General features: G+C 40.1%; 2 protein-coding genes across 4 annotated transcripts in view; both read right to left on the reverse strand.

The window, feature by feature from the left end:
• Positions 1 to 5,856: 5,856 nt before the first annotated feature.
• Positions 5,857 to 56,535, reverse strand: EFNB2 (ephrin B2). Its single transcript, XM_073349373.1, has 5 exons — positions 55,411 to 56,535; positions 30,585 to 30,868; positions 11,835 to 11,927; positions 10,978 to 11,091; positions 5,857 to 9,440 (listed from the first exon to the last, which is right to left on the reverse strand). Exons 1-5 carry the CDS (start codon positions 55,536 to 55,538, stop codon positions 9,058 to 9,060), a joined length of 1,002 nt encoding a protein of 333 aa, XP_073205474.1. The 5' UTR covers positions 55,539 to 56,535; the 3' UTR covers positions 5,857 to 9,057.
• Positions 56,536 to 67,484: 10,949 nt separating this feature from the next.
• Positions 67,485 to 72,089, reverse strand: part of ARGLU1 (arginine and glutamate rich 1) — a 10,348-nt gene continuing 5,743 nt past the window's right edge. The window contains exons 2-5 of one of the 3 annotated variants that reach the window (XR_012159523.1): positions 72,057 to 72,089; positions 70,174 to 70,231; positions 69,666 to 69,749; positions 68,246 to 68,323 (exon numbers count right to left, since the gene is read on the reverse strand). The exon at positions 72,057 to 72,089 is cut by the window's right edge and continues 193 nt beyond it. Coding sequence is in view for 1 of the 3 variants with exons in the window: in XM_073349388.1 (XP_073205489.1) it covers positions 68,159 to 68,323; positions 69,666 to 69,749; positions 72,057 to 72,089 (282 nt within the window). In the remaining 2 variants the exon portion in view is untranslated. Of the gene's footprint in view, positions 68,324 to 69,665; positions 70,232 to 72,056 lie in introns of all 3 variants that reach the window. The other 2 variants (XM_073349388.1, XR_012159522.1) reach the window with 2 other exon arrangements.

Here is a 72,089-nt window from a genome sequence, read left to right on the forward strand (position 1 = left end):
AAAAAAAAAAAACCCTTTTGCACAAGCCTTTGCTCAGTTGGAGCTCATGAACAAGCCAGCATTATTTCTTATCATCAGATCATGACTGAAAGAAGAGGAAGAAAAAAAATCCAAGAACAAACAATTTGCACAAGATATAGAAAAGAGCCCATGGTAGACAAATGTGTATTTGACTTCTAGATCCCTGGATGATTGGGCACAGTAACATAGGAATATTTCTCAAAGCCACTGTATGAAAGCTACACATAAATGTAAGCTGCCCTGAGCCTCCCAACATGTACCTAGACATTAGTATATTACTAGTATCTTCAGTGAGGAAATGCTGTGCAAACATCACAAACAACCAGCTGCATGGAAAAACAAAAATGCTTGTGTAAGTACATTTCTGACAAATGTAGTACTTACTATTTTATCTTTAAAATATTTTAACTTTGGGGGGGTGAGAACAAAGGGAGGAGGAAAAAACCCTGCTGCTCTAAGACAGACTGTTAGCATGGGGAGAAGGGGAATTTATGCTTTTGTTGGAGGAGCTGTGTGTTAGTATAAATTGCTTGTATTGTATGTAATCACATAGGTTACACTGGCTGATATCCCAACGCCCGAGACTTCAGTTTTAACACAGCCTGTCATAAAAGACTGAACGGACAGTGCTACATAAATAAGCCCAATGCTGGCTGACACCATACAAATGCACAGAACAGTAAAATGAGTGAAGACTTTGACTTCTCAGTGCTGACTATAAAAAAAAAGTATTGATTATTGCCAAAATAATATGTTTCAAATACTTGCATTCACCTGTGAGCTTCAAACCAGTCACGATCTCTTGATTCTGCCCAAAGGATGTCTTCCAAAGTAAACTAGACTTTCTTGGGAGCAGATTTACTAAGATTTACTTTAAAAAAAAAAAACACAGCTTAACATTTTTGTATAGCACAATCTACTGAGAAGAAGAAATGTAAAACTAAATGGAATTACGTGATCTCATGTTGAGTTTGTACTTAGGAATTTCACCACATGTATTTTTTTTACTCAGACACTCAATTTAATAAATACAAAATGTCTGATTAAATAACATGGAGTTCCCAGCTAGAGGAGATTGAAAAATAGGGGTGTGGTGGGAAATCATGAAAATTTTCAACAAAACTTTGTTTTTCTTTTTCATCAGAAATTTCTGATCAACTGTCACCCAGACTCAGCCATACAAAGGGAAGAAATTCTATGTTAAAAATTCCAAGAGATTCATGCTCTTTGCACCCTGAGGCACCTTTTGTACTGAAGCTTATTTTGGGCTAGATCTCCCACTGGGGAAGTGAATTTAAAGAATCTCTTTTCCCCTGTGGAAGCAGCAGGACAGGATGTCACCTCAGGAGAATAACAAAGGCACTGGCCTGTGCAGCACAACCAAAAGAAAGCATGGTCTGCAAAAGTGCGTGTCCAGTTGCGATCAGCGAACAGGCTCTAACTGGGGATGCATGATGCTCCTTTTCAAAGCAGCAGCAAAATATATCCCACTTCTTGCTCTGTAGGTTTGAACCATAGAAAGTGCCCTGATTGCATGGGTTATTAGATCAGAAGATACATAGGCCAGCGTTCCTGCTCCCCCACCTTGCCAGTACTGGAAGGATTTGCCCCATAACATGGACCAACCCTGTCTCAGAGGACTGTGGGCTGCAAAGGATCTTGGGGTTGGCAATACTGAGCAGGTGACTGGGACATGGCACAAGGCTATGTGATAATGGGGCTGAAGGAAGACAACAATGTGTATATATGATGACCACCATTTTGGCAGACACCAAAAATTCAACTGAGGACCTACAGAGATAGTAGAATGATTCTTTCCAGCTAGAGCTAAAGAGCCAGGTTCTGTCACTAGGATCTGTAATGGACTCACATCCTGTGTATATCAAGCACAAGGAGAATGTGTTACACACACTGATTGGGGAAGGGGGTTATGCATGGAAGGAAAGGGAAAGGGAATATGAGGAGTAGCTCATATGCAAGAAACAGATGGCCAGTAGTGTCAACCCCATAAAATTCAAAATTCATGAGTCAGGCTCCCTAAAATCCCTAGATTGGCTTCAGAATCGCAAGATTTTATAAAATAATAAATTTGGAGTTCCTTTTATTTGCCTCCTGGCTTTTCAGGCTTCAACATTTGTGTTCTCTTGTGTTTCTTCATTGTCAGGAAAGCTACAAACTTATATTTAAAAAAAAAATAACCAAGAGTTAAGATTCTCATGTGACCACATGACTCCAGAAGGAAAGGCTTTAAAACAATACCAGGTGTCATGAGACTCATAATAAAATTGCAATAGCTGGCAACCCTGTGAGCTCAGGATGTGTGAGTGAACAGATATTGTAAAATTAACTAAGGGGGCACAGACCATTTGGGTTAGTGCATTGGCTGCAGGGAGCAGAGGGGACAGACTATTTGGTGGTGGATAGTGTGCCCTGTGCAGAGTGGGGCATAATAATTGAGTTTAAATATTCTATTGAGAGGATGAAAAGAGACATTTGAATTGAAACTATTTTATTATACATTTGCTAGTAATCCAGCCTACAATAGCTATTTTTAATAAAAGTAAGTAGCAAACTACTGTCTGTGTCCAATGAAATACAAATTACAATTATTATGGAAATTAAACACATTGTTATTAATACAGTTCTCAGTCCACTAATTGTAGTGCTAAGTATAGTGACACTTCTGTAAAGCATTCTCTCCCCATTGAGGGACTTGGGGTGCCATAAGACAATCAAATCTACATCAGCATTGTAGATGAGTGTAGAATTCAGGACTGTGCGAATATTGAACCAGATGCTAAACCGAGCAACATTAATTTACACCAGCTGAGGATCTGGCCCAGAGAATATAACACAATCACTTTTCCCACGTTGATACCCAAAGACCAGAGAGATGAGGCAGGCCCTCCCTACTTATTGTTTAATTAGTTGTATTCCAGCAGCACACACATAGACACTGTCCATACATGTATGAAAACAAAGACCATGCCCCACGGGGCTCAGTATCTAAGTGGCAAGGGGGCTTGTGCTTGTGGATCTCTAGTAACTCCAGTTGAGTCCAGTTCCTAGCTACCCTCTCTCTTCCACTGCTTCCACTCTGTTCCTATCTGTGGCATATTTGGATGTTGGTTCTCACTCTCCTCTCAATTGCATGTTCCTTCTCTCCTCTCAGTATCCATTGGCAGAACTGCCTAGAGTCTGGCTTCCCCCCTGCTCATAGTACAGTCCATCACCTGGCAGTCCTGATTTCCCTTTCCAATGTCAGCACTTTTCTCCATGTCCTGTTCAGCTTTGCAACATCTTTTCCAAAATCTGCACCAAGCCATTATCATCAGCAATGACACTTCCTGTCTCTAGCTACCCCCAGAACTGGGTCTGACATCTAGGTGCAGTTTGGCTCCCCACTGCTTTCACAATTACTGATTCTTCTCTGCACCCGTCCCTGCCATTCCCAGCACTGCTCAAGCAGATTCTTCTCCCCTCAGCTCCACCCCATCCTTCTTCAGGACCTGTTCTCCATCTCCACCATGTGTGGGTAGAACCTTGCCTATGTTTGGCAAGGCTGTTAGGCTCTGTTCCCACTTTTAGCATGGGCAGAAGTTCCATGCACAAATAGGAAAATGCCATGTGAACGCCACGCCTCCTATCATTCTTCTTTCCATCATCGCCATTACCTGTCTGACAACTACTAAGAGGAACATGAAGCCCTGATTAATTAAGCCTCAGAGCATGCCTGTGAGTTAAATTGCATGTAGATAATATCTCATTTTACAAACTACAGAAGAGTCAACAACCAAGGCCATGCAGTCCATCCGTGGCAAAAGAACCAAGGAGTTCTAACTCCCAGTTCCCTTCTTTTTCCAAAAAGTCATCACCCTACCTGTAATCTGATGCTTCAGATATTGAAGTAGCAACTGTGTCACTCGTGTGTTTTGTATTTTACCACACCAGGGTTTGTTCCTGCCCCACTCCCAATTTTATCTTTGGTGGCTACAAAGACCAAGATCATCCTTCAAAAGTCATTTTCCATATTTTATTGACTTTTCTCATTTCTGTTGCTAACCATTACACCAGTTTTTGAATGAGTAAATTTTCTGCAGAAAGGGAATTTACAGTATTCATAGAATCAAAGTGTGTCACTCACTGCGTGAGCATTTGATTGATGCAACATTGCAATGTTCAAAAAAAGAGAGAACACTTCAGACATAGGTAGTAACATTTTGCTACACTTACTCTGTGAGACAATATTTTATGTAATAGGTTCTTACTCTACTTTAGATGGATAACAACTGTACATTATAATTTTATTTTCCACTTAGCAGAGCCTATTGACTCAGATAGACTCCTGCTGCGGAACCAGGCTTCATAATGAGGGCAGTAAATTTTGATTTTGTGCTTGTTTGATAATTAATAGTGCAGTGTCAGCAGCAGTGCAAAAACGCAAGTACATTTTTTTCTCCGCATGTTCTAAAAGATGAGCTGTAAGTCAGTAGCTTGATGTTGGGTGTACTTCTATAAGGCACATACCGTTCGCCAAAGAAATGTAACAGGCTGAATGTAGTGTCTATCTGTTTATTTATATGCCTCCCACCCTATCAGCAGAGTATCTCAGCACCTCATGATGGGGAACGTATACTCTCATGATACCCTAGTAAGATAGTGAAATATTGTTACCCCATATACAGCTAGGAAGTGGAGACAGGGAGACTAAAGTCCTGGCCCAGCAAAGCATCCCGGTAACTTTAAGCACAAGTAGTCCCAAGTAAAGTCATCTACATGCCTAAGATTTTATAGGATCAGGCCCAAGTGACTGGCCTGAGAAGTCAATGGGACTGCTCACATGCTTAGTTATACATATGCTTAAGTGCTTTGCTGGAGGAGGGCCCAAGTGACTGGCTCAAGGTCATACAGGGAGTCTATAGCACAGCAAATTAAAGTCACTGACATTCTCTAGGCTTCCCTTAAGTCCAGTATAAAAAAAGTGTCACTGCATTTCATGCTTCACCTATAAGTTTATTTTTCACCTGTCAACCGTTCTTTCCTTGATTATTCAGCAAAGACAAATAATTTGACAAATGGGAATTACACAACCAAAAGCTATGAATAACTAGCTGCCTTTCTCAAATGGAAACTCGTAAGACAACTTGGCATCAATTGTTAAAGTGACAAAGGCATCTTTCCCCTCCTCAGGCCTCCCCATATATTACTCTACAGATGACTGTTCAAATTATGTGCTCTCATGGTGACTGGGCTTTGTGGAAAAAATGACAGTATTTGTTAAGTGTGGGTGTCAGTTGTTTAAGTGAAAATTATAGAGCAGCACACACACATATTCTGTATTAAGGCTTGTGTTAGTTTGTATATCATAGGACCCAATCCTGGAAAATCTTATGCACTTTAACTTTATTGACGTGAATAGTCCCACTGATTTCACTAGGACTACTCACAGATAGTAAAGTTAAACATGTGCGTAAGTATTGGGAGCACTGGGACCCTGAGAAATCCCACTGACTTCAAGTTAAGTGTCTGCAGGTCAGACACCAGACTCCCTGTTCTGCAAGCTGATCCATGTTAGTAGGCCCCTATGTCTTAATGGCACCCACTGACTTCACGTGGGCTCCACGTGGGCATAATGATCAGCCTATACGAATCAGGTTGCAGGATCAGGGCCCTAATTTGAAACGAAAATAGACTTAAGTTCACCCTATAGATCACTAGTAGCTGTGGAGAGTTTTTAAAAAAAAAAGAAAAAGAAAACTAAGGAAAAAGGAAAAAAATAAATAATCAAAAACTAAAGAAAATACTTAGAAGGCAAGATTTCCATAGGAAAAAAATATTTTATTTTTTTAAGAACAAATTCAGTTTGAAACAGACGTGGAATGTGATTTTCATAATTTTCATTTTCTGGGGGCTAATTGCAACGTGGAACTAAAGCAGATTTCAAACCTATGACAGGCTAGTTAAAAAAAAGGAAAGAAAGAAAGAAAGAAATTATTTATAACTCAAGCGTAATACTGTGTTACTTACAAACTGGACAAAGAAATCCTTAAATAAATATTCATGGTACACACTTACAGCACAAATATGCAGCAATTTGGCAACCTTTTATACCATTTTTTCCTCAATACAGTGCAAAGGGGAATGACACTGCCTTTAAACAAGCTGTAGCTAAATACATTGCAAAATTCAAATTTTATACAAAACATCTTGCTTAGACTTTATAAAAAACCAACATTGCTCTATATACACAATCTGGTTAAGAAAAGCCATTTCTATCTTGTTTTCATGTGTATTTTTTTATTTAAAAAGGTGAATAAGGCTACTGTAACACCCCAAATCCATATACAGTAAATCTGAACCTATTTACAGCATCTTCACTTCGACATGATGGTGCAAATTCCAAGTCGGGAGACTAGGGATGATAATACAAGCAAGGCATTTACAGTAACTTTTCAAAGCTGAACCAACGTCAAATAAAGGAACAGTTGGTAGATTGTCATAATGCTGCACCAAACACAAAACAGAAGCACGGTACATTGTTTTCAATTGGTTGCAGGTTGCTCTTCATCCATTCATCTGATTTTTTTTTTCCCCCACAGTTTAGTACATAACCAGAATGTAGCCAACTGATGAAACATACACTTGATTTAATTAAAATCAGACTCACGATGCCTATCTTTCCCCTTTCTCCCCCTCCTGCAAAATAAAATCTTAATGACTTACAAGAAAATCTTGTATGGATGGATTCACAGAAAGGAGGGGTTGTTGGAAAGAATTACATATGTACTGTAGTTAGTCACCATGGTAACCTTCCACAGAACCATGCGTTTTTCTTTTCTCTTTTTTCCTCCTTTTTGACCAACATCATTTTCAGGTTCAGGAAATAGAGAGAGTAATCGTTTCTATGACAGTTCATTTTTTTTTTTTTTTTTTTGCAGGTGCTCGCTGGAGGTTTGAGAACCTTAAAATGCTGTTGCTACGTTTTCTTTCCCGTTCGGAAAGCCAAGTGTTACCATAGTAACATGACTATGTTAAAGATGTCTATTTTGCATAGCACATAAAAAGTAGGATTCTTTTTTTTTGTTCAGCGTGGGGGATGGGGGGGGGGAAAACATGCTAAAGCAGACAAACTTTAACCTGAAACTCCCCTTCTCTGTGACCTGCTGAAATCTACAGAACACTTCAGTCCATAAGGCAAGGGAAAACACAACACAGAAAATAAATGCCAGAACATCTTGTCATTGTTAAATATATGATTCGGTGACATTGATTTCCTGGATTTCTGGGCTTGTGTTTCCTCGTCTACTGTTATGTGAGATGCCTTAATAGGGCTTTGTTATTTTTGTATTTGCTCTCATTATTGTTATTTTTGGAATGAAGTTGTTTTTTCCCACAAGCAGTCATCCAATTTTTATTTTTTAATGCTGAGAAATTAAGATCATTTAATTGCCACAAATTAATTTCACATCTTCTGGTGTAGATTCTGTGCAATCTCAAAATATATATTAGAAAAACAATCTTTCATTTTATATTCCTTGTGTTCTATACACCTATTATAAATAAGTCATATCGTCCTTCTCCCTCTCAGTGTCATAATTTATTTTATCCTTATGGTAAGAGGTTTTCCATATGTGCTTTAACTTTGAAACAGAGCACCAATGAACTGCTGTGTCAGTCACCGTACCTACACTGCACTGTGCAGGGACAGCCCTACCATAAACCAAAGAGTCAAAAGGCTCAATCAGAAACAAAATCCTGATCTATTTGGAGAGATGCGAATGTATTTAATAACTCCATTGGTGATGGAATTACTGCTCTTTTGAACCTTTGGCTTATAATCATCTAAGTCAGATTTGGCTCTCCGCTATTTTCTTAAATGCTTTCCCTGTGTTTAGTAAAATGTGATAAGTATAGCAGCTGAGTCTGCTTAAAAAGTCATCCAAAGCAGACTACGATTTTGCAACAGCGTCCAAGCTGTATATCTTATTGCCAGTACCACAACAGTTCTGCCCTAATACATCATCAGGGACCTGCTATTGTCTTGTCCTCCAGGCTTGTTCATTCATTTACTAACAATACCCCTTTGTCCTACTGTATTGAAGGTACTATTTTTTTCTGCACATTGCTATTTGATAACTGTGAACTCCTTCAAATGCGGCCCTAATCCACTGCGCGTGTTGTGTCTCCTACTTGCCTCTTAAAACTTAGCACACCAAAGTGCTGTGCTACCTATATTATGTTTCTTTCCAGCTTCTAGTTCAGAGGCAGCAGCATTCAACTGCAATTGCAGTCAGCCCTTCCTTGCCACCGTCCAATCCTGGTCTTGACTTCATTGACAGCCTAACTTTTGGCTGGAAGGCTCCTTATTAGCAAACACAGTTTCTATTAATGTATTACCCATTCGAGAGAGGCTGCTGTAGCAGATGGATGGAGCATGGCACTCCAAATGTTAATGTTCCATTAGTGATGCAGGAGGTGGAGTGAAAGGAAATCTTATGTGAAGGATGGCAGAACCCTGGACTACAGAAATAAATGTAACAGTGATGGACTAAAAGCAAGAGAATTTAAAAGTCTTACTTAGATGCCGAGGTCTGTGTGACAAATCCAGTCTGCACTGAGAGAGAGACACAAAAAGTCGTAAGATTGCATTTCAAGCCTGATATCCTAAAGGACCTTCCCAGAATGCCTAGAACTATTAAACGTCCACAAATCACTCCATCTTCCCTTGGCTTTTGTACATGCCTGGATGCCTGCAGCACATGGCTTCGAGGATGATGAATGTAACAAGAATACAGCAATCGGAGAATGGGTATCTTCTACGGAAAGTCTTCCAGCTTTTAGTGAATGTTTGTTCACTGAGACAGGAATTCTACAGACTAGATAAGCTGTCCAGCTCAAGAAGGCTCTCTGAGAAAAGGGTGTTGCCTTTCCCCCCTGTGCCTGAGTCAATACTAGCGCACAGGGGGTCATCACAAACCCCAACAGAAAGCATCTGACCAGTAAGTTTCCTCTATAACTCAAAGGTACCACAGTTTGTCAGACTTTGTAGTAAATGTTTGCTGGACTCTGAGGAGGCATCTCTTGAACTATATACACTGGATGTCCATAGTCTCCGCTAACCTTTTCATAGTGAGGGCAAAAAACACTGTCTGCAGTCCTTAGAGGAATGATAATGTCACTGGGCTCAGAACCATTGTTGTTGCCACTACGTTTTGGGGTGGCTAACGTACTAAGTGACAGGGTTGTAGTGTGCTGGGGTGAATGCTTCCTGTGTCTTCTCCGGTACTTCAATAAAAGAACCACCAAAGTGATTATGATGACGATGAAAATGATGCACCCTGATGCAATCCCTGCAAATAAGGCCACCTCTGAACCAAGTATACTGGAATGTCCAGCCTTGCTGCCATCTGTGCTGGATCCTAGAAAGAGAGGAAAACACAAAGAAAAGTTATCGCTGGCCTGTGACCATTTTACGGTGCTTAAAAATGTGAAGACTCAGCAGGACTGGAAGAATTAACTGGCAGCTAAACTTTGACAAACCAATTACCCTGTTAGGTAGCTAAATGCAAACAGCTGAAGTCAGCAATCAATATTAAACAAGACTTTGTGTCTGTTGGTCTTACTTTTATGCTGCTCCCAAACCGCATTGTTTTCTTTTCATATATCATCATCCATCAGCAGCAAGGCCTGGGACTGACAAGGCAGCCTTTGATACATTCTGCATCTTTTAACAGATGCTGGCCAGCTCAAGGCAGCAAATAGGGGAAAACAGGGAAATGACAAGTCTCAGGACAGCTGACACTTTGGTATCATAATCTTGCTACTTTCTCTTTCAGACACTAGTTTAAATTAAACCACTGACTGCATCTACTTTTTGCTTACTAATGAAACAAGGAAGCTTGAGGCAGCAGGGGAGATAGGTAAAATGTTTATCATGCAACTAGTTTTTATTATTTAAATTACATTTATTTAAAAAAAATACATTTGGAAGGCAGAAAAAAGCTCTCACTCTGAACAGCCTGCTGAGTGCGTGGCATCATCGCATTATCAGTTTGTCACAAGAATTCAATGAATTCTTACTTAGAAAGTTGGAAATAACTTCCCTCTCTTCATGCTCAGTTCCAGATGGAAAAATGCTGCGGATGCTAAATTCACATAACTATCAACTCTGGCTACAATAACCTTAGCACAGAATTGCTGACGCCTGCTCAACAACTGCCATCTCAAAGGTTCATTAGCAGGGTAGCAAATAATGTAGCCAGCGAGGACAGACTTGAAGCCATTGGTGAGAACCCAGAGTCGACTGATAACCAGTTTGGCTTTGTAATATTCTAAATTTGCTATCTTTCACAGTGACCTTGTTTATTTTTTTTTTTGTTCACTTAAAGCGTGAAAAGCAGTTTGAAGATATTGGGCTGAAAACTATGAGATCCTCATGTTAAAAAGATACATTTTTTAAAAACCTTTAAATTTAGTGAAGGATCCATCAGTCATTTGTAGACTTTATAAGATCAGATAAGAGATTAGAGCATTAATTATACATGCATTAAAATAAACCTTACAAATGGCTGTTGACAACCTCTTAATAATGTATCAGATGGGAAGAGAAAGATAGAAATATTCTCTCATCTGCCAGGGTACTAAACATGAGGCAACACTTACCACTGTAAAGCTATTCAGAGAAACTACTACCCAAAAACTTTCCAGGAAATGAATGATTTTCTTAGAAGATGTAATTTACTCCAACTGCAAAATGAGATGGGGCACTGTGTGCTGTGCAGTGGCCAAAATGCACAGCTTCTAGCTACCATCCACTGGTGCATCAGAACCCAGTTTTGTTTGACCTCACTATGCAAATGTTTGCTTTAAACAAATTCCAGGGCTAAAATAATGATGTAAGGAATGGAAAAAAATCGCTTAAAATGGCCAAAAAGACCAAAAAACCCCGCTGTGTACCTGAATTATCCTTTACAAATGGACTTGTTGTGGAGCTTTTCCCGTTGGTACCAGCTTCTTGTTCGGGACGCTTAGTTGGATCAGTATTACGGGGTGATCCAGCAGAATTGGGATCTGTAAGAAAGAAAAATGACTGATTTCAGTTTAGACAACTGAAGAGATTAAGCTTTATAAGGCTGCCAAATACCATGAGATAGGACTAGCTTTGAATAGAAGACTCTTTATGAAAAGGGCTATGAGATAGAAGAATATAATTCTCCTTTTAAAGCAAAATTGATTTTTTTCAGAGGTTTAGATTGTGAGGCCATCTGCAGAAACTATAGGGATTCCTGTAATTGGCAAGAAAAGCTTTGCAGATGACATTTCAGTTTAACTGAGCAAGTTGAGTGACTCCTAAACCAACTTCTAATTAGAAGAATAATTCTTTCTTTCTGCACAATAGGTTATCTATATATAAAAAGAGACAATGAACAAAAACCTCTTCTGTAGTTAGAATTCATAATAAGAAAACTACAGAAACATTAGCTTTTCTCCTTTCATTTATTCCAAATAATTATGAACTGTGAAGTTGTGGTTTTGTTTTTAAAATAAAAATGACTGAAACGCATTATTACTGGCTGTCCTTCCCTTCTAGAGAGCTCTACAATAAAGAGATCTTATTACACTAGCGCTCCTCTTGTAGAAATCTGTCAGTAGCTTAGGTACAGAAAATAGGCTTTGCTCTCAAAATCTAAGGGAAGAATGACCAAACTAGACTCAGTTGGCACTCTGTTCTATGCTATTAAAAGAAGCCTGCACACTAAGTGGGGTACTGAGACTGATCAAAGTGATTTCATGAAACAGCAGATGGTCTTTACCTTGTCCAACTTTCATGAGGATCTTCATGGCTTTTGTCTGGCACACCCCTCCCTCCTGGTTATCCAGGCCCTCTAAAGACCCATTTGATGTTGCTGATCAAAGAAAAACAAAAACAAACAAAAAGAGATTTCAGGAAATCAGTAGGCAAAGTGATGTGAATATGAGTGCCTGAAAACAGGGATTCCTTTAATCTACTGGAATCTGTTCTTGTTGCTCAGGTTGACCTATGAAAAGCTGTGAAATGTTGAAAGCCAAAAGAATGAATACATTGGTAAGTCATACATTATATACAAACGCTGGAATGACTTATCAGGTTTCAAATTTACTCAGCCACTTTTTCTTCTATGCACAATTGAGTGACTTTCTATTATGCCCCTGGATAAAATGGCATCACCTTCCAAATAAAGGTAATGGGGTCAGCTGAAAAAGAAGCCCTGCCAGGCTCAAAGGAGCAAAGTACTTAATTCACTCTTCTTCTTTTTTTAAAGCAACATCATAAATAATCACCACAGTACACCTGCTTCCTCTGTAAAAGATCTCCTGTTTAAGGAAATGCACACATACAAAAGACAAAGTGAAATCTGAGATTCCACACTGGTTGGAAAACAGTATTTTATTTTTTTTAAATACAATCTTATTTTACTTAGGGCTTTAAAAAAATGTTCTACTTTAACAGAAACCTTTCAGCTTCTACAAACAAACGAGTGTCTCCCCCATGTTTAAATTGTTTTCTTATCTGTATGCTTGCTTAAACTCCACATACCCACTTGCAGCCCACTGCTAGCTGGTATTGCAATCTGATTTGTGTATGAAGTACAACTCACTTTGGGAACTCATACATATCAAGTCAGAGTCTACATGATTGTACTCCATCACCAAATATTCTGGGGGGAGAGGGGAGCATCAGTTTTCTTTCATGCTACACTAATACTTTACTGTATTGTATTCTTAGGACTACAACGTATTGCATCCCTTACTAGCTCCTGACAGACAACACTGCAGATTAACCAGATACATTAACAATAATGCAGTATTAAATAGTGGGGGATGATTCTAAATCTACTTCATTTCATGATGTGTATGAGTGTTTTGTCCATTTCCCTTCATCTCCCAAAACACACACACACACACACAGATCCCGACCACCTAGTGCAAAAAAATAAATAATAGATACCAATTGTATTACTTGTTGGGATTCCCATGGACTGCTTAAATTAAACAGCACTTTCCTTTCTCTAGACTCAGTCTTTTCATCTGAGGACCTAATTCAGCAAGGGCCTCACACTGTCCAGCTCTTTGTTTTCAGTTCTCCTTCCCTCTCCTTTCAACTTCCTCTGGGATTTGCTTTTAATATAGCTTATTTGTATTTCCTACTTGCTTCACAGTGTCTTCCCAGCCCCATGTTAATATTTTTTCTGCTTTCATCTTCTCCTTAGCTGTATACCCTTTACACTGAACCTACCTTCCTATCCTGTGATCCACTTCTTGTTTTTCTTCCACTTCTGCCTCTTTTGTGTGTAACCTGTTTTCCCCCCATCATATAAAATTTCCAACTCGTTACTCCTTCTTCTATACTTTCCTTTCCTTATATTTAGGCCACCCTGGGTTTTCCCCCCCTGTACAACTAATCTTGTTTTCCCCTCCCTCACTGCACAATCATCACAAAGAAAGTTACTAAAACTTCAGTTTGTTTTTATTTCTAATCTTTTCTTTAAAAAAGTTTTCAAAATGAAAAAAGTAAAACCCAGCAACCCACACCACAATAAGTAATTTAAGATAAAAGGAGATCTGAAATGTGCCATTGCATTGCCAGACTCAGAAAATAATGGAGACATATAGTTTGGGGTTTTTTTGTTTTGTTTTCCAGAGAGAAAAAAAATCAATACTAAGAACTAGTTCTGGACATAAATCAAATGTGTCTTCACTGAAAGTGTTTTTTATGACCTATTTGCCAATGTAGAGACACAAGGACGGGGAAAAAGTAGTAAATAGAAATATCAAAACTGAGCATCAGCTGAGAGTACAGCTAATAAACACTGACTTTATTTTGCTTTTTTTGTGTGTGTGTGAGTTTTCATTTTTGTTTTTTATATCTAGGTTACAGGGATTCACAATCACTTTAAACTCCACTTTCTCAGATTTTAATTGAATAGAGTACAGCCCCTTCTCATATCAGCACCCTTTAAAAATTTGTCTGATTTAACCTACACTGTCAGAGACCACAATAAAATTAGAAGACCCACAGTTTAACCTCAGTCTAATATAAGGAAAGTAAGGAATGCAAAACTATTACAATGCCCAGCCTCCATCAAGATAACCCAATATTACAGTGAAGCTGGTGTGTGCTTTTCAGAGTTCAAACTGCCTTGCTTCCTTACTAAAAGAATGCTTTCATAGCTTTGATGCTGGATGAATGAATTTACAGGAGTATTCACTTTTTCCACAGTCCTTCAAGGGGTTTTCTGAAAGCTGATGTTACAGTTTAGGGGAGATAACACCATATCCTGTGGAAGGAGGAGTATTCAGTTAAGTATATTCCAGTGGCAAAGTAACTTCTCCCCTTAATTAAACTAACAATTAGCCAAGACTGCTGGAGGAAATTATTTGAAAAATTTCATTATGGATTTCAAGATATCACCTCACATATCCCAGTGTGTGGGGAGGAAGAAGGGGCAGTTTTAAACAGTTTTAAGATTCAAGAAGATGAAGGATTTTCACTGAGAGAGAAAAATAACATGGGATATCAGAGAAAACACTGTTTCCTGTCAAAAGCTCAGTATGCAGAAGTCAAACAAGGGAACAAGTGCAAAATATTCCTAAAACACTTGCAGCTGTCTTTATATTTGATCTCTGAGTGAAAATTACACCTCCGGTGATCTAAACCTCCTCCATTACACACACACACACACACACTTCAGGTGGGTAACCCTGTCCCTGGAGTTCTAATTACATTAATGTTGCATCCTGATTCCTAAGAATTTTTTAAAATAATTAATAAATTTGCAATGAATGTTTAATTTATTAGGCTCGAGTTAAATGTTGACCATGATGCTGTATGCTTGAAGATGACCATTTGTATCGTTGTTCCTACCACTGCTATACAATTGCAACAAATCTTGTACAAAGTGTATCATGTAAGGTGTCAATGGAAAAGTTGCAAACTGTCAAGTATGATTACCCTGGTTAAATCCATGTATCATCACTGTATCTGAAGTGATGAATATTTGCTATGTATTTGTATCTCAGATGTTTGTTCTTGGGGTGACACCCACAAGGTAGGCTATGTCTTCACTAGCACTTTTGTCAGTAAAACTTAATTTGCTCAGAGGTATGAAAAAATGCAACCCTTGACCAACATAAGTTACACTCACAGAAGTGCCACTGTGGACAGTGCTATGTCGGCGGGATTTTCTGCAGTGTGGGGGAGTTTCTTGCAGTCTGTCCTGAGTGTGGCATTCTCAGTGTGGTCTATCCCAGGCAACCAGACACATTCATCATCAGAAAAACTATATAATCCTGCAAACATTTACATACTTAAACAAAGTTGCTCACAGGTGTGTTTCCGGGATTGGGCTCTAAGTTTGTTATATCATATCGCCAGCATCTTCCAGTAAACTGAAAATAAGCACAACAGTGCTAACTGGATAAAATAGGATTCATTACTCCTCTCTTCCTCCCCTCTGCCCCCCACCCTTGGATGACACAGGTGCATCTGAGTTTCTGAAGTCCAGTTGAGCTCCACTGAAGTCAACGGCAAAAGTTCTGTTGACTACAGTCAGAAGCAGAATGAAGCAGTTGGTCAGCAAGAGCCTGTACACAACCTTTAAACAAACAAACAAACAAACAAACAAATGCCTTAAATCTCTATGAATCCCAACTGTTCCTGTCCAAAGTTTAAGACTAACACATTTTCAACAATAAACTGAAATTGATGTTTGATCACTATACTAGTGACCTGAGCCAAAATTACTTGAAGTTCATAGGAATTGTCAGAGTGCAAGGAATACAGGGTTGGGCTCAAAGTGCTGTTGATTTGTGGATGATTTGTGTCACTGGATTTTTAAGAAATGGCAGTTAAAGAGACCTGACTAATTCTTGCTTTTGGGACGTGAACTGTGTCTATTCAGTAATTGTAAAATACATTCTCAATATATCCCCTGATTTGACATGGGAGGTGATGAAATTATTCAGACCAAAGCATCCAGTTCTAGTTCTGCCTTCTGTGGTTTAAAATATATAAAAAGCCACTGGAAGTCATAAATCAATGTTTGATCTTTCATATTTATTTGCTTTTAAAACTTCACAATCCCTGTTTATTGTGTGAAATGCATTAGCCATAAATGCAGAGGCAGAGAATCAGAGACTGAAACAGAGTCAGCAGACAGGAATAGTTTCTGGCTATGATTTTTATACAGTCCCCATGGAGAGGAAGTAATATTACATTTTAATATGTCTTCATTTGATTATTATTACTCGGCCTCCCAGGAGGCTAAGCTGCTCCATGGAACTTTGGTTGTTTTCAACCAATCAGGTTGGTGACTTTGCTCTAATCAGATGGAGAATTAAGCTTCTGGATTTGTGCCTCTGTATAGCTAGCTTTTCATTCACAAAGAGATTAGAAATGAAGGCAAAGTCACAAAAATCAAGGCTCATTCACTTTTAAAGATATACAGTACAAAATTAAAAACTCCATCACCATTACTTCTAGGAAAATGCTATTACAACAAAGTCTTAGGCCTTTGTATCTGACACAATTACCTTTATATCTGTCACAGTTACAAATACTTCCATGCTTTTAAAGCTACAAAATAGGCCACATTAGTGACATATCCCTTGGTCTAAAAAAGTTTGTAACCAATTTAATTCAGGGCTGGATTGTGACATGGACTACACTCACCCACCGAGGGAAGTAAAATCACACCCATTCCCAACATGCCAGCGCCGCTTTCTCAGACCTTGTGTCTGGGCATGCAGAGATGAGCAAGCGCTTGCCACAGAGTGCCTTCTTCCTCCCTTTGAGAAGATGGGTGGGGGAATGGGTGGAGCCTGGGCTCTGCAGCCACCTAGTGTGAAGAACAGCACAAGGGAACCATTGTAGATGCAGAGGTTGTTGTAATTTGCTACTGGTGTAGGCCAGAGGAAGAGCAAAGCAGGAAAGGAATTGTGACTTAGAAAGGTCTATTTGAGGTTCAAGCCTCCCAGGGATACTCCTGGGGTAGTGAGTTCTGTGTACCACCTCTTGCTGAGAACTGTACCTTAAGTCACTATTTAGGCCTTTGAAATTTGGGTTTTTACAATTAGAGTTAAATAATATCAAACCCCCATAAATCTCTTATCCAATGCTATTTTTGAAGATAGAAAAAGGAACACAAAAACCCAAGAGCAGCAATAAGAAAATATCCAACTGTAGATCCAACAGTAATAAGAAGTTATTCTTAGTGCAACGGTATACTTGATCTAATATATGCTCACAGGATCACTAAGTACATAGTTTTTTTTAATGAAAGAAAATTCCTTTGCCACATCATCCTGTATGTGCGCTCTAGCTGCTTTCATTCACTTTTGTCTTTTTAAAGACTTTCTCAGCAAAGCACCAAATAAGTAATTCTTTCCCATAAATTATCTACATTTACGAGACAAGTTTAAGAACACCAAGAACCACAAAACAAAATAAGCACAAATCAAGAAAGTTGTTTCTAGGACAGCCAGGATGATGGACAAGGCAGCTGAGGAGATATAAAGAGTGTTTTAATTAAAAGAATTATATTTGCCTTTTTCGCCCAGCAGCAATGCCAGATCTTCATGAGTCTGGAACAACTAAAGAAACTCATTCAGATCTGTTAACCAAAGAACCGGTAAGTCAGCAGGCACTCTGCTCGATGGGCCGCAAGAAATTTTACAGTGGGGATAAAATCTGTTTATTTTAATTACCTACAGATTGCTGATCATTTACTTTTGCTTGTAGTTACAATCATCATCAGATTAATATTAACATACGTTTAAAAAAATCTACTGAATCTAAGCTTTGTTTACACAAGGAATCAGCTTTCAAACTGTATTCATAAAAGGTACCAAAGTTAGGTTCTGACACTGGAAATACTGACACCCACTCATAATTTTAAGCATATGAGTAGCCCCACTGAGTCAAGTTAGCACGTATGTATATACCTGCAGATTGGGGAATAAATTACATGCCAATTTTGCAACCCTTATTCACATTCCCTGCTGCCTTAGTCAGTGAATAATTACACTTATTCCAATGGTATACACTATTACACAACTTGAGTAACAGTGGCAGACTTGGGCCCATTATTATTACTATTAAACTTTCCTTTTAAGGGAAGTGGCATTCAATGAGGCTGAGCCCAATGCCGCTTGTGAGCTCTAAATTTATTTGCGTCAATCTTGAAGAGAAAGGCAGTATCACTTTCATCTCCAGATTAGTGGATACCATGGGTGAAGTGCCGTAACCATGTGAAAGGCCAAGAGATCCAGAACTACATCTTGATCTAATGAGCAGGCATTTCAGGGACAACACTTGTCTTTGTAAAACACAGGCCCTGCCTGTTATTGTCCACAGCAATGCAACAGAGAATGACAAGACTACAAGTACCTACCCATGCTCAACCCAAAATATCTGCTCTTTCTTATGAAGTTCACCTAGTGATGTCAGTAATGCATGATCTTGGTCACATTTAAGTTAATGGCAAAACCCCCTTTGACTAGAATTGATGCAAGATCAGGTCTAAATTGCTTCCCTTCCTATTTACAGATATTGGACAAATGTATGAGGTGATACGGAGTAATTTGCTTGGGTCCTTCTACTCACTACCTCCTCCTCCCCACCAAACATTTTTATTGTTTCAAGTGTCTTAAAATGAGTTGTAAAGGTTCAGAGCCAAATAAAGAGAATGACCCTCAAGACTTTATTGCTAAAAATTATTATTTATACTTCTAAGATCTTTCATTAGAGTTAAATTTTTCCAACATTATTTCCGTTAAATGGTTCTCATGAAGAACAGTCTCGGAAATGTTCTCTTTTTGCCATAGTGATCCAGCTATGCATGTCTACCACATAAACACACATAGTTTCCTATAGTTTACACAAACAAATTATGTGTATGTGAGTGGTGAACTAAACTGTATAGCAGATGAAAACCTGCTAATTAAAATTTATTCACTTTATAATTTTTTCTAAAGCACATTACTGGATAGTTAACTTCACCAGACAGGAAGAGATATTTTGCACAGTTTGCCCCTCTTACAAGCCTGCTGCTGGGCAAAAACCCACATGGATAGAAAGAAATGCCTCCCTACTGCCACAATCAGCTTTGCTTAACAGTTCAGCTGAACAGAACTAATAGAATTAGTTAGTATTCAGGTTACATTGATTGTCCCTAATGACAAACAGGCTGGCTAGAAACAAGACCATGAGCTTTAATATTATACAGGAAAATATTTTCTATAGCACGCAAACTCAACAGCTTCCTTTACGAATCTGCATCTGCCTTTAAAATCTCTCTGGTTTATGACTGAAGCCCTTGGATGAGAAAAGGTTATAGTAAAATGTTTATATTAAACAAACAAAAAACAAAATAAAAAGCCCACTCTTGCTCATTCTATTGTCACTAATTGCATGCAATGATATTAATGACCCAGTAATTGCTATACAAGTGGCAGTGAAGTGGAAAACATCATTTTGAGCCAGAGTTCATCTCTAGGTGGTAGGACTTCACCAGTGACTGAGTTAATGCCTAGTGACAGTTTAGAATATAACACTACAGATTAGAAAATGTGCCACTCTCATGCTTATAATAGTTTAGATGGACATGACATTATTTGCTTTGACCGTGTGGAGTCTAGCAGTAACCCCAATAAAGTTACATAGTTAGAGTTTGCCCTACAGATGAACCTCATTCCTTTCAGGGGAGATGCTCTATACTATAACAATCTAGAGCAATTTTCCACATGTTTGCTTCAATAAAAGAATACCTTCATCTCCTGCTTTTACATCAAGCACAACAAAAGCGTGCTTTATTGCAAAACACAAAAAGCTATTTACATCATCTAACTATCCTTCAGAAACACACAGTTTGGCACTTTAGTACTTAGATCAGTTATGATACTATTGAATGGCTTTGCACTTGGCAAAGCTAATCAGAAGTTAAATACTGTTGTGATTGTTGTATGTATGTGTCTGTGTCTAGAACAATAAACCATCATCGTACAGATCAGGGCCCAAGTTTTCAAACTTCGGTGCACCACTTAAATCAAAGTGGCCTGACCTTCAAAGGTACTGAGTGCCCGTTATTCTCATGAACTTCAGCAGGAACTGTGGGTTCTCAGCCCTTCTGGAGCTCAGACCACTTTTACTTAGGCTACATCTACACTATGGACCTTACAGCGGCACGGCTATACCACTAAAGCTGTGCTGCTGTAAGGTCTCCCGTGTAGCTGCTCTATGCCAGTGAGAGAGAGCTCTCCCGCCAGCATAATTAAACTACCCCCAATGAGCGGTGGTAGCTATGTCAGTGGGGGAGCGTCTCCCGCCAATATAGTGCTGTCCACACCAGTGCTTTTGTCGGTGAAACTTATGTCAGCCGGGGGGTGGGGGAGAGTTTTTTTCACACCCTGACCAACAAAATTTTTATCGACATAAGTTCTAATGTAGACAAACCCTTAGGAGTCAAACTATGGATTTAAGTATCAACTGCCTAATTCTGAACACCCAAGTCTGAAAATTTTGACACATACCTATGACTGGATAGGAGGATAGATATTTTAAATAAAAACGATATTAGTCAAATTTTAAAGCAACAGTTATTCCTAAAAAATAATTTTCAATTCATCTTTGAACTTCATTTGTTCTAAGGTCACAAATCAGTTAGAGTCTGGCCCTGATTCTGCAATCAGAGCTACTAGGGCTGATCCCAGTACCCATGTAGATCTCCACTCAAGTCAATGGGGTTTCAGTGAGCTCCACTGCACCAATGGGTCTGATTGCTGGATTGTGGCCTACAAATGCATTTGCATGCTAACACAAAATATTTGAAAATCAATTCCTTTTCAACTTACCTTCCAGGACCTGAGTTCAGAGCTCTTTAGTTTCTCTGCAGCAGTTAAAACATCACAAGCATATAAAGATGAGTATTTTCCCGCATTTTAGCTGCTTATGATCTCATCAACTAGTGCATCAGAAACATATAATCCTATTAGCAATTAAAGCTCTAACCAAGTTTTTAAAACAGTTTTTGCAAAAAGGATTCTAGTATAATTTCTGTGAACACTGTGAGAAGGAACCACTGAACCACTCCAAAGAACCACTGTTACAGACTACCTAAGGCAAATCCCGCTCATCTTACTCACATTAGTATTTGTATTGATTTCTTTTGGACTGAAAACAGAAACTAGATGTGACCCTAGTTTATAGCAGAGCTGGTCAGAAATCAAAACATTGATAATTTTTTCATCAAAATTTCCAATGTTGACTAAAACCAGAGATGGAATTTCGCAAACAATTTCACTCAAATTTCACCCTGTTTTTCAGCCATTTCTATTTTATAATATACTTAGTGCAATTCTCAGACAAAAAATTCTACACTAGCCGAGGAAAGTATATTCTGGAAAAATGCATTTCTGACCCCAGGCTGGGCAGGGTATAAGTAAGTAGGGAAATGATTTTTGAATGTTATATTAATATATTGTTTATTTATTTTTTAGATTCATAAAAATTTCTGTAGATGCCTATGTAATTCTCTGGGGTCCCATTCCATTAATTAGAAATACATAATATGCAATAAAAATAATGTAATACAAACAACAACACAATATAAAAGACTGCTCATCCCACTTGACAGATAAATATGCATCAACAGAAATATAGAATAAATTAATGTAAGTGTGTTTCTGGTACATAAGTTTGTTTCTTGTTTTAGGTTAGTAAATATACTGGAACTTAATTAAGGGACCTACTCTTTCACCTTGCGATACAAGTTAAGTCCCATTGATTTTAGTGAGAGTTACTCAGATCCTGCAGTACGAGAATACGCCCTAAGGCCCTGATCCTGCAAAGACTTACGCATATGCTTAATTTTACACGTGAGTAATCCTACCTAAATCAATGGTACTGCTCATGCACCTAAAGCTAAGCATGTACATAAGTCTTGGAAGGATCTGATCTTAAGTTTTTTTTTTTAAAGCATTTCAATTCTCTCTTAATGCTAATCTGCATGATGAATAAATAAAGGCTCCTTAGCAAGGAAATTGTTTTCCTTTGTGCGTATACTACATCTCGAGTATTGTTAAATCATTTATAAAGCTAAGTGAACTACAAAAAATTGCTATAAATAAATAGTGGCTGAAAATACTAAACTGTATCCTATGAAATATTAAAAGCAGTTTCATTTTGAGCAATTCTTAAATAATTCTTTCTTCCCTTCTAAGCAATCATTCTTCATTTCCTGTCTGCTTACATACCCACTTTGCATAAATTTTTTTTTTCTCACCAGCTCCCATCCTACTAACAATCAGAGCAATCTTGTTCTTTCATTTACTGCCCTTGGGAACAGAGAAGTGGTACTTACATATTTCCTGCTGTAGTACCTCTGTCTAGCTTTAAATGAGATAAACTGTCAGTATTGCCTAGGTAATGGCACTGAATATGAACAAAGACCATCAATCTAAAATAATCTTATTCTCTTACAAACCCTGTGTGGTCTGGGACAAAAATCCCAATGGACCGTGACTATATTAGTTCTTCAGGTCTTAGACTCTATCAGGAATTTGAAGTTGGACAGACACCGATTTTTTTCACTCTCTCCAAAAATATTATTTATATGAATTGTATTTATATTTAGTTTAACGAAAGTTAAGTGGTGTTGCTGATATAACCCTTAGAAAACTCACAACAAACTCAAAGACTGACCTTTGGATATCATTTTATAGAGTTGGAGGTAATTCATTTAATTGTCTGAGGAACAGGAGAAGTAGGACGAGGAAGAAAGAGAGAATGTACTTCATGTATAGCCAGAGTCAAGGTGGCTTTTAATACATGGGCTTTCCCTCCTGGAAAAAGTACAAATTACATTAAATTGCTACAAATGTATGATCTGCAATAACATTATGAATGACTTTGTATAATGGGAGAAGGAATGAAAGTCTATAGGTTTTGTGCAGCTTTGTGCCATTTAAACCAAAACCATTTAATAACGGCACCTGTGCTAGTCTCTTTTGGGTATGTGAAAGTGCTCTTGTGAGCTCTTTGGCAGGTTCCAAGTATTACAGACTGAGAACACTGTGTAAGAGGCATTATAATCTTTAGCCACTCTGACTAGCTGAAGATTAAAAATCATTTTGTCAGAATACACAAATAAAATCAAATGTTCATATAAATCTGCTTGATCACACAAAAAGATTTCCTCCTCCCAACCAGGCCATATTTCAGGGCACAATCTGTACAGCCTTTTTATGTGTTTTTTTCTTGGACAGTTATTGTCTTTTAATAGTAACAGAATGACAAACTGATAGCATAAAAGCCTTATAGTTTTATTAAAAATCCACTTAATGATAAAGATTCAGAATGAATGTTTAGAACTCAAAAGCCACCTTGCTATTAAAAGACTTCTCTGAGCACTAGTACTGCTAGCCAGTCCAATCTTTTAGATCAGTGAGGGATTCAAGATTTTTTAATAATTTAAGCCAGAGGCCAATTACATAAATGGGTCACTTGAAAAAGTTGACAAAAACATTTAAGGAAAGCCGCATATTCCATTTTGCTAGTGTCAAAGCAAATGATCATCTAATAGTAAACTGAGCTAATGAGGTTGGAGGCAGACCTGGAGGTTCAGAGGAACTTTTCCTAGGGGCATTCTGTAGTCACCCCTTGGGGCTCAAGCATTCTCTATTGAGGAATAAAATTTATTTTTCAAATGTCTAAAATGCAGTGATTACACTGAATAGGGCTATTTAGTGCTTCATATTCAGTTTCTTGAAGACTTTGGACCATATCATTCCCTTTGCTTTATGCACAGAACGGAGGAGATTAACAGAAAACGTGCTCCCTTCGCTACAATTCTACTATGTGGGTGGTGGTGATTTGAACAAAAATGACACTGTCTCTTCCTCCAACTCCATGGAAGCCCCTCTAAGCTAAATCAGTGCATTTGGGGCTCTGCGGTTTCTGGGGCTGAAGACATGGCTGGCTGGAAAAGGGACAGAGCCAGAGAAAAGTCACTATATAAAATCATAATCCTCCTGAAATCAATGGGAGTTTTGTCATTGACTTCAGCGGAGCCTAGTGGTTTTGGCATCAATTCCTTTAAATTCATAATAACTTCCCTAACTAAGATGATTTTGCATTTTATTTTATGTAATCTTGCTCCACCTTACAAAATCTCCCCTTCCACCTAGGGAAGGTTGAGCCCGCTAGAGGTACTGGGCTTCTGCATGAAGACCCAGCCTTTTGTGGATATCCTAATAACACAGAGCTTTCCTGTGCATATTGGTATATACAAGGGGTAGAGGGTCAAACTTCCTGCCTACAAAGAGTGGCAAACACATGATGAGATGGTTTAGTGGAAATTCCACAGCTTCAAATCTACGGTTTTCTGCCTATCTTTGTCCTTCCCATGGATATTTACACCGAAGGGCACAGTTTAGCTCCATGCATTTAATTACAGATTTCCTTAGGGAATTATGGTATGCCAGTTAAATAGGTTATTTTAAATATTTAAAATGCAAATATTTTAGGTTTCAGAGTAACAGCCATGTTAGTCTGTATTCGCAAAAGGAAAAGGAGTACTTGCGACACCTTAGCGACTAACCAATTTATTTCAGCATAAGCTTTCGTGAGCTACAGCTCACTTCATCGGATGCATTGACTTAATACAGCTTTGAAACTTTACTATGCAGAAGAAAAATGCTGCTTTCCCTTTTTTTTAGTAGTTTATGTTTAATATAGTACTGTACTGTATTTGCTTCCCGCCCTCCCCCCCCCCCGGTCTCTGATGCTGTCACGTTGCATACTTCTGGTTTCAAATGAGGTGTGTTGACTAGTCAGTTTGTAACTCTGGTGTTCATAACTCTGAGGTTCTACTGTAATTTACAACGAACCAAAAATTGATGATAGCAAAGTAAGGAAAAGAAAGGACATTATTCTATCGCAGTTTGTTTATTTTCACAATAGCATGCCACATCATCTTTCCAGTACTGCCATGAGCAGCATTAACTCTTCAGACCAGATTCTGATGCTCTTACTTACACTGACTTGTACCTCACTCTATCAGTAGTCCACTGAAATGCACTGGATTAATTGCAGATTAATGTACAACTAATGCGAGAATGGCTAGCTTCCAATGCCCTTTCTTTTCTAATGCATTTTAAAGAATCCTTTTGTTTGTGAGGTCATTTTTTTTACATATAATTATTTAATGGAGAAAAACTACTTCCTTACCTTTATATAGGGCTTGTCTACATGGTACTTTAGTCCAAACTAGAGGGTGTAAATGCTAGTGTGCACTCGCGTGTTGCAAACTAACTGACCCTGGTGGCACGCACTAGCAGTTTCCTAGTGCGCATTAATGTAGTCCAGTTTCAAACAGCACTACATTAATGCATATTAGGGAACTTTTTGTGTACACTAGTGGGGTCCACACAGGCCAGGTGACATGCCAGTGTGCACTAGAATTTGTACCCCTCTGGTGCAGACTAAAGCACTGTGTGGACAAGCCCATAGTCAGACTTTTGGGGGGAATTGTGGGTATGAAGATATCTCTCTGTATTTCCACCACCAAAATGTCTAAGTGCCATGGGAAAGCATGGATTTAACCTCACCTTTCCCTTATGGCATGTGGTACAATGGTTTCTCTACCCACTTCACTATTAGCAGTGCCATCACCATCCTGGCCAGGATTCTATTCTATGGATCAAGCCACTGTCAATTCCCAAGAGAGGTTGTTCTCCATAAACCTCCCTCCCAAGATCATGATTCCCATGATTCATCTGGTCACGCTTAGTCTAGAGGACTAAATTTATTCACTTTAATTTAAGGTTTCGCGTGCCAGTAATACATTTTAACATTTTTTTAGAAGGTCTCTCTCTATAAGTCTATATATTATATAACTAAACTATCGTCATATGTAAAGTAAACAAGGTTTTCAAAATGTTTAGGCAGCTTCATTTAAAATTAAATTAAAATGCTGATCTTATGCTGCCGGCCCGCTCAGCCCGCTGCCGGCCTGGGGTTCCGTTCACCTAGACCGGCAGCGGGCTGAGCGGGGCCTGCGGCCAGGACCCTGGCTGGCAAGGGGCTGGCAGCCAGAACCCCAGACCGGAAGCGGGCTGAGCAGGGCCAGCGGCCGGGACCCCAGATCGGCAGTGGGCTGAGGGGCCCTGCCCACATAGAGTGGGTACCTACCTTCTCCCTGGTTCTAGCCCATTCTTTTCCTCTCTCTCTGCACTGAGCTGAGGGTGGGAGTGCACTGAGCACAGGGCTGGGGGTGAAGGAGTAGGCTGGGGGTTGGGGTGTTGGGCCTGGTCAAGAGCTAGAATGAGGGAGGGGGCTCAGGGTTGGGGCAGGAGGTTTTGGTGCGGAGTGCTTACCTGGGCAGCTCCCATTTGGTGCAATGGGTGCAGGTGGGAATGTGGAGGGGAGGGTGTGCAGGAGCTCCCATTTGGTGCTCAGGGTGGGGGTAGGAATGTGGGGGGTGCAAGAGTCAGGGCATGGGGTGTGGCAGGTGCAGGAGTCAGGGCAGAGGGCTGGGGGCATGTGAGGGAGGTGCAGGAGTCAGGGCATGCTGTATGGGGGGGCTGTTATGTGTGGGGAGGGCTGGAGTCAGGGCTGGGGTTGTGGGGGGGCGCAGGGGTCAGGGCAGAGGCCTGGAAGTGTGTGAGGGGGATGCAGGGGTCAGGGCAGAGGGCTGGGGGTGCGGGCTAGGGTCATGGGGGTGCTCCCAGCCCCTGCCCAGAGCGGCTCACAGCAGGGGGCTGGATGGGATATGCCCTGATTCCACACCCCCTCCCCAAAGCCCCGTCCCCACCTCTTCTCCGCCTCCTCCCTGGAGCAGAGAACAATGCGCTGCGGCTCCGCTTCTCCCCATCCCTCACAAGGCCCATCAGCTGATCAGCGGCAGGGAGGGAGAGGAGGAGGGGCATGAACCCAGCACGCTGGGGGAAGAGGCGGGCGAGGGAGGAGCTTGCCTGCCCTGCAGCAGTAGCCGGCAGGACCAAGCTTCTTCACCCTGCCCCCGCGGCGAGGGGAGCGGGGAGCGGAGGAGAAGAGCAGGCCAGAGCGGGCAGGATTTTTAATGGCCTGCTGCTGCTTGCCGGGGTCCCAGCCTGGGTTCGGCAGCTGGCTGAGCGGGGCCGGCAGCTGGGGCCAGGCAGGCTGCAGCATGCCATTAAAAATCAGCTCGCGTGCCGTGTTTGGCACACGTGCCATAGGTTGCCGACCCCTGGTCTAGAGAATGCAGGATCTTACAGTGCTTCCAAACCAGACTATGTCAGATGGGAACATACTGTCAAAAATGCAATGCAAAAAACACACACCGAAGGGGAAATGTTACAACAACATATTTGTGTCTCTCATACAATAGATAACTTAATCCATTTTTTCAGGGGAACTGAGCACTTGTTAAACTGAAGATTCAGGAATCTGGATTTTATGCAAATGATTTGTATTTTAATTTGCATAGATAATAAATATGTATTATGTTATTTACATAATTGGCAGAAAATATCCTGATTACCAGTACTTACTTCTGACAGGGCTATATCAGGGAATAAGCTTTATGGTCTTGGGAATTGCTGGGCTCTTAGCTGGCTCTGGCATCTCTCTGGACTGGTATTTAAGTAACTGGCTTCTCTTTGAGGTACTTTCTATGACTGCTCCTTGTCCTAGCCCAGGAAGGGGCTGTGGTTGGGTTGCTTGCCCTGATCTGGCTACTTCTTACCATCAGATGGTAATTCTCTGCCTTGCCAGCTACCACTAGTTGGATACCCCTTATCTTTTGTGCACTAACTGGGATGGTGAGTGGCCTCTGCCTGCTATTCCCTAGTTACGGTCCAGCATTGCTCTAGCCATAGATCTAGGTCTCTGGCCATGGGTGGGTTGGAGAACTATGCTCTACATCTCTGTGGTGAGAGTCTTCCAAGCTGGCTCTCTATGTTTAGAGGCCTGGAATATTCTAATTTTTGAGATCCCACCTGGAGCAGCCCTGACTATAACAGCCTAGAGCATTTCCTCAGCTCTCCTCAAGTTTCTGGCCAGGGGGAACCTCTTGGACAGAGTAGCCTGAATAGGGCAGGCTAAGGGTGGGGTAAGGCATGGGACAGAAAGGCCACGTCCTTCCTCCTGCCCAGCTGGGGATGACCATGCCCTTTCCAATCTCTGCCTTTGCCCTGAGCAGTGAGGCTAGCTTGGTGCAGCAGTGCCAACTCGCACCATATGTGGTATTTTGCTCAGCTCCCATGGGCATGTTAGAATATGTGAGAATTTCAGGTTTCATAAAAGAAGCCCTCATGATTGAGGGAAAAATCTTGAAAACATGACCCCCGAAGCCTCAAAAAATAGAAGTCCAAGAAAAAAAGCATTTATTATTTTCAAAATCTGATGATTTAAGTAATTTTGGGGTCTGACTTGTGATTTCTGAACAATTGGGATTGGCAGTACTGTTCAGGGCAACATTGTCATTGATTCCCCCATTCTTAGCTAGGTATCACCTCCTCTCCAAGGAATGCAGAAGCTGTGGAGCAGAAGTTAACACTGCTCCAAGTAGCATTAATGAAAACAGCATTTTACAGCCAAATTGCAAAGGATTTTCCTAGCTCTGCTCTCCTCGGTTCACTCATCTGCTGAATATTCAACCTGATTCTGGTTTTGCTTAACTGGTGTAAATCAAATTCAGTGGAGTTAACCTGGTGTAAAACTGGCATAACTAAGATCTGACTCAGGCCCATTGCCTACCTCTGAACCACAGAAAAGAAGGGAGTTTCAGCTCCACGATACCTGATTTTCAGAGCTACTGAGTGCTCACAGGCCCACTGCTTCACCTGCGGGCACTTCTGAAAATCAGACCCATGGGCCCAGATCCTCAAAGATATTTAATTGCTTAACTAGTTAGGTGACTATATATCTTTGAGAATCTGGGCCATGGTGCTAAAGGGCACTGCCAGCATAATATCAGGTAGACCTTTTATTGATACCACAATAATCAGGAAGTGTGGCAGGCCATGTTGTTAGGCAGTAAGGTATTATTGAAAATCTAGTATGATTTCTGAGGAACAAGGCTGTAGGCCAAGCGACTTATACCAACCAAAGAATCCTCCAGGAAAACAATATCTATTATGTCTTATTGCTATAATGAAATAATTATAGAAAAATAAAGAAAATGAGTCTTACTCATGGATTTACCCAGAGAATTGTTGACACACAAATGACAGACCTGACAGCCTATAAGAAGGTTTCATTTGTGCCCATAATTCTCAAGATATAATTATAACGGTGACATTTATTCCATTATATCTGGTTTACTGTGGGTGTTTCCCTAAACTAGCATTAAATAACTGATATTTAAAGCCAGCTATTTGCATATAAATGGACATGTTTATGTTCCACATTTTCATTAGGATTACATGCAACTGTCACAGCATCTGATCCTGCTGTTCTTACACAGGCAAAGTTCAATGGGCACTTCGCCTGAGTTAAAGACTACAGCATCAGGCTCTTTTGCACCTACTTTAGTAGACTGATGGGGGGGGAGGGGGTTGGTTGGTTAGCAGAGCCTGACACCATCAACAAACTGCATTTTAAAACTCCCACATTTGTCATTTAATCAACTCTGTGATTATTTCACATTTTAATTACACTGACTGGTTACATATTTCCCTGTGATTTATTACATATTTTTATGTATAATGAAATTACCAGAAACGGTCCATATGAATATGTATGTAATAGAGGAGTACGTATCCACTTTATTTTTATTATTTGTTTCCCTTTAACACTCAATTTCCTTGTTTTTGTGTATGTTTTTTAAATGATTTATGTTTATTACAAATGAAAAAATATCAAGAGCAGTTTTCAAAGATAAACACACAAAGAAAAAGATGGGAAGAACCAAGGTCCACCAATGCCCAACCTACCTGTAATTGCAGGAAATGGACTTTCCGGAGTATGCCCAACTCCTACTAGCAGATGATCTCTGCTCAGTTCTCCAGAAAAGATGGAATGCCTCCAAGGCTTTGAATGAGATACTTTGACCTTAATGTTAGAGGGCCAAATACTTGGCTAGTGTAAATTGGCATAGTGTCTCTGAAGTCGAGGGAGCTGTGTCATTTTACATTTGCTGAGAGTCTAGGTCATAATCTTTAATAAGATTTGGCTGAGGCCAGGTTTGGATACCTAAACTCACAATTGGTAGAATATTACCTAGCAAGGAGCCCCACTGACTTCAGTGGGACTCCTCATGTTGTAAGGTACTATGTGAACAAGGATATAGCCATCTGGCACTTAATAAGTACCCAAAGCTATTGTGAGAAGCCCTTATAGGCATAATCTATAGGGACTGTATACAAGCCTGAAAAAGAGACAGAGGCCCTACAGACGCAGCAGGGAATGTTAGCTTGTTGAAAACAAGCTGCCAAGAAAATATTTTAAAAGAAAGAACAGTACAAACCCAGGCAACTTCTTTACTTGCAGACAATGTACATACATAAAAAAGAAAAAGAATAAACAAATGCCAATTTGTACTTACATATAATGTAATAATCTTTTTTCCTCTGAAATTCCAGGCCCCAGAGGTTAGGGCTGAACTCTTGAAACTTGATGGTAAATTTAACATCTTGATCTGGTTTAGCACAGTTGAGTAGAGGTGTGTTGTCCTTTTTAATAGTACAGCTATCTGCTTGGTCTTTATCAACCATGTAGACCTTATAATACTCATACTGGCCAACAGTTTTAGAGTCCACCTTTGGGCATATAATATCCAGTTTGTCTCCTATTTGTGGGTATAGTACCAGTCCTTGTCCAGGAAGGAATCTATAAGAACCAGGAGAAAAGGGGAAATGTGAGACATTTGATAAAGACTGATTCAAACAAATGGCATGTGAAACGAGCAGACAGGAATACAACGTTTCCAAACCATACATGATACAGATGAACGAAGCAACCATTGATAGTTTGTGCCTGACAATTTAAAATCAACAAGATACGAATTTAGTTCTTGAAAATTAGAGCCAGAGTATGTCTTATAAGCACTATCCCACTTTTGGGGAGTTGAAAAGGCTTTGTGTCCCAGACAAGCACAATGATTACCAAAACTTCCTTCTAGAGCTAACCAACTCCACAAGCCAGTGCAGGAAGGGCAGGGTCATGACACATTTTCTCCTTCCTGTTTTAGGTGGCTAGCATCTCTAGTCTCACACTGCCTTGCATTTATTTTGTTCGATACCTGCATGGGAGACCAAGGGGTGAGAGATTACTTGCACCTCCTGTTCCAGGGCACGGCACAATCTAGCCCTTAGGATTTACTAACATATCAGTTACTATTATGTGTATCGCACAGCACCTAGGAGCCTCAGTTACCGACTAGGACTCCATTGTGCAAGGTGCTGTTCAAACACAGAACATAAAGGCATTCTCTGCTCCAAAGAGCTTACATTCTACTGCCAACGTACAGTAATGTGACCAGCTTTAATGATCTCCTCTTCGCCCTTTCGCTGCCCAGTCCCATCGAGACCATGGTTGTGGTCTTTGTAACTTCAGAAAGGCTTTATTTCTTGTACTGCAATCCAAACCTCCACTATTTCTCTAGCAGCCCCTTTGGAAACTCTCAGACACAGATTTCAAAATTCTTAGGGAATCACAAGTGTGCAAGCATTTTGTTTCCATCCTGCTATGATATATTTGCTGTTGAAGTTCATTAACAGGCAAGCTTCATCAAGAACATGTTGAGTTACTTATCATAATTAGTCACTCATCGATCAAACAACAGGACTTATTTTAAATTGTGCCTTAAAAGAAATGTTTTACAAACCCATAAAGGAAAACTAAAAATAATTAATTGCAGTATTGATTCAGCCACAAAACGAACAGCCCTATTCTCACAAGGACAAAAGCCATTGCACTTTTCTGCTAATCTTTTTTCTGAAGATGTATTTGGTCCAATTAATGCCTCGAAGCAAGTCTTTAGAGCTGGAACTACTGATACAATATCCACTAATGCCTACAGCTAAAAGCCTCTCTCTTCCCTTTTTCTCCTACCTGCCAGCCATATTGCTGCAAAGATCTTCCTTAATGAAGAATTGCTCAGAAAAACTGAAACAATGGCTTCCTAATGAACATTCTTTGTTTAGTGTTAGCATGAACATGCTAACACTAAACAACACACTTGGAAAACCCACCTCATTCATAGGCAGTCATCCTGCAGGCTCATTAAAACATTAGAGACAGAGAACAAAGCTGTAAGCCTAAAGTACCCCCATCCTTTAGGTAGCTAAAGGAGCCCACCAGCTATAGCATAATTAATAGATCAGAAGCCGCTAACTCAAAACCAGCAATGAGGCCCCCCAAGTTTCTGGTCTGTAAATTGCGATTACTTGGTCCTGCACAACATGAATTTAGGATTTATGATTTGTACTAATGAATGGGATTATTTCACTCACAAAGCCTTTGGAAGAATTATATTTGTTGTGAAGCAGTATGTAGCAGGAGAAAGGCAATCGTAATTACAAATGCATTAAAAAAAACAAGACAGTGTTATGGCAAGAAAAGTACATGTTGCTGTAATTCACTCGTGCTATTTAATTTCTGTGTTACAAATTTTGGGCTCAGCCTTGTCTACCGGGCACAGGCCTACACTGGGGCCAGCATGAAGCTGCATTGCCTCCCAGAGCTCATCGGCATGCAAGAAGAATGCATCCAGTGCTGCATCCCTAAAGGGAGCTGCATATGCTCTCTCCACGGCAGAGGTGGCCAGAATGGAGAAGCCTCACCCCTTGCTTTCTTCTCCCTGTCGCCTTTGGAGAGGCCAGCACCTTCGGGGGTACAAGCAGAGTAGCAGGGAGTGGCCAACCCTGCACAGGGAGCGTAAAGAGAAGGGGCAGGAGAAGAAGTTACGGTACTTCTCTCCCATATACTAGCACAGGGGCTGGCCACAATCTTGGGGCAGAGTAAAGATTACTTGTGCTCCTCCCCACGTTGTGCCAGGATAAAGGCCAGCTGCTGTTTGGTCCCAGGCCTGCAAACATTTACTCGTGTATTTCCATTGCAGATGATGGAAATACTTAATGCAATTTGCAGAAGTGCTTGCAGAATCGGGCCCTTTGTTTTCAATAAACCAGCTTACATTTGCATGTAACATGGACATAAATATTGCATTAATTGGGTTAGAATTTGTACCTGCTTACCATAAATCTTGCCGATATAATTTAGAAGCCTTTCTGAAAAATAACAAAAAGGACCTTTAAAGCTGATCCTAAATTTTGGGAGCAACGGGTCAATAGGGATGACTGAAGTGAATGGAAGTTTGGAGTGCAAAAGGAATGCAGGCCAGGGCCCAAAGTCAGTATGGGAGAACAGTTTTCAATTCGAAACAGACACATAGTGGGAAAAATGCTTTTGGTTGTTGTTCTTGTTTGGGTTTTTTTTAAGGAAATAAATAAATGCAAAAGAATAGAAAAACGGACAGGGAAATAAAAGGTTAAAGAGCTTTAAAAGCCACTTAAAAGCCAGGAATCGGAATATAAAGGGTAAAGGACAGAACAGTCCCATTATACTGCTTAAACACATTTTACAAGAGCTTTAACTGATGCACTGGTTGAGACATTACAGCAGATGGAATATTCTGGCTATGTGTCTGAACTCAGCATATTCTGAAAACTGAACCTGACAAAGCTTCTTCCACTCCAATTTTCAGACTTCTAGCATTTAACACTGATGAGGTAAAGGGAGGGAAAAAAGGAGGCCTGAAAATGAAAGGTGGTGCTAGGAGCCTGATTGAGTTGAAACCTTCTCCACAGTTTGTGGCTTTGGCTGTGACCTTTTCATGAGCAGAGTTCATGCAATTTACTTTCCTTGTGATAGTAACTTATAAATATGGGTGGAGACTGTAAAGATCAAGAGCTTCACCTGATTCATTTATGTGGCATACAGAAATGTAGTGACCTGTAACTGGGAAATTATACAATAGCATACGAGTAAGGCTGAGATTTGCAAAAATATGAGACTAAAATTAGGCTCTCAAACTTCATTGCACCCCCTTCTGACAACAAAATTACTACATACCCCTGGGGGGGAGGGCCCAAGTCCTGCCGCCCTGGGTGGGGAAGAGAGACGACCTAAGTCCAAGCCCTGCCACCAAAGGTGGGGTGAAGCTCGGGCTTCAGCCCTAGGTCCCAGCAAGTCTAATGCTGGTTCTGGAGACCCCATTAAAATGGAGTCGCAACCCACTTCGGGGTTCCAATTCATAGTTTGAGAACCACTGCAAAGACTCCCTAAGGCTGTGAGTCTCAGATTCCGGGTCAACTGGCTTGGGCTCCCAGGGCTCATGCTTTTGGGATAAAATATTAGTGTAAATGTTCCCGCTCGGGCTGCCACCTGGATTCTGAGTGAGACCCTCTCACCTCATCGAGTTTCAGAGGCCAGGCTCCAGCCTAAGTAGGAATGTCTACACTGCTATTTTTAGCCCCACATCATGAACCCCACAAGCCCGAATCAGTTGACCCAGGGTCTGAGACTCGCTGCTGTGCGGGGAGAAGGGGAAGAGTTACAATGTAGATGTCCCCCTATATTTTTTCATTTAGGTTCCTAAATAAATAAACTGATTTTCAAAAGTGCTGAGTAAGGCCACTTACCTAGGTGCCTACATATGGAATTAGGAGCAGAAATCTAGGACTGCATTTTTGAAAAAATCTTGGACTAAACCTTTACATCTGCAAATGGAGGACTATGTTCAGCCTTGGTATAAGTTAACAAAACTTCATCAGGCCTGAAAATAGCTTGTAATATTTATATCATTGCATCTACTGTTTACAAGTTTTAAGCATAGTGAGCCAAACACCTCTCTGTTGAAATGGTTGAAGGGCTGCATAATAAAGTCAATAAATTGCTCCCATCCTACAGTCCTAACAAAAAAGTCAGTGTTTGAAGCCAACTAAGGTAGCAGCAGGCTGACTGCAGTGTTAAGACATTCACACATCCAAAATCCATCCAAGTACGCTGGAAGTGATTTGAAAGGTGTTCATGAGAAGGTGCCTTCAACTAATTAAAAGCTTATGTCAAATAGAAGTGTAACTAATACGGAGGATCAAAAAGTCTTCTGAATCCCACGAACGATGCCAAAGCAGCGGTACCAGTGTCATGTGTTACACTAAAGATCACACTCTGGATTGAGTCTCACAGCAAGGATACATTAATTATTTCTGAAACAGTCGGGGCAAATTCTGCAGCAAAGATACCCACTATGAGGCTTAAAGGCTACATGCAGACCCCATAGTCTAAAATGCTACCCTCCAACTGCCTGCTTGCAGTGCAGATTTCCATTGCTGGAGAATTCAAACAGGCTATTTCTGTTAATCTATCAAGGAGGTATAAGAGAACAAACAAATACTAATGGGTAAATACACACACACACACACACACACATGCAAAGTAAGGAACAGATCCTGCTTCCATTGAAATCAATGGACATGCAGCATATTTTCCAAGAATGGGAGTTTTAGGCCAGGAGTGCAAGACCGGAGGAGACTGAGGGACAAAGGTGACTTTAATCTACCTTCATCCCTCCCCAATGCCAGGAATTGGATGGCAGCCATAGCGATGTTCTAATTTGCACTTGGTAGCTGTCTCAGGTCCCAAGGGATCATTCCAACAGCCAGAGTTTGCCTGGCCATAGGGACACTCCTTTTTGCCCATGAACGTCCCTTATGCTGGCAGCCCCACACCAACAATGAAGTTTCACATTCCAACGCAATCCTCGGGGGAAGGATCTACTGGTTTATGGCTCCTTTATGCAGAGAGGCAAAAGGAGCCTGCTGTGTGATCAAATATCCAGCCCACAGAAATTTGTCATTGCAATGATTACTCTGGGAAAGTGTGCAGAAAATATTTTAGGTATAATGAACGCTGTGCATTGAAATTAATGTACTTTCTCTGTAGGCATGTTCATACCAACAGTGCACTTTCACTGAGGGTCCAATATTTGTTGACACTGTTCAAAATCCCATGAACACAAGTCCCATCCATTATTTAAACTATTCACTCATCTTGGCCTAACAAGCAGTAACATGCCAAGTATCACATTCAATTTTCCCAGAAAACATTACAAAAAACATTTTCTTTAAAAATTGTAGATCAAATATTCATATGCTTCAAAACAAAAAAAGTTGGGGGGCTGGGCAGGGAAGAGAACTGGAACAAACAAAGTCTGACCCTCCACTCCCATTACTATTACTGTAATTTTCTACACTACACTTTGTGCTTCTACCGTAAGCCCCAACCATTTCCTGGCATTAATATACTATCCTGGTCAAAGTACTATAGAATTTAAATTTAAGAATCCTATAGAAAGGATCTCATTCTCTATTAAATTTGATAAGAGTTTTAAGACCAATTTCTTAAGAATGTAATTAAATTTTATAAAAACCTATTACATTCACCCCTATTAAATTATATAGGACTTTTCCATAGGAGTAACCTGTCAAACCTGCCCTACTTCCTGATATTAGATTCTACCAAAATTAGGAGTACATCTGTAAGTGGAACTTTTCATTGAGAATATGTGCTATCCTTACCACATAGCTACTTCTGAAAACTGTAAAATAGTCAAGGGAGACAAATTCTTAGACTACATTAATTAATCCTGATGCCAAAAATATGCGCTGCTGTGCTTTTCCCAATCTGGGAACCTGTAGATACTCTCAGCTTTGGAAATGAAGTTTGAACCTAGACATTTCCCAATAATGTTTAAATGAATGCAGTTATAAGAAGCATGTTAGTACCTATTAACCTCGAGTATGTAACTAGGGAAAGAGTGCCAAATTTGCATGCTCTAATATCTTATCTGAAATAATTGGTATCAACATTTAGTCTTAAATTAACATGACAAAAATAACCCTAAAAATTAAAACAATCAAGTTGCTTCTTAAAAATGAAAAATGAAACCTTCTGTTAAGGAATCCCAGCTACTTACCTCTATGAAGTTTAACTACCAATCTGACTATAAAGTTACTCATTGAAAAGTTTCATTAAGGAAATGTCATGAATACTAATAGCCTAATATGTTAGATGTGGCCATGTTGCTTGTAAAAGTACAAATTGCAGCAGACTAAAGAATATTGTGCCAAGTATATCTCCCTATTTAAAAAAAAAAACAAAAGAAAACAATGGCCATTAAATAATACATATATTCATGATCTTGCTTTTAAAACAATGACAAAATTAGTATTTTGCATATCAAACCCCATATCTGCAAACCCCATTTTGCATATCAAACCCCAAATGACTGGAAACCAGTTGTAAGTGAATGAGTTCTCTGTTCGATACAGAAATACAACTTTTATATCAATCACTTTCTTATTCTATTTCAAGTTACGACAATAATTTGGAGGTACTGCATACCTTATTAGAAATTATATCTATGCATTTTCAGAAGCAGTAACTTTATGGACCTGATCCCACTGAAGAGTAAATTGCCACTGAGCTCAATGGGAGCAGGGCATGTACTTAGCTCCCCAGTAGCTGAGGTAGTAGAAATATCAAAATGAGCTGCATCAAAAAAGATGAAGGTGAATCTCATCTTTCAAAAATCTTATAGATTTTTTTTTAAAGCCATTAGTCTTGCACATGTCCCCTAAGAGAAAAATTACCTCTGACTGTGGGATTGACACCAAAAATATAATGTGATGATTGAATCAATTTAACACACAAATTAGAAGAGTAAACTTTGAAAATTTAAATGAATTTCATTCCATTTCATTCTGTTTCATTTCAATTGACTTAAACATGGTTTGGAATCTATTTTCCTTGCCAGTGTTATATGATTAGGCTATCAGAAGCATGTAACAAGGTGTGACACCAAATTTTAAATGATGCACTTGTTTAAAAAAAGTCAACCTCTCATCTAGTATCTAATCCACCAAACTCTTACTCAGCCAGCAGTCTTTGATCATGCAAGAACTCTCTCTTATTTTAATGGGACTACTCATATGAGGAAAGATTATTTGCATTAATAAAGGATGATAGGATCAGGCCCAAAAAGAGATTTAATAACAAAAAAAAATCACAGTTATAACTTAAGATCATTGAAAGTCAAATTAACAAACTATAAAATATCACAATGCAATTTTCTAAAACTGGGGCTCTTTTACATTCCCTTTCGTGAAGGAAAAAATAATGGAAAAAACCACCTCAATAAAGGTACTTTTTTGGCTTGGAAACATTCTACTTATTCCCTTTGGCAAGCCATTTGAATACAAAAGCTTCAAAATAGTATCCATTGAAATAGTCACTATTCTCCATACTTTATTATTGGATTGTGCAGGGCCTGCTCACCCCTTCCTATATCCAACGTACTCCACCCTGCTTCTGCCTAGATAGGAGGAAGTACAGGCAGTGTGTTGGAAAAGGGGTGTGTCAGGGGTTCAATTCACTTACAGCTTGTCTACATAAACATTTAGTTTGCAGCAAGCTGGGATGTAAATCTATTCCACTTTGAAACAAGAGTAGATCCAAGTGCACTGAGGAACTGTTAGTACAAGTCCATACAGACACTTGGCATGCAGCAGGCTAGTGCTGGGCAGATATACCCACCCAGCTAGCAGTGAACTAAATGTTCATGTAGACAAGTCCTCGGTTGCCATTATGGACACAAAATAGCAGCATTGCCACTAGTTAGTGTGACAGAAGTCTTCACAGCCCCAGACATGACATACTACTTTATTGAGGACCAGATTCTACTCCACTGAAGTCAGTTGCAGAACTTCCATTGACTGCAGTGATGCAAGATCAGGGTCATCTGGAGAGAGGGGGTGTCATATATCTACTGCTAAAGGCTTGGCAACCTTTCCACAATGACTCTGTGACGGTAGATTTAGTCTAAATTGTAGGTGGATGGGAGAGATCAGTTTCAGCTGTTCCAATTGGCAGTTTTTGGTAATCATACTTTACCAAATGCTACAGAAAAAAGAAAAACAAAAAACAGAAAAAAAAAATGAAGTACTTTTACGCACATGCCCCAAGGTATATAGATTTTTGAACAAAATAATATTTGCTTTGCACAGAGCCACAGAACTGTGCATTGATTATCAGATAGTGCCGTTATAGAACATTCCTGAAGAGAGGACATTGTGAAGTCATGCAGCCCCAGCTACTCAGCCCTGAGCGACATTGGGAGGCATAGCATCCCCTGTAGCTCTTGGGGAGCAAAGCCACTAAAGCTACCCTTTAGAAAGGTCCAGCATGCTCTTGCTTACGTGGCCAGCCAGCTCGAGAGGCCATTGCCAGGGAGGAGGATGGGGGGTGAAAGCATGGTCACATTTCTTCTGAACCCTTTACAGAAGCACCTCTAGGGGGTCACAAATCGGGTACAGTCTTGCACTTGAAGGAGCACAAAGCCTCCAGTTGTGACCAGCTCCTGGGTGGGGAAAGTCACACACACCATCTTTTGTATACGTGCAAGGGGCCAGCCACAATCCTGCACTGAATCTGCTTTCCTGGAGATACCATTAAATTGGATACCTTATCTTCTCATGAAAAGATCTGATTTTCAAAGGCTATGACTTCAGCTTAAAAATTAGCTCTCATTCAATGGAAACAATGCATGGTGCAATGTAGTGCAGCCCAGACCTTCTAGAGCTGCCACCTCAAGCCCTGAGCTGAAATAGTGGCCATTGATCCACTGTGCTCCAACCCACGAAGCCCAGCAGCTGGAGCCATGTAACTGAGTAGTCAGCAGCTTCTTCCCCAGCATTTCCCTCTGTACTGGCCTATTCAAAATTAGCCTCTCCAGGACATGGAGTGCAGAAGTCCTGATGAATGGCTGCTCTGCCTTCAACTGCCTCATGCAGGGCTACCACAAGATTTTTGGAATACATCACGTCTTCCATGCGTGCTCAACCATGGGGGTGAATTTCAACCACACTGCATAAAAGGCAAGATTTTACTTTGCTGGGGAACCTCCTTTTCCCTCACTGTTCGACTGTTGACTAGGAAAAACACTAACACACCCACCAACCTCATTAAAATTTAGACAGGCTCGTGCTTTACACCCCTCACTACCAGACATAAATCTGGGCTGAGCGATTGGTGAAAAATATGACCGCACAGATGGGGAAAACTGCATTTCCTCCTGCCTGAAAAGAAAATGCCTATCTGGCTTTTTTTTACATCAGTATGGGGAGTAAAGTCTGGCTTTTTTCACACCAGAATGCAAACCAGGTAGTAAGGCCTGAGATTATGAAAATGTGTAGGATCTAGCCCTTTTAACTGGACTGATATTAGACTTCTGTTCAAAACTACAGCTTTTATATTCAGCTTTCTTACGTGACGTCCACATAAAGTACTATTAATAGCAATTAGCTTTTTTGTGTTATTGTGTAGAAAGCAGTTACTGCAGTGGCATAAGAATATAAAGCACTAGAGAATTCAGATCCATTTACTAAATCAATTCTGGTTACCACAAAAGAGAAGCTAATGTGCTGTAGGCTTGGTCTCCAAACTGAAGACTGTTATTATGAATATTACCAATATTCTATTTTTAAAACTGTGTTTGATTATATTACCAATATTTTATTTTAAAATGGTATTAGATTATCAGTTTGGTAACGCTTACACACACACAAACACACACACTTCAGTAGAAGAGGTTCAAAAAAAAAAAAAACGCAAGTGGCTGCAGTGGAGAGTGGAAGCCGGTCTGTATAAATGGGTTATTCTGTGGAATTTCTGAAGAGAAAACACTCAGTAGGTGCATTGTAATTAGTTGCTCTTTCTAGTTACCTCTTGATAAATGATGCATGCAGCTCTGGATGAGAGCCCAACTCTTGACCCATGACACCACTACACACGTTAGTACTTCAACCAGGAATCCCAAGCCTCAGAGCTCTTTTTGTTTTGTTTTTTACACAGATGTACTTCTGGTAATACACAAAATGAGCCCTAGATGTTAGACTTCTTTCAGAAGTGCTTTATGTAGTTATGTTCTAAATACACTTGAGGAAGGATTTCTGACTCAATCGTTCCAAATGGGCAGCATGTTTCATGCTGGGGTTAAAGGACAGAGTACAGAAAGACACACATCTCACATTTACGGCCACAATGCTTAATGTTAAATGTCCTCCACTATTTTTTAAGTCTCTACATGCAGAAATTATTCATAAATACTGGTTATTTTAAAAACAGAAGATCAGAAGCCTAGAGAGAAATGCGACCTCTATCATGAAAAAATACCCTTAAAAAAATCAACATTTTTTGGATAGCACTTTACTGCCCCCTTTTGCACTTTAACATTAGAACAGGTTTCAGCATGAACTTACTTATGTGAAATCCTGTGTGATAATGGGGTACAACAATAGGGCACTAGGTTTACATAGGATTATGTTATCACACACGGCTTTTGGAGCATCTTGCAATTACCTAAAATGTAAACAAGTGAGGTGTTGATCCTCCATGGCGTTCAGTCTGCAGGGAACCAATCAGTAATTGGAGGCTTGAATGGACATTTTCTACTTTAATCTGCTTGCATGTGTGTGCTTGGGGTGATTGTTTGTTATCGCAGGTGGCCCTTCTTTCATACTTTTCTAAAGCAAAGATCATCTGCAACTTGAACCTGGTTTATTCATTGGAAAGAAAAGAGTGACAAAGGGTCATCCAGTTTGGGAGCCATTAAGGTGTTAGCAATCCTTGTGCTAAAAGTATAGGTGTGTGTTTCAAACCAGAACTTCACAAACTGGCAGGCAAAATATTTTCATGAAAGGTAAAGACAAGAAGCCTCTAGACATTCAAATGCCCTGCCAGCCCAAGGGCCACAAACCTGTTCTGCAACTCTGCACTGCAGCTACGGTAGTTACAGCATTCTTGTGTGTGTCTATGTCTGTGTATACCTATAGTACGAAAAGTAATAAATCTATAGTCTAGTGGCTAGTTATTTACAAAATACTAATTCATGATGACAGAGCCAGAGGGGGCTCTCCCTGCCCCAATAACGTTGGCTTTCATTTGACAAAGTCCATGTGCTGATGTGTACACTTATATTTAAACTTAATCCATTTCCCTCTGTCATCCTACAATTACTATACAAGTCACAGTAATATTAAATTTCACTGCCTACAGCACACACAACTGAACCTCTACTGTAATGAAAACCTATTCCCTTTGATATTAATGCTGGTGTTCTTTTCTCCATTCGCTAGTCACAAAATACAGGAAGAGCCTGATGTTGACTTAATTAAAGAGTTTGTGTTTAAAATATGATGTTGGAAACATTAAACTAGTCTTTGCTCTCCCTGCAAAGATAATCAAGTTATTTATTTATTTATTTGTTTCTTTAAAATCCGGGCCATGAATTCAGTGTAACACAAACCTGCTGCTCCCGCTCGAAGTGCTCAAAAATACTCTAAACCAAAAATGAGAAGCATTTCCTTGAAAAGATGCAGAGCTGTGTGTAGTGCGTATGGAGAAGAAAATCAAATCAAACCATGTGTATTTCTGACAGAAATCACTAAAGTCTCTGCTTTTAGTGAGCTAACAGAGACCAGTTGGCATCTGCCAAAGAACTGTTTTCTAAAGGACACTGTAGATCACAAATTTCAGAGTAGCAACCGTGTTAGTCTGTATCCACAAAAAAAAAAGGAGTACTTGTGGCACCTTAGAGACTAACAAATTTATTTGAGCATAAGCTTTCATGAGCTAGTCTGTGCTCTACTCTGTTACTGTTACAGAACCAAATCTGGTGTCAGCCACATGCAAGGAGGTGAAATAAAGTTTTCAGTCTCCTTTCTCTTAAGTATAATTTGTTTGCACCTGTACAGTCTTGTTCCAAGCAATGCTCTCAGCAGCAGTCTATAAAAAAGGGTGGGGACTGCCTTGTTATTTGGTGAGACATTCATAATCACTGACTATCACTTATTAAATACATTCAGATAGTATTTTCAGCTGGTTCACAGTTGTTCTAAAATAAATTATTCCATACTATTTGTCTACATAAGGAAACTGTAGAGTTGGAACAAGTTCCTATCTCATGCCAGTTCAGTCTGGGGTATGCCATACTAGTGGTTTGTCACATTATAGGACGGAATAAACAAACAACTCTTTGATAATACAATGGCATGTTACAATCTAGAATTTATACGTGAATATTTTCAGAAAACCCATCCACAAATTTCATTTCACTTTTTTGTTTCATCCTACATGCTCTTCCTTTCACATGCAAAAAAAGAAGAAAAAAAAAGCTTCAAGAACAGAAGTAATACAAGGAAGTTTCATTTAAAGCAGAGATACGCCCAAAGCAAAACTCATGATACAAACTCGGGGTCTAAATCAGAACTACATTCTCTTTGTAAACCACAGATTCAATCACTCCTGAACTTGGAGATCTGAAATCCAGATTTAAACCAAAACTTTCCTAAAAAATTCAGATCCAACTTTCAGACTCAGCCCATTTTAGAGCTAGGCTCGAGGTGTGAGCAAGAATCCCAGCCTGGATTCTGTCTCAGATCTAAGATCTTGACTTTGCTCTGGAATAGCCTGGATTCAGCACTGGTGGCCAGCAATCAGAGTAAAGACACTGGCCTTACTCCTAGCAGCAGGAAATAACATGCAAAGATTTGCGTCAACTGAGCTATTCATGTAGGGCTAGAGCTTGATTAGCAAAATTGATGTACTCCTAGGGTGACAAGATAGAACATGAAAAATCAGAACACATTTTTTTTCGAGGGGTGGGGGAAGGTGTACAGTTGCATGTATAAGACAAAGCCCCTAATATTGAGATGGTCACAATAATATTGGGATGTCTAGTCATTCTATGTACCCCCCTCGACTTGTCCTTACCTATATTAGGGATCTGCACTGGTAGCCAAACTTTTTCCATCATGCCTCCTCCCTTACCCATAATGGAACCTGTCTGCATCCTCCCCGCCCACGAACCACGGTCAGGAGCCGCAGCCAGGAGTGGGGCTGGAGTGGAGCTGCGGCCAGGAGCAGAGCCAGGGCCGGTGCCCGCAGTTGATACCGAGGCCAAGAGCTGTGGACAAAAGCAGAGGCTAGGGGCCGGGAGCCGAGGCAGGGGACACAGCCGGGAACAGATCTGCGGCCAGCAGCCCATCTGCAGCTGAGGCTGGGCCAGAGTGAAGCTGGGGCAGAGCAGGGATGGGTGGCACTCCCACCCCGCCCTCCTTGGGGGCTGGCATGGGTCCTGCTGTGCCCCTCCCTGCCCCCAAATGTTCCTCCATGCACCCCACAGTTTGGGGACCACTGAGCTACATCAATTACTTGCCACCAATAGGTGAATTGGGGCTATTCCACAGTGCATAGAAGGCCTTGGGGTTTGATTCAGGACCATTGCTAACATAAAGGATTTTACAACACTAAAATCTAATAAGAAATTTATATTTTTTATTATCAAAAGCCTTCTCACTCTAGTTTGAATTCAGGAAAGCACATAAATACATGCCTAAATCCCTCCCTCGTTAGCACAGCAGTTAAACACATGGTTAAGATTTCTGTTGAAGAGGGATGCTTTCCTGAATCAGGGTCTCTCAGAACATACATACTTAGGGACAAATCCTGCTTGCTCTACCCTTGCACACAGACCCATTGAATTCAATGGACTATGCATGTGAGTAAGTTGTGCAGGATTTAGCCTTTATCTTTCATGAAAAATCACTGGAATCAGATTGATTTCTGTAAATTCATAGAGATACAGACTCCACAAAAAATTCATGTCTTTACAAACATGCCTAGCAATCTTGGCTGCCAACATGATTTTCCCTGCTCAACTAACCTATACAGTCTGGAATTACCTTGAAAAAACCCCAAAGGTTAAACATTGCACAGTGATTAAAGCAGGCTGCTCCTGAACTAAACTGAAATTAATTAAACATAAAGAAAGCAACTGAAGTGTGGACAGTGAATGCAATGTGACTGTCGAGCACCAAAAGGAATCACGATGTTCCTAACTCCAAATTTGCACTTTTATCCAGTCAGGTATAGAAACCAACTGCTGTTCAGGCAATAAGAAAACAGATGGCAACCACCAGTGAAAATGGAAATGCAAAATGACGCACCACTCGGGAGTCAAAACTGCAGCTATGTATGGATTCACCAGTATTCCCTGCATAGGTTCCTTAAACAACCTGCTTCAAACTTGCAGAACATCAAAAGCCAAATGGGTCTTACTGAATGACCCACAGGCAAGAAGCCAGGATTCCAGTCTGCTGTAGAAATAGGCTTGGACTTGATTTGAGTCTTCTCAGCTCTGACAGGCTGGAATCTGGCAGAATTCCCAAATCCAAAATAATATGGCATTCGATTGTGACTTGACTTTTGTTTTCTTTTCTTTTTTTTTAAGTCATACTTTCTCATTAGCTTTAACACATACTTTCCCTTAATCCAGCCCACTACCCATTGCCAATCTTGCCCCCCTGCTCTTTTCAAAGGGTATCTAATAATATAGTAAACAGAAATCTTCTAACAAAGACACAATAAAACATTAAGAAATAATTTGTAAAGTGATAGCTTACAAGGCTAAAAGGGGTCATTGTAAGCCTAGCCTCCTGCATAGCACAGGCCATCACTTTATTTTGCAATATGTATATTTTGGTTATCCTTTAATATGTGCAAAGGTCTGGTCCTGGTGAACAAAATCTGGGAAATGTAAATTTAGTCTTTAGACATGCACCATTTTGAAATTTCTATAGATTAAAAAATTCTACAATGATATGTATATGTCATGCACCAGGAATGGTTTACCTAGCAATACAATCTCCTATCAGTCTCCGTAAATCATTCTTGGCTGGGGAACTGTGTTTAAAACCAGAAGAAAGCCTAGACTATTACATCAAAGTTTAAATCAGCTGCATTATAATTATCATGCTGATACTGCAATGAAACACTGGGTGTTGGCTCCTCAGGGTTGCCAAAAAAAGAAAGACAGAGGTCCTTCGCTTCTCACTTATATCTAAAATACATATAATGACAACATCAACGCAGAGTCCTACGAATAACGCAACTGATAGAAAAAAAAGAGAATGTTCTCTTATGCCAAATAAAACTACATACTTTCAACACTGCTAGAAAATAAAAACCTGTACTGTGATTCAGATAAACTGAAAGAAAACAACCTTGAAATCCTAAAATATAAAAAAGGTGCTATATAGCAGAAGGTTGCTCCCTTAAAACCCCATCTATCTCCCATTGAAGTAACTGGGAGTCTTTCCATTTAACTTTATTCGGAACTGGACTGGGGCCTTAAACATGTCTGTCGTCTTGAAAACGAAGTAATAAAATAGACAAGGTCAAGATTTGCCTAAATGAATACCTAAATTTGAAAATAACATCACGTATCTAGGAACCTAAATATAAATATAGAAGCCTAACTTTAATTGCCCATTTTTGAGAATTTTGGCCCAAGACTCTCTCATCAAGTCTTGTAGTCATAGATTTAGTTAAAGACATTGAATACAGTGAAGTATTTGGGGGCCTGATCCTGAATGACTGGAATCAAAGGGTATTTTGCCATTGACTTCAGTGGGAGATGGAGCAGGCTCTTCTTGAGACAGAATTAATATGCAAAGGCTGTGTTACTGGAATACAGTTCCATGCATTCTAAATGGTGCTGGTAGTCCTCTATCCATTCACAGAATTTGTACACATACCTTACACTCTCCATTTTGAAAATCTACCTAGTCATGTCCTGGAGAATGGAGATAACAAACCAACCAGTGCTCTTATACTGCCAATTTGTTTTCATAGTTTGTTTAGAGAAATAGGATGAGGGCAATGGGGCTTGTTTTCTTTCTTAGGAGTTTCTCCTACTATTTATTTTCTTTTGGAATCAGAGAACACAATCACCAACTGCAAGGTCCTCTTTGCAGGACTACTTGCAGATGTCTGTAAGAACATCTTTAAATTAATGTATACAAGTGAAGAGTATTTTAAGAGAATAGGGCCTGCTGATTATTCTCAACAGGAACAACATAAATAGGCATACCTGACTTTTGCTGCATGGGAAACATTACATAAATGATCACCTACTCTTTCCTATGCCTCGCCAAATGTACACAGCATTATCTAGTACATTTCTGAAATGTGACATGACAGGTAGGTTCGAAAGCTAAATGTTGGATAATGGATAGCAAACAAAGGACATCGGTTTTTGCATTATTTCTTTAATCACTTTAACCCTTGTTCTAACAGAAAGCATAAGGCCAGGGTAATTCAGCTTCCTCTTTTGTCATTTGCCTGCCATAAATATGCACCAGTCTGCATTTCAAAAGCTGAAGGAGGCCGCAAGCTTGCTGGACATTTATCATGCTCTGTTCCCTGTTAACAAGCAAATACTTTAGTTGAATGGCCCATTAGCAATCATTGTCAAATGCAGAATGCAAGGTGCTTGGATGTGACCAGCCTGTAAATTAGAGGAGGGTGCCCCCCGTACTTTGCAGAATTTCAGCAAATGAAATGGATCTTTTTATAGAGATTTCTTAAGGTTAAACTGGAACCGAAGAAATGTTTTGAGTGCTTCAGATTCCATATATTACACAAATCTGCTCAGTCCCCCTCTATGTGGTGGTGTATGTGCATATAAATATAAATACTTGTTAAACCACGTTAGCTTCAGCAGCATGTCGATTTTGGTTTTGGACTCTGGTTTTCTGTCGGAAATTTGTTACGCCTATCAGCTAGGACACAAACTGCAAATTTGAAAATGCAATTTTCAGAATTCCCCGTATCACAGAAAGTGCAGAAACCTAGAAAGTGACAAAGCCACTGTCAGCAAACAGAACTGAGTTCCATTTTCTCAAACTCACACAAGGCCCACTTAATCAAAAGAGACAATAGTTATGGTATCAGAGGTTTTTTTCTGTGTCTAGACTCCTGCTTTTTTCCCCTTGCACACAAATGAACGGGCAATAAAGCAAATATTCCTTTCTGGACTGCACCTGTAGTTTGCAGCACAACAAATAACCTAACAGGCCGGTCTATGGCCTTTTTCTGTTTTTCAGATGTTTATAATGGTAAACACAATGCAAAAACAAAAGTCTTACGCTATTTACAAGGCTGTTTGGGACAAGAGGCAATGAAGGATCAGTGTAGCAGCAACAAGCAAAATCTTTTCTTACTTTTACAGCTAAATAGCACTTAAAATAAATGACAACACAAAGAGCCAAATTCTTTGCTGTCCTACCTCCACTGCAGTCAATAGAGTTAGGCCAACAGAGAATTTAACCCAATGATTTTAAATTGCAGGGGGCTTATCTCATTCAACTGTGGATTTCAGATTGCCTTTCAGGAGTAAATACCACCTGGACTAAGCCATATCAACTTGGCTATCAGCAGCTTTATTAGCTAATTTGAATTAAAGTTGGATTTTTTTCTCTTATATGTTTGCAGGGTGGGAAACACAAAAATTGTACAAGAATCATCTCGCTAAGGGAAAAGGACAATGTGGAATGTTTACCTTTGCTTCTCCCATGCAGTGTGAGATTGAGACCACAGTCTGAAAGATGGCTGAAATCAAAAGGTCTCTGTTTTCTTTTCAGATAACCCCAGTCTTACCTATCCCCTCTGCTCTCTATTCCTTGCCAGCAGGTCGCTGCCTGAAGCCCAAATAGATTAAGGAAACAAACTCAAAGTGCTGCTAATCCTACAGAATGGCTGCGGCTGCTAGACCAGGAGTTAAAAAGGAAAATCTTCCACATCCTAACAATTGCAGTGATCTGAAGTTTTAATCAGTCCAAATCTTAATAAAAAGCAGTAAATGAAATCTACCTTTACCATATTATACACTACCAATGAGCAAGAACTGAGCAGCTTTTCTTTACTGCTTTAACCATCCCAAGCCACAAGTAGGCCTTTCATACTTTCTAATCCTGGCCTCCAAGTTTTGTGCAGTTCTCACATAATACCTTACAGCCCGGAGCAAGTCCCTTAGTTTCTAACACCCCTTTCAGAGACGTGTCATTTCTAACATCAAGCTAATCTATATGTTGCCATGGCATCACCCTTTATCTGCTTTTACATCTTATGAACTGCATGGATTTACCACATTATTTTTATCTGAAAGACAGAAAATGGTGGTTTTATTGCCATACAATCAGATTACTGCTGCTAGTTTCTCTATGCCTTTTTACCATACTTCAATCAAAAGGGATCAGTTTCTTTATACTCTGCCCTTGATTTACATTACATCTGTAAAGACCTAGTCTGAGTTGTAATCCCCTTATTAACTATGACCAGGGTTGATTTGCCTAAAAATAAAAGCAAATTGTGTCAGACCTTTTCACTTTGTTTTTGATTCGGAACTACAAAATGGATTACTAAAGAAATCTTCAGAGTTCACACGGCTGGTATAGTACTGAATTTAAAATGAGAATTAAACAAGTTAAACATGGGAGCCGTGTCAACGGTTTACATTTTCCATCATGGGAGAAGGGCTGAATTGCGTATGTCTTTGTATTCTCTGGCTTTAAAGAGACAATGAAGCCACAGGAGTTTTTCCAAGCTGTTCTAACACTGTCCATTTGCCATCCTCCCTTCCTTTGCTTTTCATATACCAAAATAATTTTTATATTTTTTTAAATCACCCAAAGACTTAAGTCTTGGCTAGAAGTTTATAGTTCTGTGGACCTGCGTATTTTAATTAAAATATTTTAGACAGTGGAACACTCCTACTTAAGGCTCCACAATATCGCACAAAGGGTGATCTCATAAGCAAATATATGTAGATGTATGATAAATGACCTGAAAAACAGGTTTCTTTATGTCAGGAGCCAGAGAAGGCAGAGATTAGATACACATGAATAACATTTTAATCACTATTTTTCTCAGAAAGATTGCTTCTCATTTGCAATAAGCAATTTTGAGTAGTAAGGTTGCATGATACATTAAGACTAGATCCCTAAAAAAAGTTGATTATGGCTGCTATGCAGGTACCCGAATGGCCTATTTTTGCCAATACTCCCTGTAGTCACCTTGGTATTTCAAGCAATTTCCCATTACAGGAATGTTTTGTGAGCATGAGATATACCCTAAGTGCCATACTAAAGTAATGCGAGCTCATTACAATAAAATATGGGAGAAAAAAAGGGTGAAAAAAATGTAATGATTTCAGTTTGACTTTCAGTCACTGCCTATCTAAAGACAATTACTGTACTAACCAAAGTGCTTTGCCTTAGTAAGGTTTACAGATAAGAGGCTTTAAGATCATTATTATAAATAATATAATAATTTATATACTGATCCTGTATACAAAGGGCTGCCAAAAATCACTGAGTAAAAAATTCAGTCTTCAGGTTGTTCGAGGTTTATGTTGCTAATTCACCTGAGCTAAGAGTTGGCCCTAGGTGTCCGAAATATCTAATGGGACAGAGGACACTGTTCAGAGTTCTCTACACTAGCATGCCAAGTGACAACAGCTATGTTTTGGGTAAGATTTAGAAGCATGTGTTTAAATCATTTTAACCTTCAGCTCCTGTTTCTTCAGCTTGAAGCTGTAATTGTTAAGGTTAAAGAGCGCAGTCCCATGGCACAGGATTCCCAAATAAATTCTTGTCTAGAAAGAGGAGACCAAACATGTTGTGAGATCGTTTTAGCAAGCTCTTTGTGCTTCGGTTGGCTCAGTTGTCCTGTGAAACAAGGACTGTCCATTACCTACAGTTTATCATCCTGACAAAATGTGAGGAATGTGGATGTGAAAGCACTAACAATTCCACCCCTGGTGCTTTGTCCTTTTTTCTCTCTATATTAAAACCGACAAGATTAACCCAAATGCAAACTGCAGACCATAGTTCAAGGGGCTATTCAATCAGTAGTGAATGTGCATTTGTTTACCTACAAAAATAAGAATTTCAGATACAATGAGGCAGACTGGTTTATATGCTCTTGACTAGACTGTTTAAACAGGACCATCAATTGTAGTTTATTTTATCAATCTCTGACACATTGGTATTTATTCAAACGCTAATTGTGGCAGATTCCACATATATCAGGTTATCACAGATATTATTTAGCTATCATTTGTTTTCCTTAAGACAATCAGTATCAAAAATACAGCTTTTTACGGAGAGGTTTCATTGTGTTATAAAAGAAAAATGCTTTGTTAACAGGCCTACCGCATACAGCAGTAGCCTCAGACACCAGAAACACTGTTCTTGATAAGTGGATCTCTCTAATGTTTGACTAAAATCCAAAAAACTACATTCTGCGATGTAGTCCAAAGGCAGTGTTGTGCACTGTGAGATAAAATTGAAGTAATACACGCAATCTATGTATCTCATTTCTCTAGGTGGAAACATGGTATATGGGGAAGATATCTCTAGGTACATGGGGAAAATATTCCCTGATTGAAAAGTGTCAAATAACAGGAGTTACGTTTTCATAATCATTTGTCCTTATATTCTAAAGATCATGGCTTAACGTCTGAGAGTCTACAAATGTCACTTCGATGACACCTAGTTGAAGCATTTCCCCCAAAAATGTAATGTCATAGACAATAGATTATTCCTTCCCTTTTACTATGTTTTTTTTAATTACATTTGAAGATTTAGTCAAGGCAATGAAAGTGGATCTCTAAAGAGAGAACTGTAATGGGGGAGGAGGCCTTGATCAAAGGACTACCATGAGATCTCTGTCCCAATCACCTGCTAAAAATTATATCCTCTAAAACTAAACACAAAACAAATTTAGTGTATGCTCCCCTCAGCCTACATTTATTATTCCATCCTCTATATTAAACTGACTAATATATTCCCATTGTATTTAATTGCTGCCCTGTACAGAAGATTTATGTACTGAAACTTTCAACAGAAATATACATGCCACTTCCATAAATAAATTAGCTGTAACACCAAAGCTGGTAATTATTTATTACAGACATAGAAAGCATCTTCAATATTGCACCGTCCTCAGATCCTCCCGGCAGCAGCAGAAGGAAATTTTCTAATTTCTCAACATAGTGTTGAGCTTGGATCCTGTGAAAGAACGACCTTTTCTATGGAGAAATTATTCAGTACCCTTCAGGCAAACCATTGTGACAAGAATTAGAAAGAAATCCTGCTCCTGAAAAGTGGAGCAATCACACCAACAGCAATATCGCTAATGCATTTGTAAGCTTCCTCAAACTACAGGCCTCCAAGTGCCCTATAAATCACTAGGCCCAGCCACTGAAAAAGACTAATTTTAATAGTGTACTTCTTCACTGTGGTGATTAAACTTCAATGAATCACTCAAGAAAACTCAATTACATCAACGGGCAGAACCTATTTTTTTTAAGTGTAAATTTAAGTTGAAAAAGTAATTAGGTAGCATCATTAGAACTGCCATTAATAATGTTCAAACCTTTTTGAAATCAAATACCTTTTAGAATTAGCAAAATTGAAACTTTATTTGTATTTGCTATTATAGGCATTGAACCTTGTACTATAGCAGGGATTAAATTTGGTTATTTAGGCATCAATGAAATGAAAATATCTAATGCAAGCTCTCAGTGTAAGCAAAAAAGTGAAGGTAGGCCAGGACAGGAAGAATGGCAGGGAGGAAGGTCCGGTGCACAGACTGTTCTGTTTTGGAAGAGTGACCTCTACAGGAACAAACTGATCACTGGACTGTGAACAGGGAGAGGGGGGCTAGGGTGGGGGGTGCTCTGGTTCCACTGCCATTGTACTAAATCTCTCTCCACAGTCACTGCAGGCCTGCTAATGCAATGCAACCTGGTCTTGCCACCAGTCTGTTATTTCAGGAATTCTGATGGCATTTTAAAAGTGTCTTGTTTGTCTTATTCACAGATTTGGTGTTTAATCTTTTCTAGGTCAGAGAAAGGATTTAACTAGATAGAATCATATAAATGCGGGTCCATAGATCTAGTTTAAACTGTGGCTCTGTTAACTGGCTTTTCATCTCATATAGTATATGTGATCATTTGTCATGTAAAACTAGAAAAAAACAGCATTTGAAATGTTTCAGTTCATGATAATCATTTTCCACATTTTAATGAAAAACTACGTTGTCCTTTTAAATTTTCCTGTAAAAACTTTACAAAGGACCTTAACACACTCATAAATCTTTCCATTCTTGAAAAAAGTCAGGAGACATCTACAGTATAATAAATTATCTTCTAAAAGCAGTGGAAGATAAATGCTGAAGTTAGGATGTGATTTCTTAATAAATATTTTCAGCTCCCAGATCTAATCCAAACTTGTGTCATTTGAGTCAGACTCTGGGTTTTGCTACCAATACACAGTTAGTTCCCTGATTCAGGAAATACTCCCCTCTTCTTCTCTGTGCACTTTCCAATATGTCTTGTTCATCTAAGGGCACTTTTACAGATATTCACTAAATGGAGTAAATAGGAAATCCTGAATTCAGTTAATACACAAAGTGAGTATGCTGAAATTTACATTAGTGATCTTCTATGTGTCTGGTTTGTTTTTAAAACACATTTAATTAAAATTATACATTAAATAATATTTTTGGCATAAAACTTTCTAAACTCATTATCAAACTATCCTTCCTGATAATACTGTGAGAGGGGAGTTCAAACTGTGTTAAAGAAAATCTTTCCATATCACAAAACTTTTGACGGGTTTCAAAGTTTATCAAAGCCAACTTCAGATAAATGCATCAGTGGCATAAATAAAACAGGTTGGAACAATACACGTTTTAAAGCAAGAAAGGCTTTCTTTGCATCATTGCCTAGCTTTCTCTTCACCAGGATTTCTTATGCAAATAACATCCCTATTTCCAAAAGTAACAATCTCTATACACCTAAGCAAGAGACTTCCAAAGAACAGGACTATATTTTAAGAATGTGCCTTAATAATTAAATCTTGGAACACATATACTTTCTGCCTGCTCTGACTAGGGACATGAAAATGCTCTCTGATGGACAATACTCAGTACATTACTCACAAGCATGTGCCTTGCTATCACCAAGTCCACTGGCCAAATTTAGCCGTGCTGTCAGCCAGTGCAACTTCACTGAAGGCAATGGGCTGAATCTGGCCCTGCATCTCCACATGGAGAAAGAAAAGGAGTACTTGTAGCACCTTAGAGACTAACCAATTTATTTGAGCATAAGCTTTCGTGTGCTACAGCTCACTTCATCGGATGGCTGCATCCGATGAAGTGAGCTGTAGCACACGAAAGCTCATGCTCAAATAAATTGGTTAGTCTCTAAGGTGCCACAAGTACTCCTTTTCTTTTTGCGAAGACAGACTAACACGGCTGTTACTCTGAAACCTGTCACATGGAGAAGTTGAGCAGTAGTTCCCAGAGTGCATAAAGTAGCGCTGCTCAAGGGGAAGTGGGACGAATCTGCACTCCCTGCTTTGCTGGAGGTGAGGAGCTACAAGAGTTGGCAACGAGCCCCGCTGGATCTGGCCCTGCTGGGGATCAGTATGATAAGGCTCATCTGCCCAGAGGCTCTGTACTCAGTCGTGCCCTCTCCCACTGCTGGGAGAATAGCGCCCAGCAGGAATCCAATCATTCTTACAATTCCTGTAGCCCTCAGGGGGCCCAGTCAGATTTGGCGTTAGGCGCTGTGCAACTGCAAACTCATCTGAAGCCATGGCCCCTGTCCCCATCGAGTGTGCAGTCTAAAGGGGAAGTCTGCTGGCCCCATTAAAGTCAACGGCAAAACTCCCAGGAACAGCAATAGCCTTCATTCTAGGGATCCGCCCTTACTCTTCTGTCACCCATATCTCCTCCTGCCCCAGAGCCCTGGCAAGATCCTTGGACTTCTTGCTCAGGCAAAACGCCCACTGACTTCCAAGTCATAAAGCATTGCCTCTCCCTGGGAGCGGCCCCCCGGCCAGGCACTGCGGGAGCTGGCCCAATGGCAGGGTCTATATTTGTCCTGCAGAGAAACAGAAGCCAGACAAGGTCTACCGTGATACCTTCCCCGGTGAGACAGACTTGCTGCACAAATCCAACCCACCACCACCCCGCGGTGTCTTCGGGGTATTGAATGGGCGGCAAGATCCTGAAGTGCACTGGGGCGTCGGAGAGTTTCTAACCTGGAGAGCGCCCTGAGCGCAGGGAGGGAGCAAGGCGCGGGATCGCCTCGGCGCCCAGGGAGCCACGGAAGGTGGGTAAGGAGGAGTGCAAGGATCCCGCTGCCCGTGCCCTGCCCGGACTGTGCTCCGCATGTGGTGCCCGGTTAATCACAGCCAGTACCCCAGCGGCAGCACCAGGCCCTGGGGGTGAGAGCAGGCGCCGCCGGGAGCTCAGCCCCCTGAGAGCTGGGAGCGCAGCGCTCTCCACGGACCCACGTCGGCCTCGCTGGCTGGCTGTGCCATTAAAACTAAATCAGATCCCGAGGGAGGGGGAGGGGTGGCGGGGAGGGATGAAGCAGAATGAGGCAAACTTACTTGGGGTTGGAGGAATTCCAATATATCGGGTCTAAAACTATCGATCTGGCCATTGCAGTTCTGCATAAAACCATCAAAACTCCCCAGCAGTACTTCCAAAGGGAGGAGTCGCCCCTCCGCACAGCCATGGTCGACAGCGGCTCCAAGTCCCTTCCCGAAACCTCGCCAACTCCTCCGTGCGACTCCCCGTACCTGGTCAGCGGGGGCGGGTGGACGCTCGCTACCCCCCCAACAAGACAGATTGACCAGAAACAAACCAACACCAAGACGAGCGACGAAGCACTTGGTGAGAACTGCAAGCAGCGTTACTGAGTCATTTGTGCCCCAGGCATGTCGGAAATTCTCCTGCGAGATAAGAATCCAGCCACCTCCGAAGTAACAACGCCACCACCAATGCAAACGCCTCAGTCCTCCCTGCTCTTCGGGGGCTCCCGGCTGCCTTGCAAGACGCCACTCAAACTGCCAACTCCGCTTTGGATCCAGTGCGCCATCCACGGCCACGGCGCCTGGGGATCGCGTAAAATAAAAACCGAGCAGAACTGGAGATGGGGGCGACTAAAGGGGAGAAGGGACCCGGCCTCCGCCAGGAGGATCCCCCCGGGTCTCTGCTTGCGCTCCCTGGTCCCCGCCGCGTGCAATCCGTGCGGCCACCGGCCCGGGCTGTGCGGGGACGGCGAAGGGAAGCTTCGCTCTATAAATCCACTTCGAGTAGCAGCTCCCGGGGCCCCTGGAAGGCGCATCCGCGGGGTTCCATGGCCACTCCCGGCGCGGGGGTGCTGTCCCCGCTGTGTGCAGAGATGCGCGGAGGGGGGGGCGACGACTCGGACTCCTAGCGTCAAAATCTCCCCTCTTCTTGCTTCTTCCACTCGAGAGCTGCAGTGCGTGCCCAGCGCTGGGTGGCGAGCGGGCAGACCCAGAGAGAGAGAAAGAGGCAGGAGCCCCTTGGCTTGGAGTGCCCAGGTTGCTGCTGCTGAGTAGGTGGCTTGTGCGTGTGTGAGACAGAGAGAGGCAGGGAGAGAAAGAGCCGGACGAGCTGCAGCCTTTCCCTCCCCTGCTCCTTCAGGCTCCAAGTCGCCGCTGCGGCCGCCGCTTGGAGTCTTCACTGAACCGCTCCTAGCGTGCTGCCATAGCAATATAAACTCAGCCCATCCTCCCCTTCAGCCCGCGCTCATAGGGCTGCTGGAGGAGCGGAGGCTCTGGTTGGATGTCGCGTGTGTCACTTACACACCTCAGCCCTCGACATTCTGTCTTCGGGTGGGCCTTGTGTGTGACAGGTGATCTCTTAAAACACTATAATATAATCTTACTGTTAATAACATGAACAATAATTTTAAAAAACACCATCGCTATGTTCATGATCCGAATAATACAATGCAGGATGAGACTCCAACCACCGTTTAACACTTTTCCATCCGATTACAGTATTAACTAGAACAATTAAAAAAAAACCTTTTACACGTCTTGTCATAAAGGCTCAAGCAATGTTTATGGCTGCGAGGTACTGGCAACGTTATGCATGGGATAAAAAGGATCAGAGTGAAATTTATCCCTCTCTGCGTCCAACCTTATTATTTGCGAAGTAATTATATTTCCCCATTTGCAGGTCGTGCTTCCTGACTTTAATTACGTTTCACTGGGAGAATCGCTATTATGTAACTTCACGTCAAGTTTATCATATGAAGCCACATATACTGTATAATTTAATAATAGAAATAATGAGATATAGCTCTCCGTCCTCCCGGGCCCTTACCCCCACATGTTTGTATTTTCAGTCAGTATTTTTCTCTCCATCCTGTCACGTTGATCCTGGCTGTCAGCATTTCCCACGGGGTCTCTTAATTACAGTTTTCAAAGTTTATTTTGTTACAAAACAATTAGCCACGGACAGTCCTAAATAAACAGGATTTGGAAATGCAAAGCCACTTCAAAGAGATGTGGAGCCTGAATTTGCAACAGATAATTAGAGACTCTCAACTCGGGTGTGAATTTTCTCGCCCTTCCCTGTCTGTCACTCAGTGCCACTTTCTTCACGTCTACATATTTGTTATGATGCGGGTTGTTCGGTCAATACTCCTCTCCAGATCCTGAGAATCTCAACAGCACCGGGCAACTTTTTGCAACGAGGCAAGAAATGCCAAATTAGAGTCAACACTAGCTGTCTCCTTGGGGTCAGACTCTCCCAAAGGTTCTTTTACACAGGGCTCAAAAAGAACAAATCCGATCGAAAGTGGAAAGAGGCACAAAAAGTAAAAACTGAGTAGGTGGCTGGGGAAGCCTTCAAGAACGAGCGTTTGCACTCTGATCATTCCTCGCGGCCCTGGAGAGAGATCCGAACGTGTAGGTCTCAGACGCCCTTGTACATTTCCACAGAGCCACAGCGCCCACTAGCGGCCATTTGGTCACGGCTTCACTATGAAGCAAAAGGAGTCCACACGGGTCTAATCCCCTTCCTGTGACTCCTTTCCTTTTCTCCCTAAAATCTACATCTGTTTCTCTCCCGAATATAACAATACTTATGCGGCGCATCTGTTAGGAATGATTTTTGGAGTGGAGGTTTGGCGGAGGACTAGCAGTTCAGAATGATGGTGATCCCAAGACTAAATAATAATTATAAGTAAGTCATACACCGTTTTTTAAAATTATGTTGGTTGCTAAATCTCTTGAAATAGGAGTTGTATCCCCCAAAATTGACAAAGTAAATAAAAGTCAGATCCCCTGTGAACTACACTGTTCTTTTCCTCTCTTGAAACATAAACATTTCCCCCACCGTTGAATTAAATGACATACAGAAAATAGGTGAACAAGCCAATTCTGACTAATTTTATTCCACAAGAAAATATTTTTTAAAAATCAGAAGAGCTCATTCTGTTTGTACTGAAATAGGAAAAAGATCTTATCAGGAAAACCAGCTGCCATTTTAATTTGATTCCTTTATTCCTTTTGGACAAAGTGGCTACAATTCCACTTTTTACCAAATTTGTGATTTAGGCTTCACAAACATGTCTGGCACAGATCACTTAAGCCGTTAACAACGCAAGGAGAAGGAGAAGGAGGTTAAAGGCGCTTTTGAAGCCTCGTGGGTTGTGTGAATTGCATATGGTAGTTCTCTAATGAAATCGACAACTCAAGGAAGAGGGAAAATCAGTTTGTCTTTCACACAAAACATCCAATATATCTTAAGTACGCTATTAATTAAATTTAACCTGCAATGTTGTCAGAATTGCAGATTCGGCGCAGCAATTAGGTAGAAAAGGATCCAAGTCCCAGGATGGGAACCGATTCCTAACACACAAGTGGGAGACAGAGTTTGTGTATTACTCAGATCGAGGGGCATCAACCAAAGAGCAACCGTTGTCAGTCGGGGTATGTGTCGGGGGGGGTGGGGGTGGGGAGGAGTGTTTAATTAATTTTTTTTTTAAGAAATTGTGTTATTTGTATCCCTTCGTGAGCCAATATAAACAGTGAGTTTGATCAATGCTTCTAGCAACAGAGAAGTGTAAAGTAGATCAAACTCTCTATTTTGTTACGTTTCTACTTTTGTTTGGTTTGAAACAAAAGGTTAGGGAGTGGTGGTCTGTAAAAGCTGTGAGTAAACGGTGACCTCTAACTCTCTGTATCCTTGTTTTAAGTAAACCGGAGGAAATGAAGAGCTCGGCATTGTCTGAAAATATCCCTCAGCAGCTAAAAATACAACTTGCAACACATTATATTTGGGGTCCCCAGAGGTTAACCATGTTTCTACGCAATAAATAAAATTGTTTTATGTAGTCTTCAAAACAACAACAAAACATTTCTTATTAAAAAAAAAAAAGACAGACAAACCCGCCTTTGTATAACTAAGCATGGCATGATGCTCACTTACAATATTTTTATGAAACAACGTGTACAGCAATAATTTGACGTACAAAAAAGTAATGCGCTGGATGATGTCTTTATTCATTCGTCATTTTTAAAAGTATCACCAATAACTTTGTTGATTTCTTCTCTACTGGCGATTTAAAATGGTTTGACAATAGCGTTATTTTCCTTTCAGCAGCGAGGCGTAATTTTCCAAGTCTGAGAGGCTACATTGCCCAGAAGGGAAATTCAAGGCGAGCGGGTGACAAAGCCGGGTGGGACCAAAGTTACAGTGGCCGCAGTGTGTTTTGTAACAGGGCAGGAAACCTTCCGAGCTGTCCCACAGCCTGTTCCCCAGCTCCAGTCCCCTAGTTGCTCAACGCTGTTTACTCCCGTGCAACTCAACACTTGCGGGATCGGGCCCTACCTTTCCTGGTTTGCCTCCCTACAAACCAGAAATCGCAAAGGAAACGTGAGATTTTGTGAAGGCTGCAAAACTTGGGCTATCAATCGCTTTCTTAGGCACAGGAATCGCTACTTTAACGAAGCTTTTTCTAATAAATCAAAAGATCAGGAAGTTTGTGACCGGGATAAATATCCAGGGCTTCGCATGTCATCGAAAACATAGTTTCCCCACTCTCTAAATTCTGGAGACCAAGGCTCGATCTCCCGCGGATACTTGTGATATGGTTTGGGGGCACGATCCTGAGTGTCCAGCATAGACCTAGTCCCCGTTTTCGGTGTGGGTGGGGGAGGTTTGCGTGAGCAAAGGAGGAGAGGATCGGCTCCATTAGTTGGTGCAGAAAATGATACAATGAAGAGAAACTGCTACATGTGTCTAGCTTGTGTAAAAATCAAACAAAAATAGAACGATGGGATTTGCGCTCTGGAAATCTTTATTTCCCGCTTTCATTCCAACCCCAGAGCAGAAACCAGAGATTTGTCTCGGAATAATTCGGTTTTTTTTTTCCAGATTCTGGTTATTACACAAATATTGGCTCTCATTCTATCCTCACTGCAACTTTTAACAAAACTCATTTAGGGAAATAGAAGCAGGATCGGCCCCCAATTCATTAATCCCTTTGAAACATCAAGTTAAGGGGGGGGGGAATCAAAATATTTTTAAGTGCAAACCCCCACCCTCATTGGTCATTACCTGAAAATTAGCCAAAGATAGAACTCAATAGCCACAATGAATACTACATTTAATAGTGATAGACAAATGATGGACAATTGATGTTTACTGCTTTTAAACAGATTATTTATTGTTTGTGTAGGGCCAGCTGAGTTGGGCACTTGAAGGAGATCCTAAAACTCTGACCACTAGCATCACTCAAAATTTAACAAGATGTATTTTCCATGTCTCTGACACAGTGAATATAGACTTGAACTATTAAATTAATCTGCCCTTTCCCTACCTCTGTTTTGTAACTGAGAGCAATTTTGGTTCTCTATGCTTTTTCAGAAAACGCTCCTCTCCTCCTAAATGCCACCACTGACAGCATGCACGCTATAGAACATGGCAGTGTGCAGTTTGGCCCATGCTTTTTGGCTCTGTGTTTGAATTATTTTTATACCGACTCTTCTTAGCTCAGGTACTGACCCCCAAAGGAAATTAAAAACAAACAAACCCCAAACATAAATAATTCTTCTCTGAAGTCTCCAGGTGGGGGCAGGGGAAAGAACCAGGGAGCAAAGATAATCTGTTTCAGTGGCCTTTTAAAAGGGTGTATGTCTACTCACACAGAACCGATCACTGAGCCAGTATAATCTTTGGTTGTTCCAGGCAGATAGGAGTCATTTGGATATCCACTATGGCGATATTAAAAAGAGGTTCTGCTCTCTTCTCTCCGCTACCATGAAAACTAAGCCCTCAATTACCACCACACAAACATATGAAGAAAAAACAAACCCAACAGACTGTCTTTGGTTGGGTGATACAAACATGAAAATATACACACACACAGAGGCCTGGAAAGTTGTGAGAAAAGCAACTCCAGTTTCTGTAGCTGCAGAATCTCAGGGCCGGGCACTTTCCCCTCTTCCTTGCCCTCCCTGTCATGGATAAATGCAGCCTCCACTGTTATTTCTAAAAGAATTGCCAGAGCATACAAATTGGAGTGTATGTTTCCTATTTGGTTTAGAACTTCTCCACTGCGCTGTAAGGGCCCCATCCTGTTCCCATTAAAGAGAGTGGCCAAACTCCCAGGGAGTCCCAATAGTGCAAGATTAGGCCCTCACCAGAGACAGGCAATTGTTTTCCTGCTCCAAAGGGACAAAGGACAGTGCATGGCATAGCGACCATGCTACAGTCCACACCTCCCTCAGTGCTTTTAAATGGTTAAAAGATCATTTATGTAAGGGGGGACCAAAAGCAGCAGCCCCCAATTCATAGGCAGGAGTTGTAGACCAAGCTGGATGAGCAAGCATCTTAGAGAGGTAATTAAGAAAAAGCAGAAAGCATATAGGGAGTGGAAGAAGGGAGGGATCAGTAAGGAAAGCTACCTTATTGAGGTCAGAATATGTAGGGATAAAGTGAGACAGGCTAAAAGTCAAGTAGAGTTGGACCTTGCAAAGGGAATTAAAACCAATAGTAAAAGGTTCTATAGTCATATAAATAGGAAGAAAACAAAGAAAGAAGAAGTGGGACCGCTGAAAACTGAGGATGGAGTGGAGGTCAAGGATAATCTAGGCATGGCCCAATATCTAAACAAATACTTTGCCTCAGTCTTTAATAAGACTAAAGAGGATCTTAGGGATAATGGTAGCATGATAAATGGGAATGAGGATATGGAGGTAGACATCACCATATCTGAGGTAGAAGCGAAACTCAAACAGCTTAATGGGGCTAAATCGGGGGGCCCAGATAATCTTCATCCAAGAATATTAAAAGAATTGGCACAAGAAATTGCAAGCCCATTAGCAAGAATTTTTAATGAATCTGTAAATTCAGGGGTTGTACCATATGATTGGAGAATTGCTAACATAGTTCCTATTTTTAAGAAAGGGAAAAAAAGTGATCCAAGTAATTATAGGCCTGTTAGTTTGACATCTGTAGTATGCAAGGTCTTGGAAAAAATTTTGAAGGAGAAGGTAGTTAAGGACATTGAAGTCAATGGTAAATGGGACAAAATACAACATGGTTTTACAAAAGGTAGATCGTGCCAAACCAACCTGATTTCCTTCTTTGAGAGAGTAACAGATTTTTTAGATAAAGGAAACGCAGTGGATCTAATTTATTTAGATTTTAGTAAGGCGTTTGATACTGTGCCACATGGGGAATTATTAGTTAAATTGGATAAGATGGGCATCAATAGGAAAATTGAAAGGTGGATAGGGAATTGGTTAAAGGGGAGACTACAACGGGTCCTACTGAAAGGTGAACTGTCAAGTTGGAGGGAGGTTACCAGTGGAGTTCCTCAAGGATCAGTTTTGGGACCAATCTTATTTAATCTTTTTATTACTGACCTGGGCACAAAAAGTGGGAGTGTGCTAATAAAGTTTGCAGATGATACAAAGCTGGGAGGTATTGCTAATTTAGAGAAGGACAGGGATACCCTACAGGAGGATCTGGATGACCTTGTAAACTGGAGTAATAGGAATAGGATGAAATTTAATAGTGAGAAGTGTAAGGTCATGCATTTAGGGATTAATAACAAGAATTTTAGTTATAAGCTAGGGACGCATCAACTAGAAGTAACGGAGGAGGAAAAGGACCTTGGAGTATTGGTTGATCATAGGTTGACTATGAGCTGCCAATGTGATATGGCTGTGAAAAAAGCTAATGTCGTCTTGGGATGCATCAGGAGAGGTATTTCCAGTAGGGATAAGGAGGTTTTAGTACCGTTATATAAGGCACTGGTGAGACCTCACCTGGAATACTGTGTGCAGTTCTGGTCTCCCATGTTTAAGAAGGATGAATTCAAACTGGAACAGGTACAGAGAAGGGCTACTAGGATGATCCGAGGAATGGAAAACTTGTCTTATGAAAGGAGACTCAGGGAGCTTGGCTTGTTTAGCCTAACTAAAAGAAGGTTGAGGGGAGATATGATTGCTCTCTATAAATATATCAGAGGGATAAATACCAGAGAGGGAGAGGAATTATTTAAACTCAGTACCAATGTGGACACAAGAACAAATGGATATAAACTGGCCACTAGGAAATTTAGATTAGAAATTAGACGAAGGTTTCTAACCATCAGAGGAGTGAAGTTTTGGAATAGCCTTCCGAGGGAAGTAGTGGGGGCAAAAGATCTATCTTGCTTTAAGATTAAACTCGATAAGTTTATGGAGGAGATGGTATGATGGGATAACATGGTTTTGGTAATTAAATATTCATGGTAAATAGGCCCAATGGCCTGTGATGGGTTTTTAGATGGGGTAAGATCCAAGTTACCCGGGAAAGAATTTTCTGTAGTATCTGGCTGATGAATCTTGCCCATATGCTCAGGGTTTAGCTGATCGCCATATTTGGGGTCGGGAAGGAATTTTCCTCCAGGGCAGATTGGAAGGCCCTGGAGGTTTTTCGCCTTCCTCTGTAGCATGGGGCATGGGTCACTTGCTGGAGGATTCTCTGCTCCTTGAGGTCTTCAAACTACAATTTGAGGACTTCAATAGCACAGATATAGGTGTGAGGTCTTTTTTAGGAGTGGTGGGTGAAGTTCTGTGGCCTGCATTGTGCAGGAGGTCAGACTAGATGATCATAATGGTCCCTTCTGACCTAAATATCTATGAATCTATGAATCTATGAGGTAAGTTAAAGGATAGTTTATCGTAAGTGCGAAAGAAATCTCACTGATTTTGAAAAAGTTGTTGGAATCGATGGCTAGGGTAGCAGTGCTAGTTTATTCCACCCTCTCTCTTTATGCCTGTTTTTTTTAAAAAAAAAACCCAAAAAACCCCCCCAAAAAACCCCAAAGATCCTACAGTCATTTCCTGAAAAGCAGGAGTAGCCAGGCAGGCACAGAGAGATTGTTGGAGAGCGCACAGCCTCTATTAGTGAGAAACAACTGCTTCCACATTCTTGGTGAAGATAGTAGTAGAGCATGTGAAATAGCATAGGGAAAAAAGCAGGTGGTAATATTTAGGGCAAGTGCATATGTTAGGGGGAAGAAATGGGAGATGGGTGGGGGTGGTTTTCCCTTTTTTTCAGGAAGAAAGCATTACTGGATTTGATTCCAGTATTAAATGCCTTGAGGTGTAGTGACACTCCCTTTGTTATGCGGGTGCCTAGGGCTTTGGTCTGTTGCTTAGACAGCTCACAGGCCAAATTGTCTCTGCAGGCTTCAGGGGCAGCAGCTCTTCAGTCCACTTCATAGCAGGTCACTTTTCATCAGACTAATGAATGTGGTATGATTAAAGGGTGGTTTATTGTCCCTGCAAAAGAGCCTCTCTTCTGATTTTGAAAAAGTTGTTTGCGTCTAGGGCTAGGGCAGCAGCTCTAGTTTATTCCACCCTATTTATTCCTTAAAAAAAATCCAACAGACACTTCCTGAAAAGCAGGGGCACCGGAGACAAAGGCCATCTTTATCATTAGATGAAAAATGTATGGTGCACACTGCCTTTGTGCAGGTGGACACAAGGATGTCCCACTCCTATCAAATATTCAGCAAGCAAACATGTTCAAAGCAAAGGTTGAAGTGGCTTAAAAACCAGGGAAAAATCAGCACCCGTTCTCCACTATATGAGAAATAACCCCCCAAAATAAAGTAATAAAGTCAACGGGAGCTGTAGCTCATAATTGTGACTTCAACATGGTTCAGTGTAACAAATGCAATAGTTCCCTAAACTTTTTACTAAGCATACCCACCAACTCCATGGTCTTCTTTTGCAAGGCACCCAGAGTTCAAATTAAGGACGGGTGGGGGAGGCAGAGCGGGAGGAAAGGGACAAAACCATAAGCAATTGTCCTCTTTCACCAGCGCTGCTGTCTTTTACTTGCCCTGCTGAGATGGTACTGACCACCTATAGCAGCACCCTCACCCGTGTCACCCTAATCCCAACCCAGTGCTAGGAGACCCTGGGAAGTAAAGAGTAAGCCTGCCCCTCTCATCCTGCACTAACAGCTCCAGTTCATTGCAACCTGGAGTGTGGGGTTACAGCACTGCTCAGGTTTGGCCTCGCCACCCATCCCTCATGCCAGAGTGGGCCAAACCTGAGTGGTGCTGCAACCCCACATGCCCGGGTGCAATGCAGAGTGGGGAAACAAGGACAGAAACTATCGCTAGGAGGGTTATGGGGCTGGTTCACTCTCCAGCCCCTTCCCGGCCTCCCTTCTGAACCATGCTGGCAACCTATCTACAACCTTCCCATGACCCATCCTTTGGGGGAAAACTGACAGACTATCTATCTGATCAGTTTAATCGTTGCCTGAAGCGTTAAGGAATTTGTATATGTAACAAATACTTGTAACTGTCGACAGGTACAAATATCAGGGAGTGGGGTGGAGTCTTCGGTCATTTCTTGTGACAGGATGTCAAACATCAAATAGCAGTGGAAGAACTTTAAGTCTTCACTATTGCCCTCAGGGTTGCAATTCTTTTAGTGGCAAGAGAAAAAATATATATATATATAATATAAAAAGATTATTCCCACTCTCCCCTTCACAACTCCAAGTCATCACAAACAACTGACAGAAGTTTTTTTGGGAGGCAGGGGGAATTAAGCACACATGAATCTCTCCCTATACAAAACTTATAAAATGCTAGCTGGTAAGCAGAAATATTTGAAGTTAATGGAGTTATGACAATTACACACCAGCTGAGGATCTGCTTCTAGGAAGAATACAAATACACAAGCGTAACATACAGTAGGATGTGAAACCTTTTTTCTTTTTTTTTTGGACTGGAATAACTGTCAGAGGAAGGATGACTTAAAAATTACGATCTGAGAAAGCCACTTATACTGCACACCTAAGACAACCAAGATTTGATGCATTGTATTGGTGCCATTATTTAACAAAATAAAATAATTAATGAAGTGTGAAATGACTCACAGTTGCTATCATTTCTAGACAAAAAATATTACAACTACAAATCTGCATTAGGGCAGATTTAGTTTCTTGCATTCAGAACAGGACAGGAAACAAAATACATAGGTCTGTTTAAGTATTGATTTTTTAATAGCTTGTTTCTCATATAGGGAACAAGGGGAAGTTTTATATTTTAGAAATACAGGTATCAGTTGAGTTTTTAAATAAAGCCTGATGCTTGCTACAGGTCATGTACATTGTTTGGCTTCAGTTTGTGTGTTTACTCATTAAGCAACACTTTCTGTAACAATTTATAAAGACAAATTTAAGTACAAGTACTGTTGTAGGTATTTTATATCTTCATGCTTATTGTAACACTCAGGACAAAGCAGAAAGTGTCAATCTGCGCCCAACTCCAAGTTCCAGACAAAGACTGCTGCATACTGTTACAGTGACACATTCAACCTGCTACATTTTATTTATCAAACCCACAGAAACAGATCTGGTGAAGTATCAGGAATTCTTTCCCTCTTATTCTGGAAAATCTTCAAATGTTTTGTCAACAATTACGATCTTTCATTTTGAAGTATTCACTATAGATGTTGTCATACCAATAGGAAAATGAAATTTTAGAACTGGACACTACAGTAGCTGAAGTTTCAGCAGAAGAGTTACATACAAAAGGGGATTTTATATATAGTTTTCAATCTGTGTTTTCATTTGTCAGAATAAAACCCGTATATAAATGGATAACATTCAGGACGCTGCACATGAACAACAGTCGCTTTGTGCCTAAAACAATGTATTTAAACAGAACTTCACTTTTTGCTTTCCATTACCTCGCAAGTGTGCTTGCCCTTCAATTTAAAAATAAATATATATAGGGTTTATTTTCCCCTTCCTAAATCTATCAGATCCAATATGTATGATGATGACTCTAAATTATACAACATACTATATAATGAGGCAAACTCAAGGGGATTAGCTACTGAAGTACTTTTCTGGGTTCAGTAAGCTAAACAAGCCAAAATAAGTCTCTGTCAGAATAAAACCAACATTTCATGAGAATAGCAATAGCCATTAAAAAGAAATATTAAAAACTGTGGGTTTTTTAACTGTCTGTGTAATCCTTGCATTAGAGGTAGGAAAAACAATAATTTTTTTGAAGTGAACTTAAAAAATACCACTGTATTTTTGAATTTAGGAAAGTGAACTGTCACTCTTACTGTAGTTATACAAGTGTACTAAAAAAATTTACTTAAACATATGAATTTAAGACTTTACTTTATTCAGCAAATTGGTTTATTTACACAATGGGGAATGCTGGTTGAATTTTGTCAATGTAATAAAAACAATCTAAGAGACAATACTGAACTCTCAATCTTTCTATATATTCATAGCAGAATTGACCGTTTCCTTACCTGTATCGGGAACATCAAGTGCAACAGTGGGACAGTATCATAGGACACTGATTTAACAATAAACCACAGAGGTCCAGTACTACTTTGGGAATTTACTGATGCATGTACTAACTTTTTTTGTTATTAAAAGTCAGCAAAACCAGCATGAAATTTGGTCTAATATCAGAGTATAACTCTGAGATCAGCGGGTCAGTAAAAACCTTATCAGATCATACAGAATTTATAAAGTGACCTGATCTGCTTCAAACCACTATTACAGAAACAAAATGGATGAGAACAGATTACTCTCTAAAAGGCAACAGTGATCTGATAAGGATTTAACTTAATGGAAGTTAAAAAAAAATATTAAGAATTGCAGAGCACAGCCCCTATTAGAACAAGCTAACTTTCCAGACTTCCCCCCCGAAAAAAAAAAAAAAGAAAAAAAAAGAGAAAAGTGAAAAAAAAAACACTTCAACATGAAGCTACCATACAAAGTTTTTCTGTTTCATTTTTCTTTTTAAGAGTTCAGAGTTCCAATTTAATCCTGGCTCTTTAGTGAGAAGGACAGTTTTGGCCTAGACTTTCCCTTGCCCAGGATCATTTTTTGCTCTTCCTTTTGCTGACGTTGCCTCTCTTGTTCTAGTTTCATCCTCTCCTCATGAATCTTTCTTTGTTCTTCAACAATTTTCAATTGTTCTTCGGCCTGTATACAAAACCAGTAGAATTTAGAATACATAATATTTTGCAGCCCCCATAGTAGTGATTTCTTAATCTCTATTTTACATCTATTCAGCAAACACAGGGCCCAATTCTGAAAATTCAGACACGTAACTACTCATGTTACAAGTTCCATTGGCTTCACAGAAGTAAAGTTTTGCACATGCATCAACATTTTAGGGATCAGGCTCTTAAATGCATATCAAAATCTCATACACCAATATAGTTCTTTCCATTTTCAACACACTTTACAAATACTATCTGTATATATTTATATGCATTAAAATTTTAAATATAACATTGTTCCTGTTTTCATTCTTGGGGAAATCAATTTATAAAAAGGAATATTCTCCACTACTTCTTGTTTGTGTTTGATAACTTAAAGGGGCACTATCAACATGGAGCAAAACACTGACAAGTTTTCATCCGATTTCTCTCTCAACCTATTACAAATTACCATTTAGGCTCAAATAGTGCAAGCACTTATGCAGTAAGCTTAATGGAATGACTCAGGCATAAAGTGACTTGTGTCTATCTGCACTATCAGGACATAATTACTAAAGAAGGAAAGATTAGCGGAAGAACTTCTGTATTTTCAAGTTTTTATTTTGTTAATTTAATAGTATTTAGCATATAGTTAGTTTAAATAATTTCTTCTGTTTGTATAGTTGTTTTTCCATAAAGTGATAGGAATAAAAATGTGGTTGTAAAACCACAAAAACTGACCGTGAGATTTTAAAGCAGGTGTAAATCCAGAAACCAATTTTAACAAAGGCCTTATCTACACAAGAAAGCTGCCTTGGTTTAAATAAACATGTGATTTTAAACAATTTACTTAAACTGGTGCAAACCCCTTTGTGACCAAGCTTATTTTACATTATTTTAAACTGATCAACCAAAATAAACCACTCAAACCAAAATAACAGCATCCACACAGGGATGCAATGTTTTTGCACTGATTTAACTAAACTGTTTTAAAACCTATTGATTTACTTTAAACGAGTGCAGCTATCATATACAGAAGTCAGAAGTGTATGTGCTGACAAAGTCTTCACCACCCACTGCACACTGGAATTTCGCTTGTGTCAAACATGTTTATACCTGTTCTGTTACACTACGAACACTAGTCAAAGCCTGGTCAACAGTCAAAACCTGAAAGGATACACTGGGAGCTGGAAAGAGACTGTTTGCCATCAAAGTCAATGGGAGCATTCACATTGACTTCAATGGGGAGTAGGATTAGATGTTAACAAAAAAAAAATTATCTAGCACATCAGGCAACAGGATTTGAACATGTCCACACTAATGTAAACTTCATTTCTACCTACCAGTTTAGCTTGTGCTTCTGCAATTTTTCGATTATTCTCTTCTAATATTCGCTCTAGTTCCTCACGTTTTGCACGCTCTTCCTCCTAAAGGGGAGGACAGGGTAAGATGTTAGAAAAGTAAAATACTCATTATGTGTCTTCACTAATCTTCCTCAGAATTCTTTTGTGAACTGACTTACGGGGCAGCTTTACAGCCACCTATTTTGTCTCAACAGTAAATTGTGCAGCCACTAATATTGGTCTCTAGTACTAAATTTAAATCATCCCTCCCAGTCCAAACAGCAACAAACTAAACCCTCCCTAATCATAGATTCCTGACAATTTATTACTAATATTTTAATACCACACAAATGAACAAGGACAACTACAAAAACTGGATAGTATTTACCAAATTAAAAAAGTAATATATAAAATATAAATAAAGTGAATAGTTTGTCTCACCAATTAAGTATACCTACGTATTCTTTACCTATACTCCTTTAATCAGCATTAAAAGTTGAATATTTACTGTCTTGTCCAGTGTCCTGCAGAGTGTGCTCCTCGGCTGCCATACGCGCCAGCTTCCTCTTTAAAATGATTTGTACTGTTAGCTTGGCAATACCTGCATCAGCAGCTCAACCATTTATAAAGAAACAACATACAAGGAAGGCTGAGCTGAGGAATGCAGATGTTTATGATAAGAAGGAACAAAAATATGTAAATCATTCCTAAGGCAAACAATTAATAAGAAAAATACATTTACTGTTAGTGAAAAATACAAATGGTAATCCATACTTCATGGAACTAAGGGCTTCTTTCGTGGGGAAAATGGACTTAACATTCAATATTTTGACAATTTTAAGACAGCTTAAACTGTCATCTACAGTTTGAACTGGAATTCAGGAGTCCAGGAAAGGCATGATGAGCAAATAGAGCCTTATAAATTGCTGTTTCCTTGGTGAATTTAATAAAACTTTGTTATGCAAAACATAAATATGAAGAGTGCGGGAAGGTTTTTGAGGTGCTTCAGTTCACATAATAAATATGCAAATTATTTTAATATTTGGAAGATTTTAAATCAGCCAGAGGTTTGTGTCTGTGTAAAAAAAAAAGTTAATATGAAACAAAAACAAGCATATGAAGAGAAAACTTCTTACGATGACTAGTAATCAGCTACTATCTAGCACGCTTTCTCCAGGAATTGAAATATATTTTACATAGAAAAGCACTGATGAAACTACTCCGCATCAAACTTAATTTATGGTTTTTAAAAACCTTTTTGTGAATAATGCATCCATTTAGTTAACTGAAATCCACTATATACAAATTTCAGCAAACTTGTATGTATCTAAAGTCAAAATGCATTTCTCTTAAAGCTGAACTTTGAATTGCACACATGTGAAATTCTGCATAACTTAAGTCTCAACAAAAGAGCTTTTATTTCAAAGATATTATATTGGCAGACAAACAGTTGATGTTTAGCCTGAAGGGGAAAGCATCATTATTAATGGCTTTCCCGTTGTAAAATAATCAAGTTATTCATTTAGATCAACAAGTAAAAGAAGTACGGAGTGAGAGAGTTACTGGACACTCAGTGCTATTTAGCTGAATTTTCTTTAAGGGTTTAAAAGTTTGACTTTAAATTTTTGGATCCTGGAGTGATTAGTGCAGACAAGCATCAAAGCCTTAGTAGCAAATTACTGCCTCACAGAAAGATGTTTTTCAGCTTTTCCTCCAGCTGCAGATAAAACAAGTCACATGTTTAGCTTGACTTCAGACAAGGACAACCTGCTCCTTAATAAATTCTAGAGGGAAAAAAAGGAGTTAGTAGTTATTGAAAAATGGATATAATGATTTGGACATAAGTCCTTGGTGAAGACGGTGGCTGGGCTTATGTTAAAAGTACAGGAATTAGTCCAATGTATGCTCAAAGAGAATGTTTGTTTTAAAGGGAGAACAGTAAGAAAACCTAGTTAAAGACAGGTACTGCAGCTCAGTGCTGGACCCTGCTCTTTTCCTGACTGAAGGCAAAAAGCCTCTTACAGTCTAGGTAAATAAAATGAAACAAATGAAGGATACACTTTATAAATTTTAACCCTTTCCCCCCAAATAAGAAAGGATTGTGGATAAATCCTGCAGCCATGGCAAAAGTTTCAAACAATTCTCAAATATGTAGGTCAGTTCCATTAAAATTCAAGTATCCTTGTACAGGTTTTAGGAGAATAACTGTTTTAAGTATCAGTGAGCTCCTCTGAATAGGCTAGAAATTAAGTTTCGCAGCAATGCAAGTTTACACGAGAAGGGAATTAGATTTGCTGTATTCCATCTCTTTCTGAACCGAACAGGAGGCACAACCAGACACTGAAAGTTTTGCCATGGACTGTCTCTACTTTCCAAACGACCGAGCGTTACCTCTCTGGCTTTTTGTGCCGCAAGTTCAGCTTG

Source organism: Lepidochelys kempii, chromosome 1, assembly GCF_965140265.1.
Source record: "Lepidochelys kempii isolate rLepKem1 chromosome 1, rLepKem1.hap2, whole genome shotgun sequence".
Lineage (NCBI taxonomy): Eukaryota > Metazoa > Chordata > Testudines > Cheloniidae > Lepidochelys > Lepidochelys kempii.

Bases quoted from the DNA above. Each gene is read 5' to 3' on its own strand.
- EFNB2 (XM_073349373.1), bottom strand. From the start codon at position 55,538: ATGGCTGTGCGGAGGGGCGACTCCTCCCTTTGGAAGTACTGCTGGGGA. The intron at 30,869-55,410 runs GTAAGTTTGCCT...TGGTTCTTATAG, and splicing joins TGGAATTCCTCCAACCCCAA to ATTCCTTCCTGGACAAGGAC. The intron at 11,092-11,834 runs GTAAAGACCATC...TCTTTCTTACAG, and splicing joins CCTCATGAAAGTTGGACAAG to ATCCCAATTCTGCTGGATCA.